Source organism: Cibotium barometz, chromosome 52 (genome assembly GCF_041138505.1).
Source record: "Cibotium barometz isolate CiBa-2024 chromosome 52, ASM4113850v1, whole genome shotgun sequence".
Taxonomy (NCBI): domain Eukaryota; kingdom Viridiplantae; phylum Streptophyta; class Polypodiopsida; order Cyatheales; family Cibotiaceae; genus Cibotium; species Cibotium barometz.
The window spans coordinates 8,759,197-8,831,285 of record NC_141097.1 but is presented as its reverse complement, the minus strand read 5'-3'; the positions used below and the strand labels follow the sequence as shown (position 1 = coordinate 8,831,285).

General features: G+C 42.0%; 1 protein-coding gene across 1 annotated transcript; it reads right to left on the bottom strand.

Moving 5' to 3' along the window:
* Nucleotides 1-32,041: 32,041 nt before the first annotated feature.
* LOC147608761 (mitotic checkpoint protein BUB3.1-like) lies at nucleotides 32,042-69,397 on the bottom strand. The gene is made up of 9 exons (XM_086788335.1): nucleotides 69,045-69,397; nucleotides 55,756-55,886; nucleotides 43,808-43,890; nucleotides 43,191-43,457; nucleotides 43,005-43,080; nucleotides 36,304-36,384; nucleotides 36,131-36,209; nucleotides 35,901-36,001; nucleotides 32,042-32,491 (listed from the first exon to the last, which is right to left on the bottom strand). Exons 1-9 carry the CDS (start codon nucleotides 69,171-69,173, stop codon nucleotides 32,407-32,409), a joined length of 1,032 nt encoding a protein of 343 aa, XP_086644461.1. The 5' UTR covers nucleotides 69,174-69,397; the 3' UTR covers nucleotides 32,042-32,406.
* Between the last annotated feature and the right edge of the window lie 2,692 nt (nucleotides 69,398-72,089).

Genomic DNA, 72,089 nt, shown 5'->3' with positions numbered 1-72,089 from the left:
TACGTGCACATGGAAAATGATATCCCAATTGGAGATCGTAGAAATGGTGCATTTGCTAGGGCTTTCTTGAGAGTGTGATAGGCCTTTTGACACTTATCTATCCACTCAAAGATGAGAATTAGCCTATATAAGGGTCTCACTATGTCAACATACAGGATTAACCAACATGTCCCATGAAATATTGGACACCCTTAAAGTTAGTGGGTGGTGGAAGCTTAAGAATTAGATTCACCTTGCTACTATCATCAGTGGAGATGCCGTGTTCGGAAACAATGTGGCCTAGTATTATTTCATGCCTCACCCAAAATTGGCATTTGAGTAGGTTGAGAGGTATTCGATATAATCTACATTTTTCTAATACCTTCCTAAGGCACCAAATATGTGCTTTCTTTGGAATTGACACAAAGGTCATCCATGAAAACTTCAAGGAACTCTGTAGTAAGGCATTCCTTGTATACTATGCACATAAGCCTTTGAAAAGTTCCTGGGGTATTGGATAGGTCAAATGGTATAACTCTGTGTGCATAAGCACCCCACTCTATATGGTAAATAGACTTTTATGTTGATCACTTGGGTGCCCCCCTCTGTGGCAAATACAATTCTATGTTGTGATTATTGGATAGATCAAATGGCATAACTCTGTATGCATAAGTGCCCCACTCTGTGGCAAATACAATTGTATATTGATCATTCAAGTGAGCTACTTTGAGAAGTTGGTAGCCACATCCATAGCTAGATCCAATGAGACAAGAAAGTTAAGCATAAGCTCACATACCAGAGCCAGAAGTGCTACCATGTCGTAAGGACCCCATAGGTCATGGAGCACCTTACTAGGCTCAGACAGGAAGGCATTGCTCTTCCCACTTGGGGCCTTGACCTCACCATCTACTTTTCATTTATCTCCTCCCATGGTACCCATCTCAGTACTGGAACAATCTATGATGCCACAGGTGCTGACCTACTAACCCTAGCCCTCACCCCATTAAAGTGGTATGTGATGCAACAGGTGTCGACCTAACCCTAGCCCCTCACCATCAACGCGGTGGTCTGCGAGGCCTTGCACCTGCACTAGGCCATCGTATCGAGCCCCTAATGATGTCATGGACCATGCCCTGTGCATCACCACTTCCTTAGGCTAGTGGCACACAAGGCATGGTCCACGACATCATCATGGGCTCCGTAAAACAAGGATGGCGTTAAGTGGGAAGACATCACTTGCTGGGATTTACGCACCCTTGCCCGTGCCCTTACCATGCTAACCAACCTCTGTTGAATGGATAGCTATAGCCACTACTCTGAAACTTCTCCCTTCTCGGTCGCCTCAAGCTAGGTCAGGCTATCAACTAGGCCGACCACTTTCATCATGCACTCCACAGTATTTAGAGAAATATAAATACAAATTTTAAATCTAGACAAAGTTTACATGCACAATACATAGAGATTTTAAATCCATACTGTTCTCCCCCTCCATCTGACCTTAGGCACTTTACATATTTCCGTGTTTGCTTTTCAACCATAACTCTGAAATTCTGAAAATGAGTGAACACCTCACCCTTCTCCATGAAGTATACCCACACTTTCCTTGTGTGGTCATCAATAAATGTCACATAATACCTGCAGCCTCCCACCATAGACATGGTCTTCGTAGAACCCCATACATCTGAATGCACAACATCTAGTGCATTTCTGCTCACATTTCTGTCACGTGGAAATACATACTTTGTTTGCTTTCCAAACTGGCATGCTTCACATATTTTCTGTATACCTTCAACTTTAAACTTTGGCATATTTTCTGCTTCACATATTTTCTACATACCTTCAACTTTAAACTTTGGCAGCCCTATCACAATTCCTTTAGTCTGCATAGACTTCATTCTCTGCACATTCACATGTCCAATTCTTTTATGCCAAATGTATGTGTCTGCAACAATTCCTAAACCATTTTCAAACATTGCAACACTCACTTCAGGCATGTTTACATTCTCAATGTAAACATTCTGCCCACTCTGTTTCCTTTTGCAACCAACCTGCACTTGTCTTTAAAGTCTTCAATATAACAACCACATCAGGGTTAAACCGAACCTGCAAACCGTGCTCAACTGAAACCAGATTCTTTGTTATGTTCAGAACATGAAGTACATCTGCAAGGTACTTCACTTTGCCATCCTGCATAGACAATGGCACATCTCCAACATGGGCAATTGGATGAGCAATGTCATCCCCTGTTTCCACAAAAGAATAGTTTTAAGGGTCCGATTTGAGGCCTTTGGCACACTTTAAGTCTTCCTAAAATATTCTATGATTGGATCTAGGATAAGGTCAGGGATACACTCAAGAGCGGGTAGTGGTTAGTATTTGATCACTTGCTCAGGGGCATGCTCTAATTTAGCATGCACCTTCCTCATAAGCTCTTGGGCTTGTTTCATACGTTCCTTCTCTAGCACAAGGTTAGGGTACTATTGGAGTTTCTTTGGAAGGTTTACATATTTGCAGGGTTTCTTCTCTTTGGAAGAGCTATTTTGAGTGGTAGATCACTTTTTGTCTCTCTATTAAGGGGCTCCTTCAGAGCACTCTCATCCAAACTACTTTCAATGACCACAAAATTGCTATCATCTTGATAACTAATCATGCATTACATTTTCATGTGCTCTTCAACATCTTCTTCTTTTGGATCTCTAATTTTACATTTTTGTGTGCTCTGCTTCTTTTGACAAAGTGATCATGCATTACATTTCTATGTGCTCTTCGACATCTTCTTTTGGATCTCTAATTTTAGTCCTTCATCCTTTTTTGGGGTTACTATATCCTTTGTGGCTTGTGTCTCAAGCTCTTTGGCTATCGACTTCGAGGTTAAATCTTGGGCTGTTCAACTCCTCTCATCTTGGTTTAGAGCGCCTGTGAAAAAATCCTTAACAAGTTTATGCTTATCAAAGTGGCTGGTGATGATCCGGGCACCGTTGGGGTGATTGTCACTATTCGAAGAATCCTTGAAAGGCATGTTAAAATCCACACTTATGACATGTGACTTTGTATTACGGAATGACATTAGTGCTTAACATTGGATTTGGGGATGGAGTTGGGGCACTTAGTGCAAGAGCTCTATGAGGACACTTGACAATGTGGTGTGGGCCCTTGTAATAGAAACATTGAAGAGTGGGTTATGTGACATGTTATTAAATTCTCTTACCCTTTGTTGCACCATAGCTTCGAACAAGGAGGCATAGTTGAGAGGGGGGTATTTTGGATATACATATGAATTGTATTTCTCATATGTGACTCGTAGCTCTCCTATTTCAGACTCTTGAAGTCACTTAACAGAGCCACCAAGTACTGTTGTACTAGTGTGGTTACATGAGGGACCAGTTGGGGTGGTAATACATGAAGTGGGTATCGCATTAGTGGCAATCTCAGTAAGAGGTTTTGATAAGTGGGCACTAAACTATGTGTGTGTTGAGGTGTGTTTAGAATGACTAGTAAGGCTAGTGTTTCTTTGGCACAAGGAGCATCCCCTGGTACCAACAATGGTCTTATAGATCCTAGGGAATAAGCACAATACTGACGATGTCTTGACATTAGTAACATACACTCTATAATTATATGAATTTGACAATAAATTGCACACTAAACCATATATCTTCATGGAAATAAGTGTGGTTATCTAGCTTGAGGAATCGGTTGAGTTTTGGCCTTGAGGTCACCCTTGGGGTTGGCTAATTTGACAAGAAATATTTTTTCCAAACCTCCTACTTATGTTTATATGAAACCTCATTGGGTCTTTAAGAGATGTTTAGTAAAACTCTCTCTCTCTCTCTCTCTCTCTCTCTCTCTCTCTCTCTCTCTCTCTCTCTCTCTCTCTCTCTCTCTCTCTCTCTCTCTCTCTCTCTCTGTGTTACATCATGAGGTAACCACCATAGCCCAAGAGGGGAAAGAGCTCTAGTCAACAATAGAGGAATGTGTATGAGTGTCCACACTGCTGGGCTTATATAGTGGCTTGCCTGCCCACACTAGGTCGACCACCCATGGTACTTTGACTTGGGTGCCTCACCCCTAAATCTCGGACACACTCAACACATGCACTCTGGCATATCTGGCGTGTGGACTCCACGTATGGTCAAGCTTTGTTGCCGCTATGAGTGACTTAAACATGCTGTACAGGCTATGTGACATTACCTCCCCTCTAAAGAGTTTTCGTCCACAAAAAATAAATTGGTGAAAGTTGTTGGTAAGCATATATAGTTGTTCTCACTTGAGATCTTTTTAGACCTATCCTTCCACTTAACAATTCTATCAGTACCTAAGAATCCAACTACAACTTAAAGACAAACTATGTCATCTTGGTGATACATTGTTTTCACATGCCACTGACATGAAAAACTACTTGAGAGCTCTCTAGCAACTCAAGTTTATAGACTATGCTACTAGGTTACGCTACCAAAGAGTTGAATATTCTCCTTTTATAGCTCTACGGCCATAGGATATGTAGAATATAATCCATGTAACAACCTGAATGGAATAAATCTAGTTGATAAATGTTTGAACAGGAAAAACCAAATTCAGCAGGTGATAGGTACTCCTCTCATCAACCTGATTGCTTTTATTGCCATATGCACAAGCATATTCTCTAGAATTGGTTGAATTTTTTCAATCTGACGAATCAAACTCTGGATGATCAGCCATATACTCAAAGTAATATCCAAATTTTGAAGATTTCCCTTCAAAAGCAACTATCAAACCTAGTATCTCTATCCAACACTATATCTATGGGCATGCTATATAGTTTGTAGAGATGTTTGGTAAAGAGCCTAACAAGCTCACATGTTTTCACATCTTTTTAGTTGGAAGAAACTTTGTCAACCTATTTACTCTTCCCTTCAAGAAGAGTTTTCGTCAGCAAAAATGGTTCAGAAAGTTGTAAGCAAGTAGCCATATGATCATCTATGCTTGTAACTTCCCTAAGTACTACGCAACAAGGAAAGAAAGCTACACAACATATATTTTCCTTAAGTACTATGACCAAGGAAACATACAAAAATTGTGTTTTATTTTTGGAACACCAAACCATAGTTGTCACTTGCAACTATGAAAGATGTCAATAAAACACAAATTGCTACTAAGGCATCAAATAACATCATGCCTTTAGTATAAGCTAGAAGTTCTCAAATCCTCAAGAACTTCATAATTAGTGTGCTCTGGAATTAGTGAACTTCATAATTAGTGTGCTCTGGAATTTCTTTGCATGTTCTACAACATCAAAGATGTTTGGACTTTAATTCAACAAATTTGTGCAACTATTACAAGTCTTTAGCAAATTTTTCTAAAATGTTGTAAAGTTCAACTGACCTTACACATAGTCTAAGGAAAGCTACAATTTCCTCTTTTCACAAGTTATTGCATTCTTCCAAGAATAGTTTAGACATCTTACAGAAGATGATTTTCACATACACAACGTCTATGTGATGTATAGTGTCTAAGCACTACTAGAAAATCAACAGATGTGCACCAATGAGAGTACCACTTCTAACCCACGAGTAGATACATGCATATCCACATGTCTACTCGTGCAACCACTTTGGTTGCTTGGCAATACATATCTATGTCTCTATGGCCAACCATGCCTTTAACGCCTCTCCTAGGTGAAATAATATTGTAAATCATTTTAATTATGGGAAATGATTTACTATAAAGCAATAAATGAGAAATTCTTTATTATTACTTACCCAGTTTGTATGTACATATGCTATAATATGTGGATTAGGTATGCCTTCAACACACCTTACACTGATAAACAAATAAAATCAATCTCTACAGTTTGAGACTACTTTGACATGAATAACACAACATTCAGTTTGTGTTCAATACCAATATAAAGTCTGGTATATGATAAATCTTTGTTGCCTCGTTATATTATAGTGGCAATGCAATACCTACCTGTATAGATGGCAATATACTACCCAACTGTAACTGATGACAACAAAAAATAATGGGTCCTTGTACACACTTCATAAACATATTACAAAACACAAATGTGTATAATTATTATTTTTCCTAGCGAAGTAAAGAGGAACAACATCCACACACAAAATCTCTCTTTTAATTTGGTCAAGTAACTCCGTACATGTTTATTAGTAACTACATACTCATGGATATACTCTACTAGATCAAAATATCCAAAAAGAGCTGGAGCCACTTATATACGAAGTGCTCACCATAAATGAAGTAAAACCTTTGGCATTACGACACAAAGTCAAGGGCATTCCAGCACCTAATCCTTGTTGATCCAATGATATCTAATCAATAACTATGTCAATCTATGAACTCTATGGTTTGATATCTTGCTATGAGTCCTTCTAGGACATGATATTAGCCGTAGACTCAACTTTCAATGTGAATAAAAATAGCAAATTCCTTCAAGAACTTGCCCCAAATATTTTGTGGATCCACCTCATAGATACCTGCCATGCTTGAGCATAGTGTGAAAACACTTCCACACCTACCCAACTACACACTGAACACTCTTGGCAATTCGGCCACACCAAATTGACAAGGTCAGGGATTTAACTAGAATATCAAGTACCTAAGGTATGTGACTTTTCATAAAATTTGAGCTCATTGGAAGTTAACACCCAATATCAGTTAAAATATACTATCACTTTTCCCCCTAATAAGTTTTATCACCCCCATTTGGACAAGGTTAAGTGGCCATGAAGGGTCCACCCCTTAGCACTCCATCTCAGTACATAACCCAAGAGATTCATCTAATCACTCTAGATCAGCACTTCTTGTAGAAACCTCAGCAAATCGCTCTGGATTATCATTCCGATGATTGATGGAAAGTGCACTCACATACAAAAACATCATGCCTAAATATATAAAACAATCAAGATAACTATTAAGGACTCTGTACTAGTATCAAGATTAAGATTTGAATGTTATCACTCCGGATAGCACCAAATCTATTGTGGTTTCCTTCTTGAAGGGAAGAGTAAATAGGTTGACAAAGTTTCTTCAAATGCACACAAAGGAGGTCTTCTCCCCCTTACCTCACACGAAGGGATACCTTGTTCCAAACAAAAAATGAAATGGAAAAATAACCATTCGCAAAAGAATTTAGATAAGACTTATCTCTTTCAGGATTTGGTCACATGATGTAGAGAAGCGATGGAGAGGCACGGCAAATCAAAATGCACTTTGATGCCAATGTTAAATCACGGTAGCCCACCACCATAGCCCAAGAGGGGCAAGAGCTCTAGTCACCACCCAACCATAGAGGAATGTGGATAAGTGTCCACATTGTCGGGCTTATATTGTGGCCTGCCTACCTACACTAGCTTAGTCGTCTCGCTGAGACGGTACTTTGACTTGGGCACCTCACCCTTGAACCCCAAACACACTCGCCACATGCACTTCAGCATTGAGATTCCATGTCCGGTCGAGATCTACCGTCGCTCTACTTGCAACTGTTATGGCTCACCCTAACCCTCCTTGAAACACATCCAAAACGAGATTACCTGGTGAACCGCAACTGTCGTTGAGGATATTTCCAATGGCCGAGCTCATAACCCTTGAGGTCTCCAAGCTCTACAACTCCTTGAGAAGCAATTTCACCTGCGTCTCCCCCTGCGAGTGTTGTCACACTGTCGCATTGCACTACGGGTCCTCGTCCCTCCTCTCACCTCACTTCACTCACACACACTCACTAGCATGCATTAGGGAGAGAGATTAGCAAGAGGATTAACAAGAGCAAGACTAAATTGCACAATGGGAGAGTATGTTGTATTATGAGAGAAATTCACTTATATACATGGCCATAAGTGTTCACACTCACTTAAACTGTGGCCGGCCAGGCACTTTAGGCTCATAAGAGGCCTAATGTTATTACAAGGACTACTCTCATAATATATCCATGAAGTACATCACTTAGGACTTTATCCTAACTTGCTACCACACGCTCTTGAAGTGGGAATTGCCATAAATACTCCGTCACACACCATTACGGGTGCTCGTCCAAGTTGTAGCTTTGGACACTATTGCTTTATATCTTGAATGTATGACCCTTTGGTGTATCTACCATGACTCCTTGATGTAAGATAATGGTGGTAGCTCTTGTTAATCCTAGAATTGGATTAATAGCAACTCACACATACCGTTTACATGCTACGTGACTCTCTCTCTCTCTCTCTCTCTCTCTCTCTCTCTCTCTCTCTCTCTCTCAATATCTCTCCTCTCTCTCTCTCTCTCTCTCTCTCTCTCTCTCTCTCACACACACACACACACACACACAATTGCAGCTTCTAACTTGTTGGTTTAACAGATATGAAAGATATGTGTTGTATAGGTTAATGCTTATCTATTTATTCTATTAAGCACAAGTTTCTCCCTCTACCATGTGTCACTCACTACTACTACTGGCCTATTTCTTCGCGAGAGTTTCTAGAATCTCATCCATTTTCATGTCCTTAACTAGGACTTTGGTTTGTGTGCTAGTTGGGCACCCCTAGCCATTGAGGGGATTCAGATGATGGCTCCCTCCCCTGTCTCTTAGTTTAGTTGGAGGACTTCTACATCCTTGTCTTACAGATTGCCCGTTAGGTCTATTGCCTCTCATGGTAACACTCATTGAAGATTTAGTGTCTAGACCTATGGGGCAATGGTTATGAAGTCTCTTACTTGAGACTAATCATAAAATAATCAATGAGTGATAAGCTATCTATTATCTCATAGGGGCTATATCTCATGTGGAGATACTTGGTTCTAGCAATGTAATCGCACATTGTTTCTCCCTCCTCTTGTTTGAGGTTATAGATTTGTGTAATAGGACACTATCTGGCTCTAAGTCCAGGTGAAAATACCACAATTAATTTGTGTCTCAAGACTTCATAGATGGCCTTTTCAAGTGGGTTTAGAGACCTAAACCCACTAGCCTACTTTACCTTCAAGGAAAATTCCAAAGGAACAAATCTTGGTGGGATTGTCAATCCTTCCCATGGCCTCACAAATTTGATAGAACTTCTTTGAAAACTGAATGGGATCTCTAGCTCCATCAAATTTGGTCACCATCCTTGAGATTTTTATTTTCTTTGTTTTGCCCAACTCTAAGCCTCTAGGTGCTTGTGGTGGTAAAACCTCCCTTCCCATTTCAAACACTAACCCCACTTCCCATTTCAAACACTATCCTAAGCATGTCTTATACATACACATGTGGCACTGGAACGTAGGGGAGTGGGTGCATAAAACCCTATATTCAAAGTTTGGGATTTCTTGGTACTACATGGAATTGGGATTTCTTGGTACTACATGGAATTGGGGGTTATGCGGATTCCAATAGCACTTGTCCTATGATGCTCTACTTTGTGGCTACAAGCTAGCTACAGGTTTGCTGTGGTTGAGGATTGTAAATAGTCCCATACATTAGCTCTTTCCATGTGTTCCCTATTCCTTGTCCAAATGAAGAAGAATTGGACTTGGTGTGAAGAAGCTTCTATAATGGACTCCTATCAAAAGTTTGTGCTTGTTGTTGGGTATATGCTTGTCCCTAATGGTACCAAAAGGGATCTAGATTTCCTGATTGTGTGATTGTTGGGCTACTTGGTTATGGTCAGTTTGAGATAAACCTAGCTCAAGATAATAGTTAATGTTTGAAACATTATGGTATCTTATATGGCTTGATAACTTCTTGAGAGAGTGAACCTTGAGTTTCTTGGTTTTGCTCCCACTATAAGCTGTTTTGCCATCTTACCTACTTGAACAAGCACTTACCTTTTTTGTAAGATGACACTGGAACTTATAAAGAGACCTTAACATGAGCTTTCAATGAAGTTTATGGCACTGTCTACAAAGCTAGTTAGTGAATCTAGGGCTCAGAGAACCATAGTAGCTCTTATTTCCAGGGGTTTTGTTGTTTCTCTGTTTAGATCTGCGTTTGTAGGCTTATTTCATAAAAATAAACTCTATGAGCCTAGTTTATACAAAATGCATATTTCATAAAAGTAAACTCTACGAGCCTAGTTCATACAAAAAGTATATTTTATAAAAGCTCGAAAGCAGGCCTATTTCATAAAAATAAACTTTGTAAGGCTAGTTCATACAAAAAAAGGTATGAGCCTACATACATGAGCTCAAAAGTAGGCCTATTTCATAAAAATAAACTCTGTAAGGCGAGTTCATACAAAAAAAGGCATGAGCCTACATACATGAGCCTACATACATGAGTCTACAGGAGTGAGCCTACATTTATGAATGTAGAGACGTAAGCCTACATTTGTGAGTTTAGAGATGTGAGTCTACAAGCATGAACTTAGAGATGTGAGCCTAGAGGTATGAACCAATCATCATTAATTAGGAGTAGGAACCTTAATCACCCCCATCAAGTCCAAATAGCCTTTAAAAAAAACAAAAAACCTAGCTAACAAACCAACTCTTGGGTTGGGAGACTGGCACCCCGGTGAGGGCATGGATGAGATGGAGTTCACCAAGGGCAAGAGCAACATGAACAACCATTAGTACTAGCAGTACCAAGATGCATGTTTACAAAGCATTGTACTAGGAGCTTTCTCTTCTGAGTACCAACATGAATAACTAGGAGCATGTGCTCTAGCTCTCTCCAAACACTCGTAGTACCAAGTTTGAGGAGGAAAAAGCAAAGACACATTAGACACTCATTGTCATTGTGACTGTGCACAAAAACCAATGGAGGCAAAGTGCAAGCAGGCGATGATGATCTCAGGCTCACCCAATAGGCTACAATATCGTAGCATGTTTGTGAGGAACTTTGCCTCTTTCGTTCCCTTATTGTAATGGGCCTCTTACGTGTCTTCGCCATAGCTTTCTCTACACACACAAAAGTCAAGGCCTAATTGATTAGTGCCTTTACATTAAAGTTTGGGATTGCCATAGCTTTCTTTACACACACAAAATTCAAGGCCTAATCGATTAGTGCCTTTACATTGAAGTTTGGGATTGCCATGTTTCTTGCCATAGTTTTCTCTACACACACAAAAGTTATGGCCTAATCAATTAAAGCCTTTATATTGACATTCAAAGGGAATAGTGCCCATGCACAAGGATTTCAATGACCACCCCCCGTCCCCCCTCTTTCACCCCATGAGGGAAGGGGGACTGGGGCTTTTTGTTTTTTTTTTAACATGCGATTTTAGCAACCCCGAGTGGTTGAATTGGAACTCTCACATTACCCAAGTTTTCGAAGGTGATAAGTACGTACTCAATCTTGTTGTCAAATATTTCCCTTCAATAGAAACGTGGGGTCTTTATCATGGAGAATAGAATCAGGCAGCCCATGAAGCTTGAGTGCACAAGACGTAAATATTTGAATTATGTGCTTAACATTGATTGTCTTTTAATAGGAATTGTGTGTGCTTGGTTTGTGAAACAGTTACAGAATAAGTGGTCGCAATTGAGTGTTAATAAGTAATAAATTTATTTAAAGCTAGGACCCCTTTACACAATATATAAACTCAATGGTGGGGGGATAACCGAGAGCGGTAAGGGCTCTTGCCCCATTGCTGGGCCTGGGTTTAATACCCGCCCCTCCTCTCGCATGCGGTCTGTCCATTCCCACACTAAAAATAAAAAATAAAAAAACATCCCCCACAATTTTAAAAAAGAAGAAGAAGAGGTGCCTTTGATAATCTTTGAGAATAGTGTGCATCCATTGGTGCCCATGTAAACACCAAAATCCCAAACGTGAAGTATTTCATCGTAAGACCATGGGATGAAACTAGGACGCCTACATCAAGTGCTTGCCCTTTGGCCTCTCCTTGCATGAGCTATGCCGCCATGCAGTGGAGGGACTGCTCTTCTTCATGTTGGGTGCCTTCTCACATACAAAGTGGGAGAGGTGGTGCCCCACACAGCACCCTAGTACGTTGCACGACCTTCGAAGTCATCTTTCCTTGCACTCGAGACAAGATGGCATGCGCCTTCTGTAGGCTTCCTTTGTCTGAGGGCACCCGCAAAACTGCCTAATCTTCAAGAGTTGTCACACCCTATAGATGTCTAGCTTACCACACATATGTAAAAGCTAGCATTATTACTAATAAAATGGACCCACAGTGAGAGAGATACATTATATATATTTGTGTGTATATTCATATATATATATAGATAGATATGTATACATACAAATATATATATATATATATATATATATATATATATATATATATATATATATATATATATATATATATATTTGTGTGTGTGTGTGTGTGTGTATACATATCTATATATATGTATAGATATATATAGATATGTATATACACACAAATATATATATTTCTATGTATATACATATTTATGTATATTTGTGTATGTGTGTGTATATATACATACATACATGCATACATACATACATACATACATACATACATACATACATACATACATATATATATATATATATATATATATATAATGATTCTTATTCATCCAAACCAGGGGACCAGGGGACCAGGCAACAGTGAAGGTGTTGGAATATCAACTAAAGAAGGAGCAACATTAGAGAAATCTCCTAAAGCCATGTCCTCTGACAAGAAACCTTTTGAATCAAGAGGGCTGTAAAAAATAGCAAATAGCCTTCTCTCAAGTTGTGCACAGCAAGAGGAGAGAAAGAAGAAAGGGAGGGAGGGTGCGAAAAGAGAAATAGAGAAAGAAAGACTCTCAGGAACCCTGTCCTGAGCACCTAGAAGAGGGCCTCAGCCTCCAATAGCAAAAACGCAGCAGTCCCAAGGTACAAACATAGAAAAGGTAGCAAAGTTGAGGAAGCCTCTGCTCCAATTAGAAAAACGTAGCACTTTCCTACTTGTAGGTTAGTGTTTGGCTTTGATACCATGAAAGAAGGATAAAACATAGGTTGTAGGCACAAAAGAACAAACTCTAGAAGGCTATGGATAATTGATTATTGCTGAAAATGAGCACGAGGGAAGCCCGTAGGTGTTTACAAGCATAAGAGACTGTTGCAAACAGCCAATGACCTCTAGCAAATATGCAAGAATGAGATGGGAAATGCTGAGAAGGGAGTGATCTCTTATATATGTCCCTTTCTTCAACCTGCAAACATGCTCGGGGTGACTCACATCCTCATAACCAGGTGGCTGTAACATATGCACCTCTTCCTGCAAATCCCCATGCAAGAATACATTCTTTACATCCATCTGATGTAAAGACCATTGCTTTGACGCAGCCATTGCTATCACGACTCTCACTGTTGCCATCTTGGCCAACTGGGCTGAAAGTTTCCTCATAATCAATGCCATATGTCTGTGCATATCCTTTGGCTACCAATCTAGCCTTGTACTTGCTTATGCTTCCATCATTGTTATGTTTTACTTTGTACACCCACTTGCATCCAATGGCTTTCTTGCCGTCAGGCAATTGCACTAAATCCCAAGTCTCATTTCCATATAGTGCATCCATCTCCTCATCCATAGCTTTCTCCCAACACACATTTCCAACAGCCTCATCAATGCATGTGGGCTCTACAACAACCTGTACAACTTTTGCCATGTATGCATAGTGATGTGTCACATAACCATCATAGGTAAACCTCTGCACAGGATTCTTCACTCTCCCAAATCTTCGTAGCTTTGCATTCATGGCTTCCATAGCCTTCTTTACACCAGGTGTTCTCATAGCTGGTATCCCAAGATTCTCATCAAGACTCATCTCTGAGAGCCACTAGACTCTCCATCAACATGAGAATGCCCTGCAGAAATGTCAGCATACTAAGGGGCTCAACCACTTTCTCTTTGCCTTTATGTGATGTACTAATCACATTTGTAGGACTGGTATTATGACGTAGCCTGCCACTCCATGGTCTATCAACTGAACCACTAGATGAGGACTCTCCTGGTCCACTCAAAGACTGTGATTGCTAACTTGCATTCTGTGTGCAACCACATTCCACTCACATCAGTCCCAACAGCTTCTTTTTCAGCAGCATACCAGCTGCTCATCTCATCAAAAACAACATCCCTACTGCTTACCCTCAACTCACGTGTAGCAGGGTTATAACACCTGTATCCCTTTTGCTCAAGGGAATACCCAATAAACACACATTTTTCAGCTTTTGGATCCAGCTTAGTTCTCAGCTCATTTGGCACATGCACATATGCAATGCATCCAAAGACTTTCAGATGAGACAAATCAGGTTTTCTGCCAGTAAACCTCTCCTCTAGAGTTACATCATGTATGGTTGCAGTTGGAGTCCTGTTGATGTAAACTGCTATAAAAACAGCCTCAGCCCAATAGCTATGCGGCATATTCTTCTCTCCCATCCGTGTAATCTCAGCAATGTGCCTGTTTTTTCGCTCAGCAACTCCATTTTGCTGCGGAGTGTATCTACATGTAAACTATCTCCGAATACCATTCTTCTTCAAAAATTCAGAGAACTCATTGGAGAGGCGCATAGTAGGAAGCTTGATCTACATGACGATCACCAGGTCAGATTTGAGCTATGCTGTTGGGTTGGTGAGTCAGTTTATGCAGGTTCCTCGGAAGCCACATTTGGATGCATTGAGATGCATACTAAGGTATGTGAGGTCTACTTTGCATTGTGGAGTATTTTATGAAACTGGGACAGAGATATGTATACATGGGTACACAAATGCTAATTGGGCTGGTAGTATCTCAGATAGAAGATCTACTAGTGGCTTCATGTTTTCTTTGGGGAGTGCTGCTGTGACTTGGAGTAGCAAGAAGCAGCCTACGGTTGCTCTATCCAGTAGTACAGAGGTTATTAAGAGACTAAGGTTATGTAAAAGGGGAGGATAAGGGTGTGTGTGTGAATGGACTTATGGTCCACTAGCTCACCTATTTAAAGGTGGAGCTAGAAGGCATTTTATGAGTGTGAAGCTTAGTTGTATTTTGAGCAACTTAATAAGCAAGATCTTTTCTTGTATTTTGTGAGTCTCTCTCCTCCACATATTTGATCTAGCATGAGCACCACGAAATTCTAACATGGTATCTAGAGCTTGGCAAGATTAGGTCATTTTTGTGGTGTAGAATAGGTTAATTTTATTCCCTTTTTTGTGTGGAGCTGAACCTCCTGCCAATGGAGGAGGAGCTCTAGCATCTCGTGGAGGCAATTACTCGGCGAGCTCTCATCTAGGAAAGTGTAGAGAAGGTCTGGGTGCTCAGAATCGTACAAGCAATTGACGGATTACATCTCTCCTCTTGGCCGCGGCATTTCATCTGGTTCAAATCGACGCCCATTTTTCTGCGTAGTTGCTGTCGTACAGCCATTCGCCGTCTGTAGGTGATTATAGGCTATGTGGGCTTAGGGATTTTTAAGCCCATAGCCTCAAGTATCTACAGCTCAAATTTCTACCCCAATGGCTGCTCCACGCGTGCGCTGGGGTAAAAAAACCAGGCTGCTCACTTGGGAGCCATTGAAGCTTCCATTAAAGCTTCAAAATCAAGGGTCTTTTTTGCACTAATCCACTCCTCTTAGCTCAAAATCTCTTAAGTGCTTCTTGAAGTGTTTTGTTCCAGATACTCTGATGTTGTGGGCATACACCATGAGGTGTTCATAAGCCATTGCCATCAAGCTTCATCAACATCTTCAAGTGCACAAAGCTTCTCAAAGTGTGCTTATAAGCACTAATAGTGTTGATTAACACTAATGAGGCTACTAATCCAACAAAGGGGAGCCATTCCAAAGTGTTTCTAAATACTAAGAGTGTTCCTAAACACTAATGGTGAATCTAATCACCAATGCAAGTGTCATTAGATGCTAGAAATGTGCTCTTAAGCACTAATAGTGTTGCTAAACACTAATGGTGATCTTAATCACCAAACAAAGTGTTCTTTGATACTAATGAAGCTAATCTCTATCAGAATTAGTGGTTGGGCACAAACCCTAAATGCTAAACCATAAGCTTCACCATCTTAATCTCCTTTTTTATGCAACATCCTTGGGCTTGATTAAGGGTTGTTGCACTCTCATAAGCCTTTCTCTTTCTACTTAAGCCAAAACATCACAAATTTTTGGTTTTTTTTCTTCTTCATAAATCAGGCCATTACTCTCTAGTAATCTCCTTCAATACCCAATGTCAAAGGACAATACCCAAATTAAGAAGTTCTCATCAAGAGAAGGCTTCCACACTTGGCAAGTCCTTGTCAAGTACAAGATGATGTCCAAAGGTTTTTGGCCATTCATTTCCAGCAAGGTTATTGATCGAACTAAGGCTCAAGATATTGAAGATGATGAGAGGGCACAAGCCATCATCATGCTTTATCTTGATGAGGCTCTCATTCACCATGTGGACTAGCAAAGGAGAAATGAGATGAGCTTGACAAGCTCTATGGAGCTCGTGGTAAGAATTCCAAGATCTCACTTAAAATTGAATTTTTCAGCTTGGAACTCAAAGAGGGAGACAGCATTGGAGCCTTCATCTCTCACTTGAAGGGCCTCATGGCTCAACTTGCATCAGTGAATGCGAGAATGGATGAAGATGATGGAGTGGCTGTTTTGCTAAAAGTAGTCAAGAAGGTGTACCCCACCTTAGCTGAAGAACATAACTAATCCTACCCTTGAAGGAGTCATTCAATCTTGTCTTGATATGAAGAAAAGAGGCCAAAGGGAGGAGTTGAATCTTCAAATGCAACAACTTCATCGAATATCGAACAAGCTTTGTCACATCAAGTGATCAAAGTAAGATGTGGCCATTGCAAAAAGGTGGATCATTTGGCAAATAATTGTTAGATCAAATATCCCAACAAAATGAAATGTATAACAAGTGTAAACAAACGGGACATATCACTTCCAAATGTCCTAACATAACAAAGAGTTAGAAGCTAACTTTGTATCAGTCTCTAACTCCACTGAGAAATTGTTTTAAACACCTATATTCCTAACCTTGTACGCCTAATGTTATAAAGGCATCCTATGTCCAATACCACCTATTCCAATTTTTTCATAGTTGGTATTGAGGGGGGTATTAAGAGACTAAGGTTATGTAAAAGGGGAGGAGAAGGGTGTGTGTGGTGAATGGACTTATGGTCCACTAGCTCACCTATTTAAAGGTGGAGCTAGAAGGCATTTTATGAGCATGAAGCTTAGTTGTATTTTGAGCAACTTAATAAGCAAGATCTTTTCTTGTATTTTGTGAGTCTCTCTCCTCCACATATTTGATCTAGCATGAGCACCACGAAATTCTAACAGAGGTGCTACTATGGCAGTATGTGAGGTAGCTTAGTTGAGAAAGCTACTTGCAGATTTGGGTCTATCAGTGGATAGACAAGTTGTCATTTTCTGTGACAACATTAGCAGTATACAGTTGGCCAAGAACCCAGTTTTTCATGCTCGCACGAAGCATATAGAGGTCCACTACCATTTTGTCAGAGAGAAGGTGTTGGCAGGAGACGTTGATCTTGTTTATGTCAGCACCACACAGGATCAGGTCGCTAACATCTTCACCAAAGCATTGGGTACAAAGAAACTTCGCAGATTTAGGGCTTCGCGAGATGGAGTTGAGCTCAAGGGGGAGTGTTGAGATATCGAGCTCATCTAGTGAGGCGGTGGAAACTGATGACTCGCCTGGGGGATAGGCCCCACACTTACACCACTGGCATGGTTGGGTGGCCCCACACTTACTCCACTGGCATGGTTGGTGAGATCATGGGTGATATGCGGCCGGTGAGATGACAGGTTGTGTGACAGCCATTCTAGAGACTGGCATAGTTATAGTGCCAGCTCATTTAGTTGGGTTCACACTATAGAGAACCCTAGTATGTATTTGGTTGAGTACCTTTTCATAGTGTGTACTCTTATCTTTGTGACAGCCATTCTAGAGACTGGCATAGTTATAGTGCCAGCTCATTTAGTTGGGTTCACACTATAGAGAACCCTAGTATGTATTTGGTTGAGTACCTTTTCATAGTGTGTACTCTTATCTTTGTATATGGTGTGTTAAGTGTTGTGTGAAGAAGAAGAAGATTTTCAGCCTCTCACCTTGTGTGTTCTCTTTTAGGGTTTTGTGAGTGTGTGTGTGTGCTTGCAAGAGCTCAAGCTCTCTTCTCCCCTGCATCTTTTCAGTGAGTTTGATTATCACTAGAGGGACATAGCATACCTCACAACCTTCTTGTTGTTGGAGGTTGGAGTCCCGATAAGTTCTCTTTTATAAGGGAACTCTTGGCTTGGAATGACTTGTATGACTGGATGACTAGGAACTTAAGAGCCCACACATTTCAACCTAATAACCCACACACTTGAACCTAAGAACCTAAGAGCCCAAACACTTGAACCTCAAGAGGAGGAGGCACCACATTGAGCACTCTCCTTCCATATTCAAGATCAAAGGATAGCAAAAAGTGCCATAAACAAGCTTCAAAAGTGATGAAATGAATGTCGTGTTACCTAAAAGAAAAAAACATCACCTAGGGAAGTCCACCACTAGTAGGCACTAGCCTTGTGTTTAAGCTTGTGCCAAAGGGACCCCTTCAAGATGCAAATATTAAGACCTTTGGGCTAAGCTTCCTCTACACATTTGTGGTGCCAGAGGATGACCACCACTAATAGGCACTCATGGGTGGTCAAGCTTGCCAAATGGAACACAACTAAACCATTGGGCATCCTTCAAGATGTAAAGATTAAGAACTTTGGGCTTAGCTTCCTCTACACATTTATGGTGATGGGATTTTCAGAGAAGAGGGTCATACACCATGATTCTTGAACATCCTTATATGAGAGATGAAAGTTTGGTTCTTCTCATGATTAAGAAACTAATCACTCCTATATATACAAAAATAAGTAGTCCTAGAGAATAGAACTAAAAACAGGGAAGAGTTATCCCATGGGTGGAGACATTCTCACCCAATGAGTATGATGATACAATCATTTGAACCACTTTGAATAGACATCTACAGAGCAAGCAACACAGAAGAATCTCACACCATGTCAAAATCAATATTCGTAAGGCTTGTAACAAGATGTCAGATGGTGAAGAGAGGACCCAAAATATCAGCCTCTCTTGGAGCCTAACCACTTTGAGGAACTGGGCACACACTATCGTGACCATGGAAACTCTTCAGCTGAAGCTTGCGATAAGGTTTACATGATGGGAAGGTACCAAAATCCCATGCTCAATGCATTCAAAACAAAACTAGTGAATGAAACCTCACAATGGAACCTCCTCGCTAGAGTTCCCCCAAAAAGACTACCTTGTTGTTTGTGTGGCCCACCTCAGGGTTAGACACAATGTTGTCTTGGTTGACATTAAGACTAGACATAATGTTATCTTGGGAGACGAGGACCTCATTAGGCCACCCACCCCTTGCACAATCTGCATCGACCATCATTGCGGTGAATAATGCCCAATCCATAACCATAGGTTATCTTAAAGCTATAATTGCATTGGAACTAAACCTGTATCGTAAGTTTTATGTGATCCCCGCCACACAGGTACAATGAAAGAGAGCATCATCCATAGGAGCGGATGGATTGCAGCTGATTATGTAATCAGTTGCAAAATTAAGCCCAGATCTTGTAAGTTTTATGTGGCCCCTTAAGGTATGATGAAAGAGAACATCATCCACGAGAGGTGATAGATTGTAGCTACTAATTATACAATCAGTTAACAAAAACATTAGAGCTTCCCTATAGGATGGTTATTATACTCTTGATGGTCAATGAGGACATCCCAAACACCTATCAACATCCCAAACCTTGTCTTCCAAATTCAGGTCATCTCACATCAGGTAACCCCTAACACCACCCAACATTCCTCTTGCCTCATTCGTGTGCCGACTACCCTCGTAAACCATTTTAGAGATCCAAAACCTCACTGACAAAGACAAATGTCATCCTCAACCACCTTTCAGAGCAAGGAGGTAACTAAGAAGGATTGGGTACATAAGAGTACCCTAGCTAGAGCCAAGGAAGGTGTGATGCCCATGCAAAGACATGGCAAGCCATCAGCTAAACCAAAGCCTACTCCCATAAGTAGAGATCTAATCTGCTAAGCCAAAGCCTAATGTAAGATAGTTTTACACATAACTCAAGCCCCACTAGATCATTAGGAACTCAATGGAGTCTTCTTGGGCCCTTTTATTTGGCAGTTTAAGGGAGTCAAACCTTTTCTCTTAAGAAGAAACGTTTTCTAATTAGAAGCTTCAAAACGGCTACTTTATTCGAATTTGAATTTTGGGGGGAAAATGGAATTTAAAATCTAGCGGATAAAACCATATCATGTAACATATCTATGGAAAGCTCTTGATGCGTAGATCACGGATCTGTAATCTCCGCTCAAATCGGAGCTTGTATGTAGAAGTTATGGAGGTCCGAAAATTGTAAAATTGCCCCCTCCCCTTTTTGGGGGAAAAAGTGCACCCTTTGACCACTCTTACACCTCTCTTACAAACCATTGGTTTTTGCTTACATGGCGGGCTCCTATTTGTCAAAAAGTTAAACGTTTCCATAACCTCATGGCAAATTAAAGGGCCCAAAAAGACTCCATTGAGTTCCTAATGTCTTTGTTTATTATTAATGTGTTGAAAGCTCAAGGATTCTACAATGAAAACCCTTCCATTTTGGTCCCAAAGACCTTGTAGATCACACCCCCTTATCCAAACTCAAAGAGAGTCAGGTGGTGGCCTCAAACCCCAGTTCAAGCCTAGTAGCCAAAATTTTGGTGGGTCTCTCAATTGGGCTATTAGAAGCATAAGGCTTCTACAAAGTTAGCTACACACATGCTTCCATTGCTCCCCCAAGCTCAAAGGGATCACCACAACCCTCTACAACACCCATGTGCACCACACTGCAACACCAACTCACTAGTTGGAACTAGAAAGATAAAAGCTCAAACAAGTGCACTAGCAAAGCCATCAGTGGTGGTGGTGTCCAAGCTTTCATCATGGATGCATAAGCAATTCTCCACCTTCACTCATTGAGTCCAAAGGGTAAGCCAAAACCTTAAACCCCTGTTGTGTACATAGGTAACATAGCACCTCTTACCATTTTTATACACATATACACACACATGATAAAAAAATAGAACTAAAAATAATAAAAAAACTAAAACAAATTCATGTACACACATTGCACGTTCATGTGCACAAACAAGCCAACACATAAACACACACATTCACAAATAAACTCACACACAAAACACACACACATGCATTTGTACACTCCTTAAAAAATTAAACCCTACACATCACACCACACACACATGTCCACTCCGTAAAAAATTAAATCCTACACATGCACAGCACACACATTGACATATGCACATGCGCACACATGTACATGTATAATCTTAACACATCGCACATTCACATGCACTCACACATTCATAAATACACCTGCACCACCAACACATACACACACACATATATGCACACTCTCTACATACACACTTGTGCACACGTGTACACACTTACTTATGCACACGCATGCATGCACGTGCAAATCCTAAAACCATAATTACTCATGTGTACACACTTACTTATGCACACATGCATGCATGCACGTGCAAATCCTAAAACCATAATTACTCATGTGTGCACCCAATCTAACATGCACACACATATGTGCCAAACATACTTGCACAAATATGCACTCACACTACAACATACACGCACAGTTATACACATAGTCCCTCTCCCCAAAGTTTTGCCTCCCCCCTTAAAATACACCTCCTTATTTTTATTTTTTAGTTATATTAAAACCCCCCTTATTTCTTTTTTTAAAGTAACAATTTAAAAATAAAAAATAAAAAAGAGTGTTTGTATGGCCACATGGGCACGGCCACGTGGCTGGTCCCACATGCAGCCATAGAGCACGCAGGACCTAGTCACGTGGTTGGTCCCCCAATGCGGCCATAGAGTGTTTGTATGGTCACATGGGCATGGCCACGTGGTTGGTCCCACATGCGGCCATAGAGCACACATGACCTAGCCACGTGGTTGGTCCCCCCATGCGACCATAGAGCATGCATGACCTAGCCATGCCCCAAGACCCATACTAAATAAGCGCCTATCACCCCGCCTCTAAGTCACCTTTGTGTCTAGCCGAGCCATCGTCGTCATGCTCCTTGCCCTGTTTTAGCAGTCGCTCATGCTACACCACTGCCTTCGTCACCTACGGAGCTCAACCTGGTAAGACGAGGGCGAGAGTCAGCCAAAGGGTTGGCACCGACGATAAGGAGCAGCAGCAGTTGTTGGCGAGACGGGGATGTTAGAGCCTTAGAGAGAGAGAGAGAGAGAGAGAGAGAGAGAGTGTGTTCACAAACCATCGGATGAAAAAAGCAACCGGGTATAAACAAACAAAAAGAAGTGGCCGGGTTCAAACAAACAAACGGCCAAAGTGACCAAGAACATCACAAAACAAAAGTAGCCAGCCAAGCAAGAAGCCCAAGAAGAAATGTTGATGTGGAGATAAAGATAGTAACTCACACATATACAGCAAGGAGAGATAGAGAGAAGCACAACACTCAAATTATATTAATGAGAATGCATGAATATAAGTAACAACACCACTCAAAGTAGATTGATGAGAATGCATGAATATAAGTAACAACACCACTCAAAGTAGATTGATGAGAATGAGTGAATATAAGTAAAGTGATATGATAACGTTGCTTACACACTTATAAGAGTGTGTACGTATGCTCAGGGAGGGGGAAAAAACTCATCAAGGAAAAAGCACCCTGACACATTATGGACTCTCATTTTTGCCCCTTAAGGATTTCCACACCTCCTCTCTCTAGAAAAATGGACTCATGGTGAAATTTTTACAAATCAACTCAAAAGTGAGTTGAGTTTGGACATTTGGAATCTACTCTTCGAGACCTTTCCAATGATATATAGCATGATAAGCAATTTTGAATATTCAAGAAGTCCCCAAATTGGTGATGACATGGCTTGAATATTCAAAATTGCTTATCATGCTATATATCATTGGAAAGGTCTCAAAGAGTAGATTCCAAATGTCCAAACTCCGCTCACTTTTGAGTTGATTTGTAAAAATTTCACCATGCGCCCATTTTTATAGAGAGAGGAGGTGTGGAAATCCTTAAGGGGCAAAAATGAGAGTCCATATTTCACCTAATGATTAGCCTACATCCACACATATGCTCAGGTGGAAAAACCTCCTAAGGAGGAAAAAAGTGTCCCGTCCCTTTATTAGCTTACATTCACACATCACTACCATATAAATGGCTACAAATCCCCCCTGTAATGATAACATGAACATTTACAAGAATCATGTGGCTGATCAATGTGAACATTTGCAAGAATCATGTGGTTGATCAATGCCCAAATGGTAGTAAGACTGAAGCTTTATAGTAAAAAGCTTCAAACTTCTCTCGTAATAAGAGAGCCTTCGTGAACATATCTCTCTTCAAACGGGAGGACTATTTTACAGTTATATATTTTATTATATTTTTATGCACAATACTCATAAAAAATATGCTTGATTAATTGTGTAGAAACTAGCTTAATAAATGGAATGTGCGATTGGACACAAGGTTATTTTATGTGCGAATGTGCACAAGGTTATTTTGCGTGTGAGTGTGCACAAGATTATTTTATGAGTTATTTTTGTTGGCCACATGCCAAAAGATTATATAAATTATTTATGCACGCTAGTACCTGGAGTTTCTAAATTATTAGCATATATGTTAGAAGAGGAACAAGCTCTAGTACTTGAGCTTTTTTTGCAAAAGTGGAAAAGCAAGCCTAAATTTGTACGCACAACTATTATTAGCTCCTTGGGATATATATTGAATACAATTCTCAAAATACTCATGTCGTGGAATTGGGAGCTACACGCATGAGGGGGGAAATTGCACCCACCAATAGTATATTGATGTTGATGTCTACTCTATCTCATGTTTTATTTTATGCTATGCTTCAATTTTGTCAATGTAATTCAAGTCTATGATTTAATCCTTCATGATTATGTGAGTTTTGATTAATTTCTTCAAGAAGTACTGATCTTGGAGATTTTCTACTAGGTCTATTGCATTGCCAATCGAAGATGTAGTGTCTAGACTTGTAGAGATGGTCATGAAGCCTCTTTCTCTTGAGGCTGATCATAAATCAATCGATGAGAGCGATGAGCCATCTACTCTCTCGTCGGGGAGGGGAGGGAGAGGTTGCATCTCATGCGTGTCTCCATCTCTATCAGTTGGCCTTTTCATGTGGATTTAGAGACCTAAACCACTAGCGTGATTTGTCTGAATGAACAGATCATGGCGAGATCATCAATCCTTCCCATGGCCTCTTAAATTTGATCGAACTTCTCTAGATACTGAATGGGATCTCCAGATCTATCAAATTTGGTCCTCATCCTTGAGATTTAGATTGTCTTTATTTTTGCCAACTCTAAGCCTCTAGGTATTATGACTGTACCAATCCCCCTTCCCATTTCAAATGTTGTCCTAAGCATGTCTTCTCCATATTCACATTGCGGTGGAATATAAGGGAGTGGTTGCACAAAACCCTCTGTTTCAAGGTTTGGGAATTCTTGCCCCACGGGGTTTGGCGGTGGTTTTCCAATAGCACGTCCTATGCTATCGACCTAGTTCTGAAGCTACATGTTGCAGCCAAGGACATGTTATGTGAATGCTACCCTTGTAGTTTCAAGTAGTCCCGAGCATTAGCTCTTTACCCTTCCTCGTTGCGTTCCCTATTCCTTGTCCAAATAGAGAAGAATTGGTTCCATGGTGGAGATGCTTCTATAATGAGCTCATGTGAAAAGTGGGACTTGTGCTTATACTGTGTATGCTTGCTACTCTATGTTTTGAGGAACACTTGTTCCTAATGGTACAACAAATGAGACATGTCTCGATTGCCATAACTATGGTTATTGGTTGCTTGTTGTTTGTGGTCAGTTTGCGATAAACAAAGCTCATGATTAGCACCAAATGGTTGAAACATCGTGGCATCCGACATGGTTTGACCACTTCTCGAGGGAGAGAACCTTGAGCGAACCTTGAGGTTTCTGGTCTTGCTCTCGCTCCTTCATTAGAGCTTCGCCCATAAATATGGCGGTATAATATCCTTTTCATAAGATTTATGGTGATGTTTACAGAGCCAGTAGTAGTGTCATGAGAATATATTTTAAGTCCTCTTTAAGAATATTATTTTCCCCTCTTGAGTAATTTAGGGACGCCTAGGTTACTCTTGCGTCATGTCGGCTAGGTTAATATCGTGGGTGACACCACTATAAATATTAATACGTGCGGTATATGACGTATGCTTGGGGCTGTCTATGATTATTTCAGTTAGGTTTGTACGGCAGGGTGATTCCTGGGGTACCTACGCCTGGTAGTCATGAGTTGGTTATGGTTTGTGCCTGTTTAATATTTGTGGGATTAATTTAATTATTAATTGGGCTTATATTTTCAGGTGATGAAGATTACGAGGATTGATGATTAATGTCGAGGAGAATGTTTCTTATGAGCATCATATTTATTTTTACAAGCATAGCTTGTAACCTTAGTAGTTGATTTTTCCATTTTGATACATTGGGAAAAATACATTTATAATGTTGAATTTATTAAAGCCTAAAGGCTTTTCCCTAGCCCATATTTTTGGGACACTCTATTTTTGTTGTGGAAGAGTGTCGTGCTCTCTAAAAGCACACTTTGTATATTTTTGGGGGCTATGGCCTATTTTTGCTTGGAAGCTAATAAAAATACTCTTGTGTGGGGGAAGGCCACGCACAAGGGGGGGGAAGATTGCACCCAGCCTTGTGTTGATTGTGTTGATGGTGATGTTTTTCTTTCTCTTGCCTTATGTTTTGTTTTGTGCTTTTAATTTTTAATTTAATTCAAGTAATTGTTTTAATATTTGATATAATTTATGAGTTTTTGATTATTCTCTTCAAGAAGATTAAAGGATCCCATGACAGTGGTATCACAGCTTTGGTGTAATTTAATTTTCTTGAAGGCGGTCAAAAGAGGTGAAAGAGACAAAAACAAAGGTGATTTTGGTAATTTTCTTGAATTTAAATTAAAGAAGAACACGTTTAGGGATTTTTGTTTATGTATGGAATAAAGCTTGTTTTAAACCATTGGGTAATCAATCTCCATCAATCTATTGCCCAAACTGTAAAACTAGGTGGAAAACCATTAGTGGGTTTCCCAAAACCATAAAACCACCTTTCTCTTCACTAATCCTCTTCTGTCCGTACGGATTGAAAGAGCAAGCAGAGGAGCATGGAGGGTCATAGCATGATTGCTAAACCAATAAGACTGTCTGAATTCTATAATCAAGGGTGGGAGGTGATGGATTTTTCTTAATTTCTCTCAATTAGTAAAAGCGCAATAGTTTGTGAGAAATGAGTAAAAGCCATATATATATATATATATATATATATATATATATATATATATAATTTCCAATTGATCTCTCTCTCTCTCTCTCTCTCTCTCTCTCTCTCTCTCTCTCTCTCTCTCTCTCTCTCTCTCTCTCTCTCTCTCTCTCTCTCTCTCTCTCTCTCTCCTTTTCATACCCGAGCAGCAGCGCACTCCTATCTCCATCTGGCCGCCCGGCGGCGCCGAGCGCTGCGAATTCAGGGGAGGGGGAGGAATTTTCAAACTCTGATTTTTTCTATTTGTGCTTATTGCGGCTTAAAAAGCTTTGATATTACAAAGCTTATATTAGCTAAAAGCTTTATTAAGCTTTAATCAGCATAAAAGCTTCATAGATTTTATATATATATATATATATATATATATATATATATATATATATATATATATATATATATATATATATATACGCTTCTGACTAAGCTTTAAAAGCTTTCAAATAAGCTTAAAGCTTTACAAATGAGATCAGTAAAATGTTTTACAAAAGAAAATATTTTTTTTTACTATTCCCATCATATTTTATGGAAAAGAATCTCATGTACATATAGTTAGTTTGGATTTCTTCTACAGATTTTTAGAATTTACCTCAAGAGAAATTTTGAGACTTTAGTCAAATTCTTGTGACTAATGTTGTTTTCTAAATCCTCATGAAGTACGAATAATATAAACAGCTTGTTAGTGAAGATATCATTAAAATGTTGCTTTAATCTACGGCTAGTTTTCTAATTTTAAAGAGTACATGGATTATTTCTTGAAAAATTATGCATTTGTGTATTGAGTAACTTGGCAGGACTCACATCTAGCTCGACGTTCCATATGAGATAAGAAACCCTATCTTTTCTCTTGTTTTAATTTTTCCTATTCCTTTTAATTGTCAGGAAATGGGTGAATATCCGCAACACCGTCGTACTATTCAGGAACAGCTTGATTCTCTCCATATTCTTTTGAATCAAGAACGAGAGCATCGGGATAAATTTCAAAGAAAGATTGAACGACATCTGTCTAGAATGAACAAATATATTAAGAAGAAAGTTAAAACTCTGGAAGCATCTGACATGCATAGCCCGACCAATGACATTGTATCCAAGCTGTCTATTGTCAACTGTTTCAGGTGTAACATGATGGGACATTATGCTAAATCTTGCCCAACTAAAAAGAAGAACCAAATTGCACCAAAGGACATGCTTGACACCGAAGAGGTTAACGCACTCGACACATTAACCAAAGGTGGAGGTATGTGTTCAAAATTATTTATTGTATACAATTTCTTGTTTGCTTTTGTATCTGTTTTCTGAATATTCTTTCCTTATAGACCTAGTTAGAAAACTTTAGCTCCTGAAAAGAATTTTAGACGCCCTGGCCTAACTAGAAAAATCGAGACAAGATTAGCAAAAGTTATCTTCAAGATCTAGTTGCCCAAATTCAAGTAGAAATGATTGCTAGATATTTCATAGAAGATTAAGACCAATTTGAAGATTCAAGAACCAAGCAAGTTTCTCCAGTCTTTGATTCAAGTTATCAATTGCTTCACCATCGAATTTAGTGATGAGAAAAGTAAAGAAATAGCTCTCAAGTGACTAGAAACCAAGCTTAAGTTGTATACCAACCTGGAAAGGAAAATGTTGTTGCCGATGCTTTAAGTAGAAGACCACATATCAACAACATTTTCGCTATTGAAAGTGAACCATTTATACTTATGAAAGAAACTTATGAAGTAGATCCAGATTTTTCTGAGATATGGATCAAATTGCGTGAAAACAATTGGACACCTCAAGGAAATTATTCTCATAATGATGGCTATCTTTTCTTTGAGAAAAGATTATGTGTTACTCAACCCTATAGACAACTTGTCTTGGAAGAGATGCACCAACCACCATTCATGGGACATAGAGGAGTTTCCGCAACACTTCAAGTAGTTTCTCGAGAATTCTTTTGGCCTCATTTGAAAAATGATGTAGCAAAATTTGTAGCTGAATGTAACATTTGTCAATCGATTAAAAGCTACAAAGGCAAAGCTTTGGGATTGCTTATGCCTTTACCCATTCCAAACTGACCATGGGAACAAGTGTCTATGGACTTCATTACAGGCTTTCCTACTACTTCCAGTCATCATGACATGATTTGGACAATAGTGGACAGGTTTAGTAAGCAAGCCTATTTCATTCCATGTAAAAAGACACTCACTTCTCAGCAAGCTGCGACCATATTTGTCAAGCAAATCTTTGTTAATCATGGTCTACCCAAAGTGATAGTTTCTGATAGAGAATCCAAATTTTGTAGTCACTTTTGGATTGCTTTTTTCTCAAACTTAGGCAATAAGTTAGATTTTTCTATGGCTTTTCATCCTGAATCAAATGGACAGACCGAAGTCACGAATAGCACTATCTTGGATATTCTTAGAGCCTATGTTTCCCAGCAACCTAGTTCATGGGATAAGTACATACATCTACTCCAATTTGCTTATAATAATACTCCTCATTCTGCTCTACTGGTCGAGCACCATTTGAGATTATCTATGGTAGATCTTTGCCTATTCCGGCTACTAGACTCTCCCATAAGATTGAAGCTGCTGACCAATATACTCGAGACTTTGATCGCATTTTATTTGAAGTGCGTGATTGTATTGCAAGAGCTCAAGAGAAGTATACAATTCAAGCAAATAGGAAGCGTAAAGATTTTTCATTCCAAGAAGGTGATTATATACTTTTGAGAATTGAGAAGAGACTATTGAAGAGTGTGGAAAAATTCCCTGCAATTAAACTTGCACCTAGATACTATGGACCATTTAAAATTATTGAAAAGATTAACGATGTGGCCTATAGACTAGAGTTGCCATCTAATTGGAATATCCACAACTCTTTCCATATTCATCTCTTGAAACCCTTTCGAGGAACACTTCCTTCTCACCCAATCTATGAGGAACCACCTCTTGTTGAAGGAGAGGAAGAAGTCTTAGTTCCTGATGCTATTATTGATCAAGAGACAACAACAACAAGAACAGGAAACCAATACATCAAATATCTTTTGACATGCAAAAACCATCCTCAAGAAGATGCAAAATGAATGCCCGAGAAATTTTTCCGAGCTTATCCTGAGATCCTTCGTTCTTTTCAAACCCAGCAAACCAGCAATTGAGGACAATTGCAAACTCAAGCAAGAGGGATGGCATGAGAATATATTTTAAGTCCTCTTTAAAAATATTATTTTTCCCTCTTGAGTAATTTGGGGACGCCTAGGTTACTCTTGCGTCATGCCGGCTAGGTTAATATCGTGGGTGACACCACTATAAATATTAATACGTGCGGTATATGACGTATGCTTGGGACCGTCTATGATTATTTCAGTTAGGTTTGTACGGCAGGATGATTCCTGGGATACCTACACCTGGTAGTCATGAGTTGGTTATGGTTTGTGCCTGTTTAATATTTGTGGGATTAATTTAATTATTAATTGGGCTTATATTTTCAGGTGATGAAGATTACGATGATTGATGATTAATGTCGAGGAGAATGTTTCTTTTGAGCATCATATTTATTTTTACAAGCATAGCTTGTAACCTTAGTAGTTGATTTTTCCATTTTAATACATTGGGAAAAATACATTTATAATGTTGAATTTATTAAAGCCTAAAGGCTTTACCCTAGCCCATATTTTTGGGACACTCTATTTTTGTTGTGGAAGAGTGTCGTGCTCTCTAAAAGCATACTTTGTATATTTTTGGAAGCTATGGCCTATTTTTGCTTGGAAGCTAATAAAAATACTCTTGTGTGGGAGACGGCCACACACAAGGGGAGGAAAGGATTGCACCCAGTTTTGTATTGATTGTGTTGATGGTGATGTTTTTTTTTCTTTTGCCTTATGTTTTGTTATGTGCTTTTAATTTTTAATTTAATTCAAGTAATTGTTTTAATATTTGATATAATTTATGAGTTTTTGATTATTCTCTTCAAGAAGGTTAAAGGATCCCGTGACAAGTAGCTTGTGAATCTGGAGCTCGAAGGACCATGGGATACTACCATGAAAGAACTCATATCTGGGTGACCAAAAGACCATCCTTAAGAGGTCACTTATAGCCTAGGGATACTACCATGGAAGAACTCATATCTAGATGCCCAAAAGACCATCCTTAAAAGGTCACTCATAGCCTAGGGATACTACCATGGAAGAACTCATATTTAGGTGCCCAAAAGATCATCCACACAAAGGTGCAACTATCCTAGAGTGAAAGAAGAACCATTAACAAAATCATCATCGTGCTCAAAGACCTTGCATCGACAAGTCTCACCAAGGCAAAAATGGATACCTAAAAGCCAAGACAAGGGCGTCTTCAGCTCTACAAGGAATCCAAGCTTTCCCACCCCGCACACAAACAATTGAAGAGCTAGTTCACAAGGCGACCTCGCCGCACAAGACTGCTAAAAGATAATCAAAGCTAAGCTCTTAACTTGCCACACAGGATAATCAAAGCTAAGCTCTTAACTTTTGGGCAGAGTCCAGGCTACTGAAGATGATACTGAAACCCTCAACAAGGCTTACCACTACTAGAACATAGCTACATGGGTAAGCAAAAGAAATGAGATATGCTCCCTACTCTTAAGTCAAGAAGTCAAGTGGTGTGTGAAACGATGCAATAGGACTACACTTTACCACATCTTTGAGCACCTTTTGTTCACATACGTCAAAGGCGAGAAGTGATCAAACCTTTTGCATCCATCAAGATCTCCAATGTTGTTTCCTTGGCCTTCAAAGGGGCCCCTTGAATGTAGTTACGTTTTCCTCCAAATCCATCAAGTCATCAGGTCTGTGAATTGCATCATGCACAACATTTCAAGGGAATTGTCTATGTGCCTTGCCCTTTTCTTACCCATCCCTTGATAATCAAGAGCCCTTTTTTCCAAATATATTAGTCTAGAACCGATGCATCCTTCCTTTAATGTTGAGGGATCGAGCATGAATGTTCCTCACTTGAGAGGCAGGTGTAGTATAACGTGAACATTGAAGGCTTTTACAATATTTTGTGTTCACCTTGCTCGATGACCGTCAACAATGGAAAAAGAAAACTTAAGCCAAATCAAAATATCAAGCGCTCAAGAAGTTTTGCACGAATTATAAAGCCAACTCTGGACCATGTGCATTTTGCTAATAATTTTATCAATGAGAATTGTATGCATGATGAACACTGCAGCTCAGTGTAATATAGTGATTGCTACGTGATTCGACCTGAGGGTAAAATCTTGTCAACATTCATAAAGTGCTTATGGATGATCTCGTAATCCTGTTGTGTATTAATCTTAGAATCCAGAACCAGACTTAGTCTCATTAGGCTAATGCTCGCAACTAGGTCAACAAGAAATGCAATTAAACATAGCATGGGCCTCATCCATAGTGCTCACTTATTGATGTCTTCATATTCTTTGAGAACATACACATACTTCTAAAAGAAAGTTGTACCTCTCCTACAACTTACCCTGTCTTCATATTCTTTGAGAACATACACATACTTCTAAAAGAAAGTTGTACTTCTTCCACAACTTACCCTTCGTTTTGAAATGCTGGAGTCCTACCATGAAACACTAGCCTGAAATTCATTCAATGCAATGAAGCTGCAGATAAGGTTTCGCTTGATAAAAGTGCAATCTATTAGCTCAATACTACAATTTGCATATATATCAATAATCTAAGTGTCATCTCAAAGCACAAACGAAACATTTCAAGACCTTTTCTTCTCATAACTTTCATGGAAAGAAGCATATACATCAAAAAGCAATTGTCAATTAGTATATTGAATGCAAGAGCAACGACTTCAAAATACGCATTCGCAAAGCTATCACGATAGCAATTTGTCCAGGCTTGAGAAAATGAAAGATACTACTGCCAAGAGCACGACTGGCAAAATGTCTTCTCAATGCCGAATCTGCTAAGACCTCACAGCATGTAACTTGCACAGCGAGTTTAACATTCCCGTCTACCATTAGCACAACAAGCCCAACTTGGAGACTGTTGTCTACAAAGACTTGTATAATGAGAGCACCTAAACTCCCATCTTTTGAAGCAGTCAAGAACGTCTTCCTTATGAAGGATTAACATATGTTTTGGGCTTTGGTTTGACCTCGACTTCATTGATGCTGCGTACAAAAATTTGATCTGGCTCATGCCTGAAAAAACAACATGCATTAGCCTGCCATATAAAATTATAACTTATTCAGAACAAGAGAACAGAATTTTTAAACAGAAACAAATCAGAGGAAGAAGCTTTTAAACTTCCATGTATAAAATTGATTTTGTTGGTTAATCCAATTAGATGTATGATTTATCTCATAACATGCCCTTTTTCCATAATCCAACCATGCCCATGTTCTCTTGAACCTTGAGGTTCCTTGACCACGGGACCAACAACAGACCGGGCTACTTCCAAAATGTCTCATCCAGAACTAGATGTGCCAACACATCAAGGAGATCTGAGAGTACTTCGCATCAGTGGGCTATCCAGCAAATTGGCGTCTTTTACCTTGCATGGCCAACCTTACCCTTTCTGCCTACTCCAAGAGGCATCTCTCATCTAGGCACCTAGCTCAAAGGCTCAAGGGGGATGCTGATTTGCAAAGAGAGTAATCAACTGCTGCCCTGCTGTATGGAAAACCTAATCAGTACATACAAACTATACGGATTCCATATTGTACGGACCTATGCGGCCAGCCTGTACGACCTGTCAAAAACCCTACTCTGAAAATCCAGTTTTTGAGTGTTTCTGTAGTCCGGAAACCTGGTTTCTGCTCTGGTTATCATTGGGGTATATTTCAGCTGTGTACAAGCATTTTCCCCTTGGTTAAAGCTGAATTTCATCATCAAAGAAACCCTCTTGGATGGAGGTTTTCCAGTGGTGTTGAGAACTGTGTCTACAGGAGATATGGGTATTGAAATGAGGTCTGGTGCTCAGCTGAACCCTACTACTTATTGCCAAGGTGGTGTTCCATGTGCCCAAGGTGCCAAGGAATCTGGAGATTTGAAAACCATGCCAAGTGTGAGATTGGGGGTTAGCCCTTCAGAGATCCACACTGCTGTAGACTTGAAGCTTGCAAGCTGTGAGAGCTCATGGTTTGCTGCTGCTGGGTCGTGAAGCTGGCGAAGGCCAGGGAGGAGCATTGTCCTCAGAGCATCCTTACTGCATGTCTGGGATTCACCTGAGAGATCCACGTAGGAGTCTACATGAGACTCTGTCCTGACTGAGAGATCCACACGGGCTTGGTGTGAAGCTAGACTCTCCCCTTGCAGAGTGGCTTGGGCGATGGATGGTTCTTGCCCTTGCCTTGGGCTAGGGTTTGGAACTTCTGTTTGATTTGTTTTCATGCTGTATTTGCAAATCTGGTGCATACTTGTATTTGTAAAATATTCTTTTGGAATAAAGAATTCCTCAGGGGAGTAGGACTGTTTCGGGCCCAATGTGTCTCTTTCTCATTAAGTGAATGGTATGTTGTTAATGTGAGCACAGTAGTGAGAAGGCTCCATTGTTTGACCCAGGCTCGTTACATGGGTCCCCAATGGAGGTCGCCTGCACCTCTTTGGAGGCACTAGAGGTTCGGAGAGTAGAGTAATGCTATCATGCACGGACTTCCTTCAAGACAGAAGTACAGGACAAGCTTTCCAATGACTTCTTTGCAGCCTCGGGCCCATACCACAGCACATCTGCCACCTTTGTAGGCCGGCTAGAAGGGTGGAGTTAGCCCTATCTCACATCCATACGCTCGCCTCTGAGTTCTCGCCCTTTGGCGTGAGATTGCTGCCAAGCAAGCCGCCCGCGTTTTCACCTCAGGTTTGCATTTTTCTTCATCAGGGTTGCGCTTTGCATTCGTACCATATAGGTCTTATGTGTGCAAGGGGCGCTCAGCCAAAGGGCAAGTAGGGCTGAACACACCATGTAGAGGGCAGACAGAGCAAGCAAGGCAAGGTGGCATGTTGGTGTTTCCAATGCAGCCGAAAAAGGATAGAAGAAGGCGCATGAAGCGGGCATGAGTGGTGGGGCACTCAATGCAAGATCAAGGAGAGCATAATAAGGGCGGATAGAATCATCATTCAGCAAGATTCTTTGTACGGCTAGCAGCACCATCATCAGGGTGGCTTGCAGAAGCAAAACACAGCACTGTATGGGCAACATAAGCACCCAAGCAAGGTCTTCAAGGGGCAGCCATCTGAGTTGTAAATGCAGCCAACAAGTAGCGCATCTATTGGAAGCTAACGTAGAGTTTCTAAGCAGGCCCAAGAGCAAAAACTCAGACCTCTTTCAAGGGAAGATAATGCACAGCAGGGGCAGCCTGTCGGGCAGAAAACGCACCCAAAAGGATGCCTAAATCAGGTCATTTGTTGATAGGGTTCTTTGTGATGGATCTCCACGCCTTTATGAGAGAAAAATTGCAGCCCTTCCTCTATCAAAGCCTGATGCTCTAATACCGGTAATTAGCAGAAGCGGTTTAGGATCAGTTTATCGCAATAAATTTTGACGCCTAATCAAAGCCTGGAACCCATGCACATCATGCAAGATACCCAATCGATAAAGAGATCACCTAACCTACTGATGTAAAAAAGCCAACTATCACTATAAATAGAGGGCTATGGTTGAGGGTCATATCATTCGTTCATCATTGAGTCATTGAGAGCTCAGGAGTTGTGCTACACTTGGCTGCGCATTAGACACCTGGACAAGTGTCTACAAAATCCTCGCCAACGTTAACTGTACACACTATCAGCCCTTCCCCCGACATGATTCATGATACCTACACAGCTTTCATCCAAGAAAGTGGCAGCTTGCACAACATCTTCACCTTTTGAAAGGCAACAGCCCTCAGGGACTTCGAGAAGACCTATGAACGTGTTGACTGTGCTCCGATCATCTCTTTGGAGCCTGCACTCACACACTGTAGGATCGACTTTGCACACGACCAACACTATTGGTGGGCTCATGGCTCTGCTTCAAACAGCTTCTCCTTCTACTCGAGGAAAGAGATTGACAGATAGCACAAAGGGGAGAACTCTAGCTCTTGAATTGACTTGGCCATTCCACTAGAGTAGTGGGACCCCCCACCCCAACCTCGCCTCCCTCCCAATCATGGGCGGTGAATTTCTCTCCACAACATCTCCCTCGTGATTTTTGGCACAAGGAACACCTCCCACTTGCCTTTGAGATTAGCAACCGTGGACGCCTATAGTGCACAAGGCCGCCTATCACGAAGGACTGCAGTGCCCCCAACAATGGGCACAAATAATCAGCTTCCACAAGCACAAGAGGCACATTGACCCCCCTGTCAAGGTTATAGACGACCCCTCATGGATCTTTGGCTTTGGGAGAACTATCACTTGGCTGAGCTGTGGCCCAGAGTCAAGACCGGCACACTTATATAAGATGGACGGAGAGGGCCTGCACTTCGGCTCTCCCACATGCCAGTTGAGGGATCCTAGAGCCACATAAGTTTACAATGGCTACCCAAAAATTTTGAATCAAAAATACCTGCACATGAAATCATGAAACAAAGACACAATATGCACAAATAAACTAAGAACATCGAAGCTTACGGTTTTTGGCCCTCCTCAAAAGTGTAGCTTGAAGCAACAGCCATTAACCGACCATCTCTGCTAAATGACAGTGCAGCAATGCTTGTTGGATATTTCGAATACTGTAGGCACAAAAAAAATAAATCAACTTAGTACAGAGCATGCACTTAGAATCAAACAAAATGTAACCAACTCCCGCATTGAACTATTATTCAGAATGGAGGGAAACATCGATATTGAGAGGCAATCACCTGATACAAACGCTTCTTGTTGTTTCCATCCCACACATTTACATACCCATCACACCCTCCAGTAGCAAACGTACCATATCTGCAAGAAACAGTTTCAGATCCTCAAGGCTTCATTCTTTTAAAGTTGGCAATTTTGAAGGCAATGGCACTCTCAAAATTAGTGATAGCCTTACATTGGATGAAATGCTATAGCATTCACTGGAAACACTGTATCTCTTCCAGCCTCCGTCTTGCGATGGCATTTGAAAGCATACCTAAGACGAAGGAGTTAAAGCCTCTCTCTCTCTCTCTCTCTCTCTCTCTCTCTCTCTCTCTCTCTCTCTCTCTCTCTCGCATTTGAATGCATACCTAAGACACGAAGGAGTTAAAGTACATATTATGCTCTATGCTGATGATATTGTATTAGTGTCTGAGTCCCCAGGTGGTCTACAGCAGCATCTACATGCACTCCATGATTTCTGCACACAGAGGGTCTTTCATACATCGAGACAGGGCAGGAGTCAGCTGACATTCACTCTCGCAGGATGCCAGGTGGAGGTGGTGACATCATACGTGTACCTAGGGGTTACCTTCTCTGCAGCAGCCACACGCTTTACCATGGGTTCAGCAGCCAGAGCTAGATTGACACGGGGATATGCAGCATTGGCTATGCTAGAGAGACAGTGCCACCAGGCGCATTTTCAGGAGCCCCGGACGAAGGGGTGGCTATTTGACACATTAGTCACACCGGCATTGATGTATGGAGCAGCAGTATGGGCGCCAGGCCTTGCTACTCATTGGTGGACACAGATAGAGAGACCACAGGCCCTCATGATGGCACGCATGATACGCAGCAAACCGTCAGTACCTCATGACATTATCCGAGCAGAGTTTGTTGCGCCTCCTATGATGGTAGAGGCCATATTTCAGACTATATGCCTGCTAGACAGATTCAGAGAGATGCCACAGGACAGATTATCATACAGAGCTTTTCAGGCATCTAGACAGTTGGCTGAGGCAGGAGACAGAGGATCATGGTATGCACAGGTCACACATTGGTTCTCACAGCATGGCCTAGACATGGATCATCTACCACCATTCCAGTATGACAGGGATGCACCACATATCCGTCTCTCTCATAGTGAGAGGAACAGAGTATTGAGACAAGATCTATGGCAGCTCTATACACGAGAGACATGGATATCGCCTACACAGCCTCTTCCACCGAAGATGCTATACTACAGAGATCACTTCATGAGTATCACTGATGATGGATTTATAGAGAGGCCTAGATACATGGAGGGCTTTTTACCACACGGCTCCCGAGTGGCTATTGGTCAGCTCAGAGTTTCATCACACCGATTGGAGATTGAGACTGGCAGAGCAGCACGGATCCCCCGAGAGGAGAGGGTATGCAGATTGTGCAGAGAGGAGGTGGAGAGTGAGGAGCATTATGTATGCAGATGCAGAGCATATATAGCCATCAGAGAGAGATATCCCATTTTATTCAGAGAGCCACATTCCCTATGCCAGATCTTTGAGACAGCAGACCAGCGCATACTGGGGAGATACATTCTAGACATACAGCGCCACAGAGAGACATTATTACAGGCTCAGAGAGCTCCAGAGGAGGGGCGACAGACACAGATTACTACATTTTTTCAGAGATCCATACCCCTCCCAGCCCCTACACGGCAGGGAATTACTCTCCAAAGAGCAGAGACACTTAGAGCCCGCAGGAGACAGAGGACACCTGGCTTTCGAACACCACGCCTATACCAGAGAGAGATGAAAGAGATCAGAGCTCAGTTTCACAGAGAGGGTGCGGAGCGACTGGCTCGCTTCAGAGCACACCCAGGCATGTTCTTCAGGGAGCTGTGGACACCCCCTTCACTGATGTATACCATTTTATACCCCCAGTATGGTACAGGATGGAGCTAGCTAGGTTGCATATCATGATTGTATACTCCATGCATATAGCTTTGCATTCTCCTAGTAATAGAGCTCCATCCCCTGCACACCCAGATTCAGCTTTTTTATTCAATACTTTTTCATTTTGTTGGGATGACAGAGGATACCCCATACAGGTACTCCGATTTGTCTCATAGGCCGAGTTCGGTCTTTTGGAAGACGTTAATAAAATCTTTCTTTCTTTCTTTCTTTCTCTCTCTCTCTCGTAATGGTTGATTGATTAGATTACGAAAATGTAATACAAAGCAAAGGTCACATGACCAGCTATACAAACATGTACATAGAGGCCGTAAGACCGCACACACTAAAAGGCCACATGAAGCATGCCCACCGTACGAAGAGCATGTAACCAAATGTAATACAAAGCAAAGGTCACATGACCAGCCATACAAACATGTACATAAAGGCTGTCAGACCGCACACACTAAAAGGCCACATGAGGCATGCCCACCGTACGAAGAGCATGTAACCGGGGGTCAGCTTGCGCCTTGGTGATAACATGTGCATCGATCAAAGAAGAAACTTGCCAAGGCAATAGACCACGAACACGCTGCACATGAGCTTTCACCCCTGATTGTGAATCAAAGATGAAAGCATTTCGCATGAGCCATGCGAAATGCGAAATGAGGCATGCCCACCATACGAAGACCATGTAACCAGGGCTGATTGTTCCCCCCTAGCTGATCATGTCCAAAAACCCACTGCCTGGGTGACAAAGTGTGTCCAGTCACCATTTGCCACACTGAAGAGATGAATTCCCATATCTGGCGAACCACCGGGCAAGAAATAAACCTATGCCGACTAGATTATGGACAAGTCCGACAGAAGAAACAGTTGCCATTCGAAAGTCTCCGACGCCGAAGGGCAATGGTCAAAGGCAAGCCCCCAACCATGACTCGCCAAATAAACACTTTGCCCTGGAAAGGAAGCTTAGAATGTCAGCCACAGAATAGGATGTGCTTCCACCAAGAGGCCGTTTTCTTAAAATTCCATACTTTATTAGCTTTTTTTGCAAGCCATCTCTTCTCTTGGACCAAAATGTGATATAAAACATTAGCAGAAGCCTTCAACAGCCTGGTGTTGCGACCCAACACCCAATCATCCCATGCGTGAGAAGAATCCATCCTAGGAAGGCATCCCAGAGACTACATTTGTTGCTGCAACTGCAACCAAATACACTTGTAACCTCGGGACACACAAAATCTACGACGAGCACGACGGAATAATAACATTCGCAGTCGCCCAAGCAACAAAGTATCAAACATCCTCACAACACCCAGTCTCGCCATACGATTGAATTGCCGTCTACAATTATTCTTCTCTGGCCAAGTAATCACACAAGATGTGGCCAACACCTCTGCAAGCACGGAATTCTCATCTCGACCAAAATCTGGAGGTCTCCAAGAAGTGAACCGTAACACCTCCTGCCATGATTTAACCAAATGATCCAACAAAGGAGAAGCAGATACACCCACAGATTGTGAAGCATTTAGAACATTCCACCAAGATGCAACAATCCGGGTCTCTTCCCATGCACAATACCCACATCCTCCAGAAATGCAACAGCCATGTCTATCCATGGCTGAGAATCAACACACATAGCCTGAAGTAAATTCCAAATAAGGTGTACCCAAACATCCAACAGAGTTGCCCCTCCCAATCTCTTCGAGGTGGTAAAATGCTTCCATGAAACCCAAGTCAACCCTGGATTATTACCTTTCTTTTTCCACAACATGAATTGAAGCGACTAGGTGAGAGCTGTCAAAGCCTTTCGAGGCCAAGGAAGTAAGGGCAAGAAATAAGAAAGCATAGCTAGCATAATGACCTGTGCCACTTTCAGCCGAGTGTGAAACGGCCATGCTTGAGACTTCCAGTACACAAACTTATCCCCAATATGGCCTGAGATCCATTCTAAAAGTTGTTTGTTGGTGACATCCACCCCGATAGGATAGCCCAAGTGACGTACAATGGTCCCACATGGCACAACACGGCCCTGCCAACCAAGCCCCTTTAAATCTAAATCTCTCTCTATGCAACTAAGGAGGGTTGACTTCTGGGTATTTATATACAACCCAAAAGCTTTTGCAAACAAAGACCAAGCTACCATTGCCCTCTCAACGTTGGCTTTGTTGGCTTCAAGAAACATAAATGAATCATCAACCAGTGCTTGACCCACCAATTGCTGACCTGAAGGCAAAGTTAGCCCAACCACCTCCCCCTCCTGAGCCAACTTAGTAAGCAAAGTAAGCATGGGATGTAACCAAAGCAAATAGAAAAGGGCTCAACGGACATCCTTGCCGCAAAGAGCAAGTAAGGGACACTAGGGACGTAACTCCACCATTCATCATAATCCGAGACTGAGATCCATGGATGAGGGTGTAGATCAAATGAGACATACGTGGCCCAAAACCCATAGAAAACATCAATTCAACAAGGAAAGACCAGTTGACATGATCAAAGGCTTTCTCCAAATCTAGCTGGACCATCACCACCTCTTGCTTTGTTTTCCTTGCATAATCAATGCCTATTTGAGCATTAAGGATATTATGTAAGATATTGTGTCCCTTTATAAACCCATAGTGAGCAGGGTGTATCAAGTCCGGCAAAAACTTGTGCGCCAAGACTTTAGAGAAAACCTTATACATACAACCCATCAAAGAGATAGGCCTCCAATGTTTTAAAGCAAAGGGAGAAGACACCTTTGGCAACAACCGAATCACCCCCACTTTCTAGGAATCAGACATAGCTCCAGATTGCCAGATCTCCTGACAAATGGATGTTAATGGACCCTTCAACTGATCCGCATATTTGGAAAACAATTCATTATTAATGCCATCCCAACCTGGGCTCTTGTCTTTGGGCAAATGAGCAAGCACAAAGCCAACCTCCTCCTCTAGAATATCAACATCTAAAATGTTGGCCGAGTCCAAAGACACTTGATGTTGCACCAATGCCAGAATACTAGCACGTGCTTGATGAACATCATTAGATAGCACCTCAGGAGTGCCCAAAAGCTCCTGGTAAAACTGAACACTATAAGGCTTTGAAATCACACCTCCCAATGAATTTTCAAGCCTCACAATATTCTCTCTAGCATAAGAGGGATGCAACTGAGCATAAAATTTATGTGTCTGACAATTATTATCCTTGAGGGCCTCCAATCGGGCAAATAACTTAGCCCTCGTATAACTTGCCTCCTGACATTCAGCAACTCTACGAGAGAGCCAAATAACAACAGTATCCACTCTATCATTCCCCCATGATATAGCCGCCTGAGATTGCAAGGCCCCTAGTAAAGATTGCAACAGTGTCAGCTCTTGTCTCCTTTTCAAAGCTTGATGAATACCATACTGGCAAGCAAGGCATTGAACGTAAGACAAAAAGCAATCCCAGGCTGACATTCCCTGCTGTGTAAAACATAGCTGAAAATTATCATTCAATTGCAACATGTATCCATGAAAGACCTCATGATCAAGAAAGCTATGATTGAAGCACAAAGGCAGCCTCCCAAGCAAAGTTTTATAAACATCCTCTCTCTCTCTCTCTCTCTCTCTCTCTCTCTCTCTCTCTCTCAACAGGGGGACATGTCACATACTCTAACTACGGGACTTTAATGCTAGGACAGCAGGCAGGCAAGTGCCAATGTATGATTTCCATGCTGATGCCATCAGGTTGTCAGAGACTGATTTGGCTGAAATGGGATTACAAAGGAGCAACAAAGATGAAGGAGGTGTCTCAACTTATGGTAGGCACTTCCTAGAGATGGGGGAGATGAATGAACTGATTGTATACAACGTGATGACAAGATGGCCACAGTCAGACAGCCTTATATGCTTCCCACATGCAGGGGGGACTATCACGGTGGACTACCCCATGGGGTCTCCTGCCTTCATGCATATCTCTCGTTTACAGTCTCTTGTTCCGTTCTGATTCACACCTCTCGCCACCACTTACACCCGCATCCTCTTTCGCCATGAGCATGATCATGTATATGAGAACCAATTGCCCAATCCCCACCGTAGATTTATCACTACCTCTCTGACATCACAGTCCAAGTCATCCATGACTCTGCCGATGCCAATTTCTCCCACACAACACTCTACCACCAGCCTACCAGTGGGTTCCCAACCCCAAAATGGGTGGTATGATGCCGAGTGCCAGATAGTACGTAAGAGGGAACCGAATTGATCACAATACGTGAGATGCACCATAGCTTTCGCCAACTCTCCCGGCACAAGAAGAGGGCTTTCCTTGCAAGACGGGAACAACAATTGTGTGAGCTCTTCCTGAGGGATGACAACTCAAAGGCTTGACACATTTTGGATGAGAAGAAAACCCCCACCCCCATCACAGACGGGAACAACAATTGTGTGAGCTCTTCCTAAGCAATGACAACTCGACGGCTTGGCACATTTTGGATGAGAAGAAAACCCCCACCCCCATCACAGACCCTCACATATGGGAGGCATTAGAGTAATCTCTAATCTCACTATTAATCTAAGTAATCTCTAATCTCACCTGGGCTAGCACTAGAGTCTTCTATGAAGCTATGTGCCATTTGATATTTTCCCAACAAGGCTGATCAGCAGGCTGAGACAGAGAAGGACGATGTTTAAACGTCAACAATTCCTCATCCATGTACCTTACACCACCTTATTTTGAAGGTAGCTATCTTCATTTGTTTCATCGCTACTGTTGTGAACCTGAAAAGTTTCATTGATACTGGCTGTGTACATGAGAAGTAGGCTAACTGAGCGGCAATGGGGGACACCACTAGATGAAAGGCACATTATTAAATAAAATTAGTAAAATAAGAGCTGTACACTGATATGCAAGCTGCACTCAAGGAACCAAGGCCCAACACCTAGGTTATACCATGTGATGAATACAAAAAAAGCCTATGAAGGTCCTCAATAATGCTTACTTTTTTGCCTGGCCCGCTTCCGTCATATCAAAAAACTCCATGGCTACTCGTCCTTCTACAGAACTCAAAGCAAACCCTGTACAAGTATTTGAGTCAGATTCCCATTGAAGCAGCATTACTCTACTATTTTAGACTTGACTGCCATGATCCATCAACCCGTCAGAGCTTTGATTTTTGTGTGCTTACCTGTTCCGTTAGGATAACAACGTACACATCTAGTCTGGTACTTAAGAGAAGACTCCCGTTTCTGTTCCGGCTGCGACATGTTCCTAAGGTCATACACATTGACATGCCTACCTGCTGTTGCTACAACAAGGCGGTGACCCACAAGTGACATGGAATAAACCCGTTCCGGCTGAGCACAGGTACTAATCAGACTATCTTCTTGACCACTTGCAGCACGTGGATCCCAGCATTTCAATGTCTTGTCCCAACTGCCAGTAATAACTTGCCCTGTGGAGAAAAAGAATGCATACAAGAACCCACTGTTATTGCATCCTTCATGCGATTTGACTTACATAAACACATAGGTCTACCCTCTCTACATGCCTCAGCACTCTTTCAAGTCAAAAACGATGTACTAGAGGTCTCTGCTAGGTTATGCTTCAGTGATAGAATTTCATTGCATGCTATCCTCTCATGTGATGATGCTGCAAGGAAATAGAATTACCTCTACAGAAAATTAAGCCCTAAAAAACAAATTATTGCAAGAGAAGATCAAGGACAAGTACACAACCTGTTGCAGAAAAGTAAGCCAACAAAAACACATTACTGCAAGAGAAGATCAAGGACAAGTACACAACCTGTTGCATGTGAATATTCTACACAGCGAACAGGTTCCTTATGTGAGCCTAAACGATCTTCTTTCCCTGTGTTGAAATCATACCTGTAAACGTCAACAGCAAGTGATCAGACAAACTGTCCTACAGTGTTGATTGAACAGTAAATTAAGAAGAGGGTTAGCAGGCTATTCAAGCAAGTATGGAACTCACATCATGCAAATTTTCCATCTTAAATCCCCTCAAGCTTACTGACATTATGGCATAAGAGGTTAGGAGATGCAAATCGTACCAATATTATGCATCTAAAGAGAGGAGGTCTTGTAGAAGGACTGTAATTGTTACAATTCAATCTATTTACAAAGCAAAAAAAGAACCATAACAAAGCTACATACAAAGCAAGGCAAAAGCTGGAGATCAGACACACATTTATAACCACCATATCAAGCAACTTCTATTAATGGAGCTCACTACTTAATGGCATTTGTGGATGATATCACAAGGAAAATATGGGCTTACTGTTTACTTTCTCCAGTGAAAATCTAATGCTTTCTTCTATTTTCGGCAGCTTGAAGCCACATTTCACATGTTGGGATTGTGAAACCACCTTCCACTATTCCCATGCTTGGGAGACACCATTTCTGGCAACTATGCATTGCATCCTCGAGGATACTCATTTAACAAGTGCATACACTAACCTTCTTGAACTACACATTCTAAAATTGTTTCAATGGTAGCAAAAATAAATTAACCTTTCCACAGGCACAATCCCTTATCAATAAGCTAAACATCTCAATTCTAGTGTCTTCAACAATATGAAGGACACTTTCTTATGGATCTACATCCCTCATTGCACTCTGCTCCAAAAAAAACTAGGCTTCAATTTAAAACTCTATTCACTTCCCAAGCCCCCATATCATTAGTACTTAGCTATGCAAACCCAATAAGCTTTTAGTGCTGCTGCATAAATCGTGTCCCCGTTGCTGCCTGCTGAGGAGAGCTTCATAGCAGCCAGCCATCTGAGCATCAGCTACAGCTACAGCAAACATCACCAACAGCTTGTGTCTCCATGAATTCTGCAGCACGCCTGAAGAGCCCTCCAACAGCATCAGATTTCTGCAAAGCAGCACCAAATTCATCACCCATTTTTTTTTCTGCAACGAAAAATTCAGAAATTTACGAGATACATGCTTCAATTTTTTTGGGGATTTGCAATTGAGCACATACAATCATCAATTGAGCAGGTACAGGTGCCGAATTGCTCAATTTCTGAGCAAAATTGGTAAAATTGGGTGACATTGGTCACAATCAGGATCAATTTGCAGGAAATTGGATATCAAAATTTGGGACTTTTGATGTAATTGTGCAATTAAGCATTCATACATGCTATATGATGTGAGAAATCGCACATTTGGGCAAAATTGCAGCAAATTGCAGTGCAAATCAAGGGGCTTTTGTGCCGATTTGGTTGATTTGCATGCAGGAACTCGCAGTTGATGCTTTGGATAATGTGTTGATGCCTTACAAGCACTCAATGTGCCTGTAAATCAAGGGGCTTTCATGTATTGGATGTATATGTGGCCAGGGAGAAGCATCGCGAAGACTCTGGATGCCTTCATGTGCGTCAATGTACCATGTATGATCAGCAATTGATCTTAAATCAAGGGGCTTTTCAAGTTCGTATGCTTGTTGAGCTTGGCAAAGCAGCAGGCAAGACATTTATGCCTTGAATCCTCAAAATTCAGCTTGCAGTCAAGGGGCTTTTGCCCAATTTTTGTTCGGAACTGTTGTATGCAGTGTTCGGGACTGTAAAAGTCTGATTTTCACTCATTTGGACAGCGGGGAGAGCATTTATTGCTATTGTACCTGTTGGTACAGATTTGGCACAGCTTTGTGCCAATTTTGGCATGGCTGTACACTGATTTGAGTGAGGAAAAGGTTCAATTTCAGCTGCTGTACTTGTCGGTACAGGTTTGGTACATCATCGGTGAGCACTTGGTACTGTTGTACAGTACTTTGGAAGGGCAACAGAGCACAGTTAAGGTGCTGTCCTAAATCTGCAGCAACCAGATTTTGGTGATTTCATCACATACAGTGGGAGAAAAGTTGCATTTGTGCTTCCGCAGTGGGAGATAAAACTTGGGAGAACAACAGTAAGCACTTTGTGTGCTTTTGGTGCAGTGTTTGCACATTTTGCAGGGAGTCAGGCATTGACACTTTGCATATTGCTATGGCAACCACAGGTGAGAGCTCTTCATTGCTTCACATCAAGAAGCTTGAAGGCTCACATAACTATGATATTTGGCAAACCCAGTGCTACAATGTGTTGCTCCAGAAGAAGCAGCACAAGCCTATCAAAGAAAGAGGTGTAAACCCCGCTTCTCTTACTGCTGAAGAGTGGGAAGATATGGATGAGCTGGCAAGATCTACTATCATGTTGTCTGTGTCAGACTCTTTGCTTTTCAGCATTCGTGAAGAGAAGACAGCTTGGGAAATGTGGCAGAGATTGCAGGACTTGTATGCCCAGCAAAGTGCCTCAAGCAAAGTGTATTGGTTGAAGAAACTCATAGGTCTTCAGATGAAGGAAGGGGCGTCTATGACAGCCCATCTAAATGAGTTTAATGGTATTGTCAGCCAAGTTATTAATCAAAAGTTGGCAATGGACGATGAGTTCAAAGCCACTTTTCTGTTATGCACTTTGCCAGAGAGTTGGGACACATTCAGGACAGCCACTAGCAATTCGAATGCTATGCTGTTATATGCAGATGTTGAGGGTGCTCTTCTTCAAGAAGAGATGAACAGGAAAAACAACTCTGTAGGAAAGTCCAATGCAATGAATGCACGTGGGAGATCCCAGCAAAGGAGTAAAAGCCAAGAACGGGGAAGGAGCAAGTCTCGCTCCAAAAAGGACTTGGAATGCCATTATTGTGGCAAGAAGGGACACATCAAAAAGCAATGCTACAAATGGAAAAATGATCAAAAAGAAAAGGGAAAAGGCAAAGACAAAGACAAAGATGAAGCCAAAGATGTAAAGCCAAAGGACAAAAGTGGAGTCAAGATTGAAGAAATCAATGTGTCACATGCAGGTGACAGTGAGGATGAGGTCCTATTCACGTCTTCATTCACTTCTTACAGGTGGTCATGGTATGCACTCATGGATCATTGATTTAGGTGCCTCCTTTCATGTCACAGGTTGCAGAGACTTGTTTGTCAAGTATACTGCTGGCAATGAAGGAGTGGTTTATTTGGGTGATAACCATGCATGCAAGATTCTTGGCAGAGGTGATGTGAGGCTTGTGTTTTCAGATGGCTCACAGCTTATGCTCCATGATGTCAGGCATGTGCCTGAGATCAAGAAGAATCTGCTTTCTACTGGACAGCTTGATGATGCTGATTATGTTACCACATTTGGTCGTGGAAAGTGGAAGATTACTAAGCGCTCACTGGTTGTTGCCAGAGGCTCTAAGGTGGACACTATTTACTTCATGCATGCAGGTGTTTGTCACCATGCTAATGTAAATGCAACGGAGCTGTCGAAAAATTTCTATGTGGCATAGCCGGTTGGGACACATGAGTGTCAAAGGAATGGAGCAATTGTCTCGTTTGGGTTACTTGCCTTCTCTAAAGTTTTCAAGTTTTCAGTTTTGTGAGCATTGTATATATGGCAGGCAACTGCAGTGCCCCCACAAGAAAGCTCTTGGACAGAAAGATGCTCAGTTAGAGCTTGTGCATACAGATGTATGTGAGATGCCTCAGCTTTCTTTGGGAGGGGCAAAATACTTTGTGTCTTTTATAGATGATGCCACACGCAAGCTGTGGGTTTATCCTCTTCGTTTGAAGAGTGATACATTCTAAGTGTTTCAGAAGTTTGTTGCTCTTGTTGAGAATCAAACTGGCAAAACACTGAAGGCTTTGCGTTCCAACAATGGTGGAGAGTATATGTCCAAACAGTTTCAGGACTTTTGTGATGCTAAAGGCATCAAGAGGGAGCTCTCTACTCCTTATGATCCTCCACAGAACGGGACAACAGAGAGGATGAACAAGACCATACAGGAGAAGGTCCGTTCTATGTTGTCACATGCTGCATTACCTCATGGTTTTTGGGCTGAAGCTGTTATGACAGCCGTTCATCTTATAAACAGGTCACCTAACACGAGGCTTGGTGGAAAAGTGCCAGAGAAAGTATGGACAAGGAAGCCTCCGTCATACAAGCACTTGAGAGTGTTTGGTTGCGTTGCGTACGTGCACATACGCAGGGAAATGCGCACCAAACTGGATCCTAAGTCTCACAAATGCATATTCCTAGGATATGGTGACAGAGGTGAAATGGGGTATAGACTTTGGGATCCCATGAATAGAAAGATCATACGCAGCAATGATGTCATTTTTGATGAAACATGCATGTATAAGGAGCCTGCAAGGCAACAGGAGCCTAGCAGAGTCATCTTTGATGATGATGGACATCATGGACAACAACCAAGGGCTGTAAATCAGCCATTACAGCAGGAAAACCAGCCCTTAAATCTGAAACTGGTCCAAATGGACAACCAGAGATGGCAGAAGATATCCCTATGGATATACCACAGTTAGAGGAGATACCGGGCATGATTTTTCAGCCTTATGGCATGGAACAGGAGCCACCAATGGGTGATATGCAGGCTGGACAGCAACCTGCAAATGATGGTCATTGGGTACGGAGGTCCACTAGACCCTCCAGAGCCCCTGACAGGTTTGTTCCAGGGGTTGACTACTTGATGCTTACTGACCGTGGGGAGCCCTCATGTTATAAGGAGACTTTACAGAGGGCAGACAAGGCTCTTTGGGAGCGTGCCATGAAGTCAGAGATGGATTCTCTGCACAAAAATGGAACATGGAAGTTGGTGCATTTACCTGCAAGCAAGAAGGTTTTGCCATGCAAGTGGGTTTACAGGCTCAAAGTTGCACCAGATGCAAAGCCAAGATACAAAGCCAGGTTAGTGGCTAAGGGCTTCAAGCAGGAATATGGTGTGCACTTTGAGGAGATCTTCTCTCCAGTGGTCAAAATGACCACACTTAGAGCTGTGTTAGCTTTGGTTGCACATGATGATCTGGACTTGATTCAGATGGATGTGAAGACTGCTTTTCTTCACGGTGATCTCCATGAGGAGATATATATACAACAGCCAGAGGGTTATGCAGTAAGTGGAAAGGAGAAGCTTGTATGCAAGCTGAAAAAGAGTCTTTATGGGCTCAAACAGGCACCAAGAGAATGGTATCATAAATTTGATACATTCATGAAATCCCAGAAATTCAGGAGAAGTGACATAGATCATTGCTTATACACCAAGAAAGCTTTGGATGGCAGTCTATTGATCCTCATCTTGTATGTTGATGATATGTTGATTGCCGGAAAATCTCGTAAAGAGATGGATGCCTTGAAGCAGAGGCTGCATCAAACCTTTGATATGAAGGATTTGGGTGATGCAAATCACATTTTGGGTATGCGGATACTTCGGGACAGAAATCAGCATGTGTTGTATTTGTCTCAGAAGGAATACATTGGCAAAGTTTTGCAGAGGTTCAATATGGACGGGGGAAGAAGACTAGTACTCCTTTGCCTCCATATGTGAAACTCAGTGCTATGGACAGCCCACAGTCAGATAGAGAGAGGGCGGATATGGCCAAGATTCCGTATGCTTCAGCTTGTGGCAGTCTCATGTATGCCATGGTTGCTACTAGGCTGGACATTGCATTTGCAGTGGGAGTGGTTTCTAGATACATGGCCAAACCTGGCAAGAAGCATTGGGAAGCAGTGAAAGGTGTCATGAGATACCTGAAGAGCACACAGGATATGTGCATTTGTTTTGGCAAACAGGATGCATTAGTGCATGGTTACACGGATTCGGATTATGCCGGTCATCCAGATAACCGGAAGTCTACTACCGGTTATGTGTTTACATTCACAGGAGGTGCTGTGTCATGGATATCCAGGATGCAGAAATGCACAGCCTTATCTACTACAGAGGCCGAGTATATTGCAGCCACAGAGGCTTGCAAGGAGGCATTATGGCTATCTCGGTTAGTGGTTGCTTTGGGTTATACAGGGGATATTCCATTGTTGCATTGTGACAGTCAGAGTGCCATCCAGTTGGCAAAGAACCCTGTCTTTCATTGCAAAGACGAAGCATGTGGATGTGAAGTATCACTTCATCAAAGAGGTGATAGAGAACAAGCAAATTCAGCTTGTTAAGATTCATACAGATGACAACCCGGCAGATCTGTTGACAAAGAGTTTGCCTCCGGAGTGATTTGCTCATTGCAGACACTTAATGGGCATTGGGGATGAGGCCAATTTCAGCCTTGATATGGCCTTGTATATTATCATGTACATGCTGATTTTTCTATTCCTTTACTTAAGGGCACTTTGCCTTTAAGTGGGAGGTTGTTGGGGTAAAGGCATTATGCCCACCCTTATAGTGTGTACAAGCCCATAAGTTATAGTACATAGTACACTTAGTACTTTTAATGTACTAAGTGCACTATGTGTACTAGTGCAATATACATGTGTGATAGGGGAGTCACACACTCATCTCTTGATGAGTTGACTTATCCCCACAACTCTCTCTCTCTCTCTCCCTTGTTTCTCTGTGTATGTCTCCCACACATGAACATTAACCCTAATTTCTCTCTCCCATTCACAGTCCGCGCTGTGAGTCTCCCTCTAGAATGATGTCAGTGGTTCTGGGTATCTGGTATGGTACCGGATGCCAGATCACTGAGTAGATTATGTTTAGGACAAGGGGCCAGCCCATAGGGCTACCCCGGATCTGAGTGTGGGAATGGGAATGGTGTAGAACCACCCCCATGAGGGCCAGGAAGGCCCAGGTTGAACCCACCAGCCATGGAGGGGCTGTAGGACAACCCTAGGGCACAGATAAGGCAAATCTCCAGGAGATTACAGCCTTTATATGGCTGTAGGGCATGTATGGGGCAGCCCATACAGGTTGCCCAGCCTTGGGATTGTGGACAAAAGTGGTGTCCAGCCAATCAGAAGTAGGCGCATCACTTTCAGCCTGTTAGGAAAAAAAGGTAGTATTTTTTGGGATTTAATTCAGCATTTATTGCTGAATTTCACCAGTCGTGGGACATAGCTTGTTTTTTCAGCTGGCCGACTGCTCCTCAGGAGGAGTATAAATAGTGGAGGCCATAATCCCATCAATCATCTCAGTTTTCACCAAGTGCTCAAGCCAATCAAGGGCCAGTCAAGCCAAGGAGATTGCCAAGCAAAGGGGTGGACTTCTGAAGGTCAAGGGCAGGATTTTCCAGCCAAGAAAAGGTCAAGTTTTCTGTATTTGTTTTCAGATTTACATCATTCTAATAAAGCAAATACACCATCCGTGGTGGGGGCCCTACAGAGGGTAATTGGGACCCAATACTGTGTCCTCTCCATCTCTCCCTTCTCTCTCTATTTTTCTGCACATCTGCTTCCAATTTGTGCGTTAATTTCTGTCGCGAAAAGAGTGCTGATTTCTGAGTTTTGAAGTACAGATCCTTCTCCGAAGCTTCCGCATATTACAGTCGAGCACAACATACCGTGTGTAGTGTTCTCTTGTCCTATGTGCTCTCTTGAAGATTGTTTCTACCATATTTGGGTGGAACAATAGAGAGCAGATGGAAGGGAACATGGGCACTTCAGAGAGTAGTGTGAGTTGATGGCCGAAATGCCTACAAACTATTGGTGGCCAAAATGCCTATAAACTATGTGTAGCAAAAATGCTTATGGAACACCAGGTTATGTATGCCTACGAGTGATTGTTTTATCTTGTTACTTGAGCCCACCTCTCATCCAAGGTGTGTGGTCAGAGTACCAACACGGAATGCAAGTGGTAAAGTGGACATGACGCCTGGTTGGCACGGGACTTACGTCTATGCCAAGGGTCATGTGGACCGATGCCTTGTTGACAAGAGACTTATTTTGTCTCGCCCATTTACTTGGGACATGGATTATGATATCTGGACTTATGAGACTGATTTGTCTTGTCCATTTACTTGGGACATGGATTATGATATCTGGACTCATGGGACTGATTTGTCTCGCCCATTTACTTGGGACATGATTATGATATCTGGCCTTATGGGACTGTTTTGTCTCGCCCTTTTATTTGGGACATGGATTTATTTATCTTTAGGCCATATTAGAATCACTATCTCCCCATACAGAGACCAAGAGGTTCATTGCTCATCTCACCATGCATGTGGATTCATGTTGGGATTGTGAGAGAGCAATTCAATGAACACTCCACCATACACGTGGATTCGTGTTGCGATTGTGGAGAAAATGTTTCATTGTTTCCACACCATGCTTGTTGATCAGAGTTGGGATTGTATGGGAGAACATGACAACTGTTGGGATTGGGAGAAGGATTGCCAAAACTATGGAGAACCAGCTTTTTTGTCACCATGGTTTGTGCTCTTGAATGGCACCTGTTTGTGTGCATGTTTCTAAGCGAGACACTAGTTTCTTGTGCATGGCACTTATTTAAGTGTCTTAGCACCTAGTTGGTGATTTTCATTGACATATGATTATCTCATTGATATTGGTGATTGACACACAATTGGCTCTTGTGCCTGTGTCTAGCATATCTTCCATGGAATTCTCGCCCATTTATTTTGGGACATGATTTTGATATTGGTATTATGGAGACTTATTTAGTCTCACCCATTTCTTTGGGACATGGATTCTTCAGTTATATTGGATTTTTGAGACTGTCTCATCTCGCCCACTTGATGGGACATGATTATATCTTGAATATATGACTTGAAGCTTAAAGTTGTGGACAACTTTTAAGAAGCTGGGGAGGATGTCACCAACCTCGACAAGGGTCTGGTGGACTCCAGGATGTCTAAATATTTGGAAAGTACAAGCTTTGGGAATGGGGGATTATCCTAGAATACAAAGGACCACACTCCTAAAATTTAGGAGAGTTGCTATTTTTGGCCCGACTCCGATGGAAATTCTGTTCGCGTCATTACATCTCGAATTGAGCAGATACCAAGAATTGGCAAAGTGCCTATGACAAAATGTCTACCAGTTGGGATATTTTTAGAGATAAAGTTTATGAAAGGACTCATCTCTTAGATTAGGACATGTGGCAAGAAAGTGGACCAAAGTGAGACAAGTGGCCTCACACTTGTCACTCCAACTATTGTATGGCTCTCCACTTGTCATGGTAGCCTTCTCTTGCCATTTTAGCTCATGGGAGGCCCAAATCTATAAATTGGAGCCCTCTCTCTTCATTAATAAAGGCTCTCTTGCTGCACACTAGCCTCTACCACCGTTACAAGCTGCCCTAATGATGACTGCTCTCTTTCTCTCTCTCTTGAAGGCTACCCATGAAGAATACCAGCTGTTGGGGACTGTTTTGGAGGCTTCCATCGCGAAGAAATACTGAAGGCAAGGGTATTTAATCATTTATTATGATTTCTAGCCATTGTACTTGTTGTACCAACCCTTGTACCTACTGTACCAGCTACTGCACTGGCTATATCAATCCTTGTACTTGTTGTACCTGTTGTACTAACCATTGTACCGGATGTACCTGCTATACCAACCACTATACCTGCTATACCAATCATTGTACCTGTTGTACCAGCATTTGTACCTACTGTACTAACTCTATTGCATAAAGACCCGTGGTTTTTAGGGAAGAATCAATACCCACACGGAGGTATATGGATTATATTGTTGGTTCAGCATTTCTAAAGCCTGTGTTCCAGCTCGGTTGCCTCGTGTTGGGCTATGTTATGGCATTTGTATATGGATAATCCGGCATCTCCCGTGGGGAGAGGAAGGCCCTCAAAGCTTGTACATGATACTATTCTCCTTGGGTAATAAAATACTCCAAGGAGGGGTCAGCCCATTCCGGCCTCTATGCGGTGTCACACGTGCAAGCTCCACTTTCAGCATTTGTGGATGTTTTGTCCAGCTTTTATGTTTCATGCAAAGTGATGATGGATATATGTTAAGGCTGTGAACATGTTTAAATGTTTTAATATGCATTCATGGTGTCAACAAGTGTGTCAAAGGCCCTAGCCCCCCGAGCACCGCCGCGAGTTATAGCTACAGTGGATCCAGCCGTGTGACACAGGTTTCCATTATGAAGACATCGGCTTGATGAGTCGGTTAATGTCCTAGCAGCAGGTGAGAGGTAACAGTGGTGCATCCAAACTGTAGAAGAATAGGGTCAAGGATCCATATGAAGCCCATGTGAGAGGAACCACTGTGTAACCCTGGCATACCAAACCCCTCGACTAGTCACCTTGACGCTCAGTGGAAACTGAGGGAGCTTGTCTCCGTCCAAGGTGTAGATGCAATATATGAAGGTTACTATCTAGAAGAGGGCATCAACTACCAAGAGGGACTGCTCCAAACTCTGCAAGAATACTGGAGTGGGGCACTCGGGGCTTACTCCGAATCATCCATGAAACATCATGACCTGCAATCTCTCTATCCTCCTCCAAGGTCTAGTCCCCAAAAGAAGGCCCCATACATCACAGCAAGTCTCACAAGTGCGTCAAAAACCCACCTTTTAGTGCTAGGCTCTTGAAAGTGAGCCTAGAAACAATGTCGATCCAATCAAGCCAAAGCTGCATACCCTCTCATCAACTGAGCCCAGGCCGCTGGACACAGAAGATTCAATCAAGAAAGTAGCAAAATTCAATAACGCACATCAAGAGCGCAGATCTTGAAGATATCATTGTAAAATTCATTTTCAGTCAATAAGTCTAGTTTAGTTGATAGACTAAGTGTTCCTCTCTCACAGCTCTTCTTCTGTTCTTATTTGCTGTGTATATTCAGTTTTTTCTTTTTTTTGTGTATATTCAATTTTATGCACATTAGTGGTCTAAAATAGCATGCTTCCATTCTAATCAAGTCTCGAACAGAAAATTTTCTCATGGATCTTTTCTCAAAGATATTAGCGATGATTTCTCTATAAATGGTTATATGTAGATTTCCAGTATTGTAGAACTGATGGGCAGCCTCCGTAAAAAACGAGCTCCCCCCAAACAGCTGCATTTTGCACATGGGTACAGTAAGGACCAGGTCTGAGGAGTGTAACGTACTTGGGCAGGCTCATTGGCAGGCACCGGCCAAAGGGCCTGTGTCACCAAGTGTGGGCTCTAAACTAGTCCCAAATGCTGGTGGCAGGCCAGCAGTCGGCCAGTAGTAAGCCCTATAAAAAGATACCCCTAGCAGATTTAACCCTCAGCCTCAGCATCGCAAGCCCTCCCTATTTCATGAACAGTCTAGAATCAATACCACCACAAGCAGAAGATTCCTGTATGGAGCTTGATTGCGATTTTTCATCACCTCCACACCCTCCTCTTGGCTACTTACTTCCATTAACTGCATAACCACCTCTAAGCTCCCTTCCAAGTTCCCACCCACTTAGCTCCGTGGCCACCAGAACCACGTCTCCTTTTATTATCTTCATTCCTTAGTCCATCTCACTACCTCTTTTCAATCCTTTGGTCTGGTCCATTAGTCAGACACTTTCAAGACCCATATATATACAGGGTTTGATCTCCAATTTTCCACCATCAAACCTGCATGGCACTCACTATTAGGGCATCTTCCACTACTAGATCCTTTATTACCATTCATGTTATGAAAGGGCATTCTCCCCGGGCAATGATGATGGTAAAGACGAAGAAACTTTGAGTATTAACTTTCAATCAATCCTGAGAGACTCTGAAAACAACTTGCAATGTGAGTATACAACATGGGCTTATAGAAAGCAACTCCCAAACTTTGAAATCAATGAAGCCTTTCATTGAGTCATAATGCATCCTGCACACCAATCCTCTATACTCTTCAGGAAATTGTGTACGTTAACTCACTGTAGCACCAAAAAGTCTAGTACAACTGAAAAAGGGCTGCAACACTTAATGAAACCAAAGAAGATGATTGAGACACAAGCTTATCATTGTACCTTCTAACAATAGTATCTGCACCAACACTGAATCCAGAGTTATCATCATGAAAGCAGCAATCCAGAACTGCTCCAGTGTGTCCATATTGGCCCTTCAAAACATTTGCACTTGCATCGTATAACCTAACATTCTGCACAAATGTGACGAGTCAGGAGGACAAAAAAAAGGGTGGCTTGTGACTCTGTGAGTAATCCTGGCAAAACTGTCCTAAGGCATTGACAATGGACATACAACCTCAAAAAGTGGCACACATCTGCTTGAACATTACAAGTGTCACTTGGTTCTTAAGGAGAAAATTTTGATAATTTGAGCTAGGTGCTCTAACTTCTCTGTTATTTCCAAACGAGGTTGTATCATCATGTTGAAGGCACATAGATGCACATTGTAGTTTAAAGCAGCTATTCCAACTGCATCGGAACCAGGACACACAAGTAGAGAAGTGAACCCCCTTTTCACATGAAGTCTTGATTTTGAGATGAAGATTTGTCCTCATTTTCCAATTTCTCCAGCAAAGACAAATAGATTGCAATCTGCATGGGCATCTCTCCTTGTAGCTGTTAAGAGTGGCGCATCCCCAAACTACAAAGGCCCAAATAAACAATCTTGCTTTTCTAGTAGATGAGTCCTCTATTGCTAGTAGGAACCAGGGTGACCGCCAACACCGGCTTGAGAGTAACCACTTGAAAATACTATAACACTACAAGCTACACTGGGATTTAAAGGGAGAACAACACTTGTCTCGAAAATGGCTATCGCTCCCAGAGCAGAATGGCCAAGCACATTGTCCTACTCAATGTGAATAGTGTACTTGATCACACACTCCATGATTTTAAAAATTATTGAAAGTTTTGAGCTTCTGTTACTGCCTAGATTTTGATATAATCCACTTCAGATTCGATAGCAATCTTGAAAATATTGTACAATCCGTCTAATTTTGAACCACTACTATAGCCTGGAATTGATATAATCCACTTCAGATTTGATAGCCATAAATTAATATTTAAAATATTGTACAATTCCCCTACATGTTGAAGACAAGAAAGAATTCTTTGGATTTTGTTGGCCTTCTGGATCGGGAGCAGTTTCTTGGAGCAAGTGGCAGAGGCGGGAGCAGATCGACTTTTCGACTTGCTTTGGAGGTTTCCTTTTCCAGCTCCTTGGACCGGTTTCACTCCCAGGATCTGAGAGGGGGTGTTAGCACTATTCATCTCCTGGTAGTGTGCCCAAGTTGTGTATCAAGGGTGCCCAGATTTATCCCGGGCAGCACCTTATTTTTTCCTCATGTTTAGGCCCTTGGTTGTAGGGTTGGCCACCCATTATCACATGTTTATTTTTTATCCAATCGTCAGACTTTTCTGGAGCAAGTCGGCCAGCTTATCTTGGGGCTATATAAGGCTTGCCTCCTCCTCATTTGTACTCACTCTGACAGGGGCTTCCAGGCCCGGGTCCTCCCTTAGGGGAGTAGTTCATCATGCCCACACATATGGGGACCACCCCTTGCACAGGGCTGATTGTATCATTGCTTCTTCATCATTATGATGATTTGTTTTCCTTCTCTCTGTGCCTATGTCTCACGCTTTCCGCTGCGCACTTTTGACATATTTATGTTTTATGTCGTGCCATTTTTGTGCCGAAATATATTTTGTACTTGTTCCATGAACGGGAGATATGTCCATGATACTATTTGCACATGCACTCATGTTTTGCATGTTTGAAACTGTTTTCGCATGACTTGTATTTTTGTGTTTGCTTGCTTGACGTGTCACTTCCTGAACGGGGACGCCTGCCAGTGAGTCGTGAAGTTTGCTCTGTCTTCTGACGAGTTTTGTTTCATGTGAACAGGTGGTAAGTGTATTGCACATGTTGGTTTAATAGTTTATTCCCTAACCTTTCATTTTATAAGGCTAAATGTTCACACTCACTTAAAAGTGGGCTACCCACTTAGGGGCCAAGGTGGGGAGCCACACTTCACTTGTGTGTGTGTGTGGGGGGGTGGGTGCATGGTCACCTACCCATCCCACCATGGAATTGGCCGCCCACATGCAAACGTGGGGAGCCAGCCAAATCTATTTGTTTACTCCCCTCCAACACCCATAAAAAAAGGCGACCACCCTTCATGGAGGCACCGGCAATCGTTTCCACCATCTTTCGTAAGAGAGGACAACCGGCAACCATCTCTGGCGCATGCTCGATCCTCTTCAGGCAGGCTGCGCATGCTGGTGGCTGTCTCCTATCTCAGGCGGCTGTTTTTCCTCCCCTACCAGGCGACTATTGTTCCTTCAGCGGGCGACTACATCTCTGCAGGTTGCGCTGCCTCTTCTCTTGCAGGCAGTTGTGGGCCATCTCCACCAAGCGCTGTGCCCCATCCTCAGGTGGCTGCGCCTATCCTCCAATAGGCTGCCCACTGCACAGTAGGCGGCTGTGCAGGCTGCAGCCAGGTGGCTGTGCACAGCAGCCAGGCGGCCCCTTCCCCTCACAAGCGGCTGTGCTCTCAGTAGGTGGCTGCGCCTGTCCACAGCTGGTGACTGCGCATGCCTCCCCTCCCACACAGGCTGTTGTATTTCTTCACCAAACGGCTGCATCACTAGGCGGCTGTAGCAAGACAAGCTACCTCCACAAGAAGGCTGCTGTGTCCTGCACAGCAGGTGGTTGTGCCTCCTTTCCATAGGCGGCATCTTCCTTCTTCAAGTGGCTACATCTTCAACACAGGCAGCTCCTCCTCCTTCTCTTCGACAGGCTGCTGTGTCTTGGTGTCCTCCACTCATGGCTACACACAAACAGACACATCCGGGTATTGGACTTCCATTTGCCATCCTCAAGTAAGTGAATTTTTCAGATTTAAGTAAAGTATTTTGCGATAAATCTGATAAGGGACTCTCTCTCCACGGCAACACCCGTTCCGTGCCGGGTAGTCCAAGCTCTTGGAGAACCATGGTCCAAAGGTGCTGAGATCGGGAGAGCCAGGCGATAGTACGGGAGCGCCTGTTTGTGCGTGGTCCCGGAACACCAATGGGACGCTCTCCGCGGAGTCCAGTGAAGGCACAGGACCGTAGAGACTGGACCACTCAAGTGGTCGCTCTGCTTCAAACATCTACTTCGAGCCTTTTGTTTGGTACGTATTCATTTGTACATGGACATCATCCGGTTCTTGGAACCCATGGAGCATTGTATTTGTTAAATACTCCCAATAAATATATCATATATTGAGGGGAGGGTCGGCCCGTTCCGGCCCCAGTGCTGGTGTCCATCTATTTCATTTTATTTCATTTCAATTTCAAGTTGTTATTAAGTTGTCCATTTCAAATTGTGATATTAAGTTGTGCTATTATGCATGTGGGTGTCCAGCGGAGTTTATTCCCACTTGACAGGATCGGTTTCATTGGTATCAGAGCACGGTTGTTTCCCTCTTCTTAGTGGAGAAACGAACCTGTGTATTCGACACCCTGCTTCTAGCAGGGTTAACACAATGGACAGCGAAGGCAACCCTTTGGAAGTGCCGCCTCCCGTGGTTCAGATGCTCTCCGAGGAAGGCACAAGCCCCTTGAAAGGGTTAATGATAGTGAATCAAAGGGTCAACTGTCTCAAGGAGACAGTCATGCTAGAAGAAGAGCCTGATGCAATGAGAGCTGAATTGGAACATTTAAGAAAGCTTTTGCAAGCACAAGAGCAAGAGTTAAAATTTCTGCATGACGATCCCCATGTGCAAAGTGGCATTGAAGCTAGGAAAGCTGATGCAATGGTAGACGTAACTTTTGAGTCCATGGCACGGGAAGTGGGCAAGAAGCCAAGGGAGTTGGCACTTGCCTACCTCCTCCGCAAAGGTGACATCAAAGAGGGGGACGACGGAGAGCTGAAATTCAGAAATCGACCTCGCTTGAAGCATGGAGATCCTACATCTCAAAGGTTGAGGTCTTTTATGCAAAAGGAAGAGGTGACAGTCACCTCTCGTCATGCGTCTTCTCCACAAGGCACAAAGCCTAACAGATATATGTATGCTAGTGCTCATGGAGGGCATGAAAGCCATATGCATTCAAGACATGTATCCCATGGTAGGGGTGACAGGTCTGCAACTAGAAGAGCTTTGCCCACTGAATTGTCTCATGGAGAGACATTGCCTTATGCAGGAAAGTCACATGTATCTGACACTCAAGTTCGTGGAGCACATGCCACCGTGTTTCATGAAACTTCCATGATGGCCCATGGAGCCCATGCAGATAGGGCTACCCCGTTGGATAAGGGAAAAAGAAAAAGAGAAGACCATGAGCCTCATGCCAGAAAGCTCAAAGAATTTAAAGCATGTGACAAATTTGTTAAGTTTGATGTTTTTCATGGAGAGCGTGATGCATCTAAAGTGTTAGCATTTGTGGCACAATTTGACATTGCCTTTAGCGATGAGGACTTCACTGAGAAGTCAAAAGTACGCCATGCTAGCATGTTTTTGAAAGGGACCGCTGCTCATTTGTGGATCACTGAAAAGATCACCAAGGACCCCATTAGCACCTGGAAGGAATTTAAGGACAGATTCTATGCTCAGTTTTTGCCACCAAATGCGGAGCAAACTCTCACTCAAAAGTGGAATAGACTTGAGCAAAGAGATAATGAAAGCGTGCAACAATATGTCAACAAGTTTTGGAAAGTGTTGCTGGAGGTAACTCCCTTTATGCAAATCACGGGGATGAAAGAAAGAGGAAGTTTCGCTCTGGACTACAACCAACATATCGTTCGAGCATTGAATTGCACCCAAAATATACTTTGCAACAGCTCACAGCTTCTGCTCTTGCTACGGAGCAATTGGTGCTCAAAATTAAGCAGGATCAAGGCGGTTCAAAGGGGAAAGACAAGGCTGTCCCAAATCTGCAAAAGGGTGGACAGCCACCTAAAAAGAACTTTCGGGAGACCCACAAGGGAGGTAGAGCTGAAAATACCTCATCTAAAGATCAGGGCCCAAAGAAGAACAAATTCGGCCTGACCTCGGAGCAAAGAGAGCAATATGCCAAGGAGGGAAAATGTTTTTCTTGTGGTAGCAAAGACCACATGTTTCGACAATGCCCTGACCGCAAACCTAAGCACGAGAACAAGCAGACCAAGGCTAATGTACATGCAGTTCCCGATGTGCAGGGAAACACTGAACATGATACAAAAGAGCGAATGGTATGCAAGGTTTGGGGACTGTGCTTCTTGTTCAAAAGAAGGACGGATCATTCCGCATGTGTGTGGACTATAGAGCTTTGAACAAGCTTACCATCAAAAACAGATTCCCAATTCCGCGTATTGATGACATTTTGGATAAGCTTGATGGTTCAGCTTGTTTTAGCAGACTTGATTTGAAAAGTGGTTATCACCAAATACGTGTGGTGCCACAAGATGTCCATAAAACTGCATTCAGGACAACCTTTGGATTATAAATTTTTGGTAATGCCTTTTGGTCTCACCAATGCTCCTGCCACGTTTAATCGTATGATGGATAGGATATTCCGACCCCATCGCAAATTTACAGAAGTATTCTTTGATGATATCATGGTTTTCTCCAAGAATGAGCAGGAACACAGAACTCATTTGGTCACAGTGTTCGAAGAGTTACGACACAGTAGATACCCACTGTGCACATGACATACTCCCCTTCCTCTAAGAGCTCACTCCTGAGCTCACTAAAAAGCCAAGGTAATCTCTCTGAAGAGTAGTCAATGTCTCCCATGTAGCGTCCTCCTCAACACGATCCTTCCACTTGATCTTGTATTCCGTAATACGCGTATTACGCAACCTTCTTTCACGAAATCCAAGAATCTTTTCAGGTTCGTACAAGACAAATATCATGTCCTCGACATCTATAATTTCTTGAGTAACTAGCTGATTTGCTCCACCCAGTACTTCCTTAAGTCTATTGACATGAAATACAAGATGAACTTTCACATGAGAAGGCAAATCCAATTCATATGCAACTGAACCAATCCGTTGTGTAACACGAAATGGTCCACAATATCTAGGGGATAATTTCGGAGATCTACCTGTTCGTAAAGTCTCGGAATCTTTCAAAACTCGCAAATACATCATCGTTCCTTCAGAGAACTCTCTAGGTGAACGATGTCTATTAGAATAAAACCTGTCTCGGTCTTGAGCACTTCTAATAGATTCCTTTGCAACTTCTAACATTTCTTGCATATCTTGCAAAAAATTAGGTGCTGCATCATGTTGAAGTCTTGAGAATCCTACTATAACAGGTGATCTTGGTTGAAAACCGTACATAAGCATGAAAGGACTAAACCCTGTACTCGTATGCTTAGTACTGTTATATGCAAATTCTAACATAGGAAGATAATCCTCCCACGAACTCTGTCTTTTGGATACATATGCTCGAAGCATATCCTCCAAAATCTGATTCACTCTTTCAGTCTGGCCATCAGATTGAGGATGATCAGAGGAACTCAAATTCAAAGTTGTTTCCAACTTCTCAAAAACAAGTTTCCAAAAGTCACTCGTAAACTTAGAGTCCCTATCACTGACTATGTCCTGCGGTAACCCGTACAGTCGAAACAATTGCTCGATAAACTGCCGAGCTAATTACATAGCTGTAATATTCTTCCGGGTCGATAAAAATCTAACCATTTTTGTCAAGCGATCTATACAACCCAAATAGAATCGTAGCCTTGATGTGTTCTTGGCAATCCGGTAATAAAATCCATGGAAATACTTTCCCACTTATTACCTGGGATTTGCAAAGGATGCAACAACCCAGCCTGTCTAAAGCGTTTAGCTTTATTTGCCTGACAAATCCAACACTTGAGAACATAATCTTCTACATACCCTTTCATCTTCGGCCAATAAAAAGTGTGTTTCACTAATGATAGTGTCCTGTGTACCCCAGGGTGTCCAGCAGAAGGGGCGTCGTGACACTCCCTCAGAATCTTGGACCTAATGTCCAGAATCTGTGGTACACAAATTTTGTCATTACGGAATAGTAAACCATTCTGAATCATCCAACCACTGACCTCCTGCAGCCTGAATGGTAGACTGCGCAGTCACCGAGTCTTGGTCAATCAATGAGCTCTCGTCCTGGATCTTCTGCCAAAATGGACCAAATAACTATCAGTCTTGCAAAGTCCTCTCAATGACTGAAATAAGTCAGTAGAAATCTCGGTGAACGACAAAGAATTCACCTCTCTAATCCGACTAAGCGCATCTGCAATATTATTCATGGACCCTTTTCGATAACGGATCTCAAAATCAAAATCTTGCATTAACTTTGCCCAACGAGCTTTCTTGCCTCTCAAATCATCCGCATCACACACATAGTGTGAGCTGAGAGTACTCCCGTACAAATTTCCGAAGAAAGACAACAAAACCGAGAAAAGAACGAAGTTGTTTCACTATTCGCGGTATAGACTAGTCCAAAACCTTCTGAACTCGATCATAGTCAATGCTCAATCCATCTCTAGTGATCTTGTGTCCCAAGTAAATGATGTCAGTCATAAAGAACTCACATTTACTCAATTTAGCATATAGTCGATTCTGTCTCAAAATAGATAAGACAATCATGAGGTGTCTGACATGATCCTCAATAGTACGACCATAAATCAAAATATCATCCAAGAACACCACCACAAATTTTCCCAAATGTTCACGAAAAAGATCGTTCATCATTTGTTGGAAAGTGGCTAGAGCATTGGTTAACCCAAAAGGTAATACGAGAAACTCATAATGGCCATACCTAGTCCGAAAGGCGGTTCTTTCGACATGCCTTTCATGAATACGTATCTGGTGATAGCCAGTACGTAAATCTATCTTCGTGAAATATTTCACTCCTACTAACCGGTCAATTAGGTCATTTGATCTAGGAAGAGGATAACGGTTCTTAATAGTCAGCTTGTTCAATCTTTTGTAATCTATATACATTCTCCAAGTATTGTCCTTCTTTCTCCTAAGTAACACAGGTGTACCCCAAGGTGATTTACTTGGACGGATCTGGCCCATCCTCAAATAATCTTCGAGTTGTTTAGCCAACTCATCTTCCTCAGCTTGGCTCATCCTATAAGGTGGAATACTCACAGGATGAGCACCAGGGATCAAGTCAATACGATGATCTACTGCCCGTTCAGGTGGTAAACCCGATGGCAGTTCCTTAGGAAATACATCTTGAAACGAATCAAGTATCTTCTGTAATTCTTTGCTTTCAAACACACTTAATTCATTCACATCCATGGAAGGAATGAGAAAAGAAGAAAGTGGAATCAATACACAATGGAAAGCGGTATACAAAGAAGAATCCATTATATTTCCAAAATCAATAGTATTTACAAGAGGTCCCTGAGAGGGATGGATACAATCACCTAAAATACTATACTTGGTGTCCCTATGCTGAAAAGAAAAAATATGACTAGACCAATCTATTTGGACGTTAAGAGTCTTAAACCACTCAATCCCTAATAACAAGTCTACATTTTCCAGATGCATGACATAGCATTCCAGAGTATCTTTGTAGTCCAGAATCTGGATTGGAAGCATCTCCACCTTGCGATCCCAAACTTATATGCCCCCCGCAGGTAGACGTACCTCATAGATATGGTCGCTGAGTGTCGTATCAAGACTCAATTTCTGCACAAGTTTGTAGTTAACAAAGTTATGCGAACTGCCAGGGTCTAAAAGAATGTGAATTTTATGGCCATTCACTTCTCCATAAACTCGGAGAAGATCATGCATGCCAAATACCTTAGAATTGAACAGACAATCAAAACAAGTACTAGGGTGAGAAAGTACAGTAATTGACTTACCTGTCAAAGACAACTGGTTAGCTGCCTTTGACTTGGGTCCTGCGTTTGTCTTGGTACCCTTTTGCTTTGGACACTCGTTGCTGCTAACTGGATCTTCTTTCCATCATCATATGGATGAAACTGAAAGTGAACTTGCCACTTGTGTAGCCACGTGTCCACGATCTCCTTGGTTCGCTGCCTTTGCTCGCCCCCGAACGGTTCCGGAGTAATATTGGGACCTAAAGCAAAAGCCAAGGTATCCATACCCGAGAAAGTAGAGAGGATAGTGATCAATAGAGCGATGGAGTTCTGCAAAGCTTGCATTTGAGCGTCGATTTGTGTCTGACGTTCCGACGAAGAAGCTTCGAGAGCTACTTTGAACTCTTGGAAATCAAATTTTGACACAAAATCGTCAAAAAGATCGGCATCAGTGCCTTTCGTAACCGGCAAGCCTTCGCGTTCCATGAGGGGCTCTAACTCTGATTCTTGGGTCGACATCGTGAAAAGGGTACGCGGAGAGAAAATTCGATCTTTGCACAATGAAAGTGCGAGCGAACTCGAGAGCTTGAAAACTTGAAAACTTGAGAACTTGAGAACTCGAGAGATGTGTGGCAAGAAGCTCACGTGAGGGGGTTTATAAAGGTTTCCCAAAAGCCAAAAAAAATCTCGAAAAGCTATGCTTAGCTTTTGCTTTAGCTTTTGTGTTTTTTTTGTTTGAATATATATATATATATATATATATATATATATATATATATATATATATATATATATATATATTCGCTTTTCTTAAAAAAATAAACACCTTTGGAAACCTTAGGAACCCTCGACTTTTGTAAAAAAAAAGTTTAATAAAAACAAAAAAGCAAAGCGCCATATCGGGCTGAGCGCATACGATTGCAGTTTTGCTTCTTTTTTTTTTTCCAAGTCCCACCAAGAATAGGGCCTTCGCCACCTCGCCGGACGGTTGCTGTCGCCTGCTTTCTTGCGCCAACCTGCGCCTGCGCCTGTATGGACCAGGCATCGTGGCAAGAGCACCGGCCTGGGTCTGGCGTGAGCACTGGCCTGCCTGGCGTGAGCACTTGCCTGCCTGGCGTGAGCGCTGGCCTGCGCTAAGGCCTGGCTATGGAAGCCTAGGCGCTTGGCTGCTCGCCTACACGACCTTAGGCGCCTGCCAACAAGGCCTCTTGCGGCCAAACGCACACCCGCCAGCAAACGTGTCAAGCAGTTCTACGCTCGCTCTCTCTCTCATGCGCCAAAAAGCAACGAAAATCAACATGCTGTTTTCTTTTTTTTTCTGTTTTCTCTCATGCAACTGCATAACATCTTTCCTCTTCTTTGCAAAAGCATTCAACCCTACTTACACTACCATCTCCCATCAACATGGGATTCTTTGATGAAGAAAAAACACATACAAAATTTGAAAACTGCAGTATGCACAGAAAAAACAACAAGCTTTTTTAACACATACCGTTCTTTGACCTCTTCTTCTCTACCTACCGACTTGCTCGTTCATGAGGTATGCTCTGATACCACTGTCAAATCCCCACGGATCCCCTCGTGATCGATCTTGGTTCGAAACTCGAATCCTGCAAACAAACAAACAACAAACAACAAAGGGGGTGCAGGCCTGACTCACCTCCCAACCATGACAGCCGTGGGCGAGCCCACAGTCTTGGCTGTCCCCACCGAGCCACGAGCTGAGCTAACTAGGTTGACATACCAACCAATCTCCTCCTCGCGACGTCCCATACCGCCACGAAGCTACCCTCGCGGGCCTCGAGATTGCTGCCGGCCTCGGCTGCATAAAGAAGGTGTACGTCTGCACTAGATCCAGGCTCCAAGACCATAGAGCTCTCACAAACTCACGAGACTCTCTATAATCCAATAACTAACTTTGGCCACCCTTTTATAGGCTCTTAGCCGGTCATCGAGCGTCCACACTTGGTCGCCCGCCCGTCCATACTTGGGTGCCCGCCCGTTAGTATTTCCCTATCTCAGCTCGTCAATCAGCCTACCTAGTTCCAAGCTTCCCCAAGCCTCGAAACTAGTCTTGCATGCGTATAGCACACGGTAGATACCCACTGTGCACATGACATATACCCACTGTGCACATGACATGCCTTCACCTCCAGCAAGGGGTCCCCGTCAATCGGAGCAATTGCGTACCACGACATCATCTCAAGAGAACCTGTAGTCATTTATGCAGCACTGATGTCACGCATCTAGAAGGACTCAAAACCTACTAATATTAGGGAGGCGCTTTCCAAACCAACTTGAAAGCGGGCCATGGAAGTAGAGCTTTCGAGCTTGACTCTCTTGAGCAGAATCAAACTTGGAAACTAGTTCCTAGGCCGGCAAAGCGAAAGGTGATTGGTGTCAAGACCAAGTACAAATCAGATGAGACTTTGGATAAGCACAAGACCAAGCTTGTGACCAAAGGCTATTCTCAAAAAGTTGGCGTGGATTTTGATGATACCTTTGCACCGATTGCTTGGATGGCGATCATACAGACTGTTCTTGCTCTTGTTGCAAACTCTCATTGACCCATCTTTCAGATGGATGTCAAGTTGGCATTCCTCAACAAGGAACTAAAGGAGAAAGTTTATGTGGAACAACCCCCGGGATTTCAAGTTCTTGGCTCCAAAGGTATGGTGTACAAGCTAAAAAAGGCCTTAAATGGTTTGAAACAGGCCCTCAAGGCTTGGCATGAGAAGATTGATTCTTTTTTCAACAAAAGGGTTTCAAGCGTTCAACGGGGCTGATCCAAATCTCTATATTTATCCCGAGAAAGGGTTGTATACTCTCATCATTCTCTATGTGGCCAACTTGATCATTACAGGCAACCATGAAGCACACATTGCTCAGACAAAGGGTTGCCCTCAGTCAATAATTTGAGATGACAAATCTTGGGTTGCTTCACTTCTTTCTTGGATTGGAGATTTTTCAACGCTCAAACGACATATTCATTTCTCAACGGCAGCAGTATGTTACAAAGTTACTAGAAGCGCTTACGATGACGGATTGTAAGCCCATCACTTTCCCCATGGACCCCAACAAATACACTTATATTTCGGAAACTGATTGGTTCCTTGATTTGGTTGCTTAACACACGGCTTGATTATGCATTTGGATGGAAACTCTCAATGCTTTCATGCAAGCACCATTGGACACTCATTGGCCGGCAGCACTCTGTGTTGCAGTACTTGAAAGGTACCAAGGACTTTGGCATTTTCTATGGAGAGGGGGCCACTTTATGTGGCTGAAGCAACTCCGACTAGACTAGAGATGAGGATTCCCAACAACCCACTTCCTCATCCTGACAACCCACTACAGGGTATTGCTTTACTCTTGGATCTGGAGCCATTTCATAGACGAGTAAAGAGCAACCTTCATCGACTGAGGCAGAGTATTGAGCAACTTGTTCGACTGCTTGTGAGGTGATTTGGTTGCAACAGCTATTTGAGGAGATCGGTTTTCGACAGCAACAACCTACCCTTATCTCATGCGACAACTAGAGTTACTTGGCTATTGCTAAGAATCCAATATTTCATGCATGGACCAAGCATATAGAGAGCCAGTACCACTTTGGGTGGGAGGGTATCTTGGAGGGAGACACTATCCTTGAATATTGTCCTACCCAGGACAACACTGCAAACTTATTCACCAAAGGATTATCTGAGTCATCTATCAGCGTTCGTAGCAGCTCCTTGGACCTTGGGTCTTGAGCCACCCCCAAGACCTAAGAGGGGGTGTTAGCATATATCATCTCCTATTGGTGGCTTCTAGTGTTTATGGGGGGCATTTCTATGCTCATGCATTCCACATATTTTCCCTCATTTTTTCCATATATTTTCCTTATTTTATGGGTCTTTGATGTAGGTTGCCCACCCATTGTATGGGGTATTTCACCTATTTTCAGGTTGTGTAGGCCACTAGGAGGCAGTCGGCCAGCTGGACAGTTGGAGCCATGTAGAACGCAGACAAAGCACTCCAGTCTTGTCACAACGCTCTACACACCTAGAAAATTCATCATTCAAATCACTTCACCACTTCAAACTTCAATGACATGTAGGCAAGTTGACTCTTCTTGACCGTGTGATCAAGCATTGAGTTACTTTGTGCCACTAATGAGGATCAGATCTTCTAGGTGTGACTACCTTGCAAAGTCGTCCGCAAATAGATAGCTGCATGAAGGTTTAATTGAACCTTGAATGGTGATAATCAACATTCGAATGATAATGCAACCTTCATTAATGTACATCCACAGTGCAACTACTCAGAAAGAGCCCCTGCCATAACTGTAACCCTAGAAAGATAACACTTCATGCTTTGCCATGAAATTTTACTTGTATGTGGAAGGCAATGTATTTGAGAAACCCTAACTTGTGATCCTAGCTGGTAGAACCTCATTTGTTATTGTTAGCCTCGGTTTGTGAACCTGGTTTTCTGAACCCGATTCGTTAAGCCTGATTTGTTAACCCTAATTTCTTGTAAACTCTAACTTACTGTAAACCCTAAAGTGCGGAAAGGAGAGAGCTTACTGAGTCCCAGGAGGAGACGAGCAGGTGATCACTGTGGTTGGAAAAGCGGATGTTGCTGATGCCGTCAGAGGGCGGGGAGGAGAGTTCGCGGCCTGCGGCAACGCCTACGGCTGGAGCAGATCCGATCATCGCAGAAGCACGGCTCTGGTGAAGTCCCGCTGCTGCGTCTTGCTCTGAGGTAGAATAACGAGGGACACACCCAAAACCTTGATCTTATGGCTATGGCTGTTGCAGAGTCCTTTCTTGCGTCTGAGGATGAAGTGAGAGGAGAAGACGAAAGGAAGGGCGGGAACCTACTTCACCTTTCACACCTCTCTCTCTTTCACCACCACAATCTACTTTGATTTTGAATTGTTTTTTTTGAAGTTGCAGTACTGCCCTTTTAATTTGAAGTTTTTGGGCGCCCTCTCTGGGAAGACAGTCCATTTCCCTAGAGGAGTATTCACAACCTAACTCTTCACATGGAGTGAAGCAAAGGCCACCATCATTGCCTGGTCTCACCACCGGGGAATTCCAGAAAGGTCATCAGGCATCTCACAACTGGCACTATTCATCTTCACCTGGTGTGCAAAAAACGAGTACTACCTATGGTCACCTCCAGGGAATTGCAAAAAGGTCACCTTGCATCTCACAAACAAAAACTAGCACTTTTCATCTTCTCATGGTATGCAGACAAGTCAAGCAAAGGCCCACCATCTTTACCCAATCACTGAATTGTAAAAAAATCTGGATGCAAAATATGTGGGCCCTTGAGAGATCGAACTCGCCCCCCCCCAACTTATCAAATGAAAATCTACAACAACTTGGCATGTTGTTGAAATAAATCATAATAATGCTATATATATGATATGTCTATCCACTCCTTGCGAAACACGTCCACAAACTTGTCGAGCAAAGCCAAGCATACATGGGTGCTTGAATTGTCCCATGGGCTATTTTAAAGCCACCCACCCATACTCATGCAATATATTAATACATCGGTTTTAAAGTCCATTCACTAATGTTGTAAAAGGAGATACAAATTTAATGTGTGCTTTAGGATGACAGTTTTTGAACATGTGAGCTCTATTTAAATCACCATTCAAGAAGGCAATCTTGATATATGTAAATTCCAGCCATAATGCATTACCAATGCAATAATACATCTGATTGTAGTCACATGGGTGCAAAGGTCTCGTCATAATCTATGTCCTTCTCATGAGCATAACCCTTTGCAGCAATAAGCCTTGCCTTGTAACGCTACCATCAGCTTTACACTTAGGCTTATAAACCCACTTTGAACCAATGGCCTTTTTATCATAAAGCAAATCTACCAAATACCAAGTATCATTTTTTAGGATTGAGTCGTACTTATCCTACATGGACATCCAATGATCATTTTCTTGTGCTTCCTCAAAGGAAATGCGTTCCTCTTTTTTACACATACTGGCAATGAGAGCATGACTGTTATGACCCATGTTATTTGACGAATGATAATCATGGTCATTTAAATTTATATTTTTTTTTATGATGCCTATTTCTCATGAACACGTTAAGATTGATTGATGTGATGTCAATTGATTGTTACTACTGATGTGGTTTATGTTTATGAGTTTAGGTGATGAGGTGTGCAAGGGTACCGATTTAGGTGTTGCACAGTGCGAGGGTACCGATTTAGGTGTCGCACGGATGGTGGATTGAGTAATGGCGTGTGGACAGATCTCACAATATTTTGTGGCTGTATTATGGCATTTGATATTATTTTGACATCAGTGTGATGTGTGTGTGTGTGCACGCGTCGATTTATTGTACAGTGTGCGTATGAGCACTCGTTGATTTATTTTGTAATGTGCATATGTGCACAAGTTAGATTATTGCATTAGAAAAATTGTGCAAACCTTAGAAGGTTTAAGGACAAAGGTTAATTGGGGACAAAGGCTAATTAAATGGCAAAGGTTAATTGAGGACAAAGGCTAATTAAATGGCAAAGTCCAAATATGGATGTATACTTTATTTTTGGCTAAAAGCCTACTTTTGGGAATATATCAAAAATACCCACGCGAGAAGAAGCCACTCACGTTGGGGGGGGAAGATTGCACCCAGTCTTGTGTTGCCTTGTGTTGATGGTGATGTATTTCTTTCTCTTATCTTATGTTTTGTTATATGCTTTAATTTTCAATTTAATTCAAGTAGTTGTTTCAATTTAATTCAAGTAATTGTTTTAATATTTGATATATTTTATGAGTTTTTGATTATTCCCTTCAAGAAAATTAAAGGGTCCGGTTGCAGTGGTGGTATCAGAGCTTTGGTGTAATTTAATTTTCTTGAAGGCGGTCAAAAGAGGTGAAAGAGACAAAAAAAAAAGAGGTGATTTTGGTAATTTTCTTGAATTTAAATTGAAGAAGAACACGTTTAGGGATTTTTGTTTATGTATGGATGAAATAAACTTGTTTTTGACCACTGGGTAATCAATCTCCATCAATCTATTGCCCAAAGGGTAAAACTAGGTGGAAAACCATTAGTGGGTTTCCCAAAACCATAAAACCATCTTCCTCTTCACTAATCCTCTTCCTAATCTGTCTGTACGGATTGAAAGAGCAAGCAGAGGAGCATGGAGAGCCATAATCAGAATTGCTAAACCTTTCCTTTGCTCAATTTCTATAATAGAGGGTTGAGGATTATTCAAAAGTCTTTTCAAAAAAATTACTTTGGTTTTTATTGAATTTTCCTCCTCAGTTCATGCGATGGGCGCAAGCTTAAAGATATATATATATATATATATATATATATATATATATATATATATATATATATATATATATATATATATATATATATATATATATATATATAATTTTCTAATTTCCCACTGCAACTAGACTCTTTAATTTTCTTGAAGGGAATAATCAAAAACTCATAAAATATATCAAATATTAAAAGAACTACTTGAATTAAATTGAAAATTAAAGCATATAACAAAACATAAGATAAGAGAAAGAAATACATCACCATCAACACAAGGCAACACAAGACTGGGTGCAATCTTCCCCCCCCAACGTGATTGGC

Coding starts and splice junctions, on each gene's coding strand:
- LOC147608761 (XM_086788335.1), bottom strand. CDS start 69,173: ATGATCGGATCTGCTCCAGCCGTAGGCGTTGCCGCAGGCCGCGAACTC. Junction 36,385..43,004: donor GAAGCGGGCCAGGCAAAAAA/GTAAGCATTATT, acceptor CCTTCGTCTTAG/GTATGCTTTCAAATGCCATC. Junction 36,002..36,130: donor ACAAGAAGCGTTTGTATCAG/GTGATTGCCTCT, acceptor TTGTGCCTACAG/TATTCGAAATATCCAACAAG.